Here is a 72089-nt window from a genome sequence, read left to right as displayed (position 1 = left end):
TATTACCTGGGAACTTGTAAGAAATGCAAATGCTCAGGCCCTACTCCAGGCTTAAACAGAGACTTTAGGGGTTTTGTATCGTGATCTGGTTTCAACAATCTCTCCGGGAGACTGATACATGCTGAGTTTTCAGAAGCACTCTTTTATACATCTATTTTTCTAAAACACATTTCTTACCATGCTCATATTCCTCTGCTTAAAATACTTCAACATTTTCTATTTTATCTTCAAAACACAATCCAGGCTCCTTCTAACATAAAACCCATTGTGTGGCCTGATTCATATACTTCTTCTCTACCCTCACCTCAAATCAACACAGCATGCCAGCCACACTGAAATTCATTTACTTCCTCTTGTTACCTATGCATATTGCTGTTTGATTATTGGATAACCCTACGTATTCTTTTAGATTCAGAACATTTCTAGCTACTTTCCCCTCAGTGATCACCTTCTGCATTCACTTGTCCCGCAGTCATCCACCACAATGTTTACCCAACAACATGTATTTAGGCATTTTCTCTTCATTGTATTCTCTTATCACTCTATGCATGTACCTGTAGCACTTTGCTTTTCTAGACATGTTAAATTTGTCTCTTTTGAAGGGAAGCAGAATACATCAGCCTAAAATATGCCATTTGGCATACTGATTATTCTGATTTAAGTCACTTGAGAAACAAGAAGGACAGTCCAGACACCCAAACATTATCCCTTGGAAAGCAGGAAATAAAATCTGTCATGTGAAAAGTAACCTGCACCGTATCAGGAAGGTGGGGAGCATCTCTAACACCAGAAACAGGCAATTTAGAGTCAAGAAGACTGTACAAATAAACCTTGTTAACTTGACTAATTTACAATTGCAAACTCAACTTCTGTCTTGTCAGTCTTCACAGATGTATTGTTTGTCTAAAAGATCTAAGTTAAGAGTCTGCTGCTTTGATCACTTGACTCTCATTTTTATGGGGTCCCTATGCATACAAAATTAGTATGGAACTATTATTATGCAAGTATCAATATGTAACTGTTCATCTATTTTATGTCAATTTACTTACTGGACCAGCCAAAGAAGCTAGAAGGCAAGAAGGGAAAATTTTCCCTCCCTAACTCTTTCAGATAGAAAAATATTAGAGGAAATGAAATTTAACTAATGATGTTCTTCTCATTCTTGCATCCCATCTGCCTGTCACATGTAGGGTTAAAAACTGCTTCCATTAATGAACTATAGCTACAACATTTCAGTGATTAAACATCACATATTGTATAATCTGAACTTTCCACAACAATTATGAACAAGAAGGAAATGAGCTTTTAGTTTAATCCCACACAAGTCAACAAACAAGCAACTAAAGATATGCTTGCAAAAAAAAAATGGATGTTTTGGATTAAAAATAATGGAAGCAACCACTTCTAAACTGTATTCTGAATTGCAATTATGTAAAGGGCCAAGAATAAAGTAGGATCAGGAAACCACAGTTGTAAGCAGGTTCAGAAGTTGTGGCTAAAGGTTTTTGCTAATCTCACCTCTACTGGACAAAGATAAGAACCTAAACTAGAACAACACAGGACATGGGAATTGAGAACTCTGAACAAAACAGGGATAGTAAAAAGCAACACACTGAAAGAAAGGACTGAAAAAATATGTTACAGCCAAGAAAAACTTAACCTTGTCTGTCTCATCTTGGACTTACAGTGAATAGTCTCGAGGTATTTAACAACAGGCTTCATTCATGTACATTTATAGGGTGAGAGTACAGTATCAATGTTGTCAGGAAAGCCGCAATGCAAAAAACTAATGAAAAGTAATCAAAACTCACAGTTTTAGTTCCAACATGTCAGGAGTTTGGAAGTTATCATGGAAAATCCGAAAGCCAGCACTCTTCTTAGATCCATCAGAGATCTGAGGTCACAGGGCAAACTGCTGCCTTGAAAGCTGAAGAAACAGGTGTCTATAAAGAATCACAGCTGAGGTCGGTTTAACAGCTGGAACTTGTATGGACCCTTAAGTAATAATTGACTAATAGAGGCTGAGTGTGGATTAAAGATTAAAAATTCCTGGGGACCTACTCTTAGGGGAGCCCCCATACTTTCATGGCTGGATCATTAGAAAAGCAAAAGAATTCCAGAAATTATCTACTTCCACTTCATTGACTATGCTAAAGCCTTTAACTGTGTGGATCACAACAAACTGGAGTTACCTTCACGAAACTCCAGTTCTTAGGTGAGGATTGGAGAAAACTTCACTCGTGCTTCAGACAGTCTTATATTAAAACAGGCTCAGAGCATTATCCATCAAAGAGACCTGACTCAAGGGAAATAGTTACTTTATCAGGGTTTTAGCTGATCAAGGGGAAGAGCAATTCATTTGGACAACTTCATACCCTCTAACCTTCCTAATTTACTTAGGAGAAACAGAAGTCTAAGAAACACTTTTGAAAATCAGTTCAGCAAATCAGGTCCACAAAAACATAAAATTATTTCTATTGTTACATGCTTCAAATGCTTCTTCCCATTCACATTTGAGTATGTCCCTCATTTCTTTCAGTAAGTCTGGCAAGATGGTGGACTGGTCATAGCAAACACCCTCTTCCAACAACACAAGAGAATACTCTACACATGGACATCACCAGATGGTCAATACTGAAATCAGATTGATTATATTCTTTGCAGCCAAAGATGGAGAAGCTCTATACAGTGAGCAAAAATAAGACCAGGAGCTGACTGTGGCTCAGATCATGAGCTCCTTATTGTTAAATTTCGACTTAAATTGAAGAAAGTGGGGAAAACCACTAGACCATTCAGGTATGACCTAAACCAAATCCTTTACAATTATACAGTAGAAGTGACAAATAGTTTCAAGGGATTAGATCTGATAGACAGAGTGCCTGAAGAACTATGGATGAAGATTTATGACATTGTACAGGAGGCAGTGATCAAGACCATCCCCAAGAAACAGAAATGAAAAAAGGCAAAATGGTTCTCTGAGGAGGCCTTACAAATAGCGGAGAATAGAAAAGTGAAAGACAATGGAGAAAAGGAAAGATATGCCTATTTGAATGCAGAGTTCCAAAGAATAGCAAGAGGAGATGAGAAAGCATTCCTCAGCAATCAATGCAAAGAAATAGAGGAAAACAGTAGAATGGGAAAGCCTAGAGATCTCTTCAAGAAAATTAGAGATACCAAAGGAACATTTCATGCAAAGATGGGCTCAATAGAGGACAGAAATTGTATGGACCTAACAGAAGCAGAAGATATTAAGAAGAGGTGACAAGAATACACAGAAGAACTATACAAAAAAAGGTCTTCATGACCCAGATAACTATGATGCTGTGATCACTCACCTAGAGCCAGACATCCTGGAATGTGAAGTCAAATGGGCCTTAGAAAGCATCACTACAAACAAAGCTAGTGGAGATGATGGAATTCCAGTTGAGCTATTTAAAAATCCTAAAAGATGATGCTGTGCAAGTGCTGCACTCAATATGCCAGCATATTTGGAAAACTAAGCAGTGGCTGAAGACTGGAAAAGGTCAGTTTTCATTCCAATCCCAAAGAAGTTCAGTGCCAAAAAGTGTTCAGACTACTGCACAATTGCACTCATCTCACATGCCAGCAAAGTAATGCTCAAAATCCTCCAATCCAGGCTTCAACAGTACGCAAACCATGAACTTCCAGATGTTCAAGCTGGATTTAGAAAACAGAGGAACCAGAGATAAAATTGCCAACATGCACTGGATCATAAGAAAAGCAAAAGAATTCCAGAAATTATCTACTTCCACTTCATCGACTATGCTAAAGCCTTTAACTGTGTGGATCACAACAAACTGGAAAATTCAAGAGATAGAAATTCCAGACCACCTTATTTGCCTCTTGAGAAATCTGTATGCAGGTCAAGAAGCAACAGTTAGAACCAGGCATGGAACAACAGACTGGTTCCAAAGTGGGAAAGGAGTATGTCAAGGCTGTATATTGTCACCCTGCTTATTTAACTTATATGCAGAGTACATCATGAGAAATGCCAGACTGGATGAAGTACAAGCTGGAATAAAGATTGCAAGGAGAAATATCAATAACCTCAGATAGGCAGATGACACCACCCTTATGGTAGAAATTGAAGAACTAAGGAGCCTCTTGAAAGTGAAATGAAGAGAGTGAAAAAGTTAGCTTAAAACTCAACATTCAGAAAACAAAGATCATGGCATCCGGTCCCGTCACTTCATGGTAAATAGATAGGAAAACAATAGAAACAGTGAGAGACTTTATTTTTTGCGGCTCCAAAAATCACTGCAGGTGGTGTCTGCAGCCATGAAATTAAAAGACACTTGCTCTTTGGAAGACAAGCAATGACCAAACTAGACAGCTTATTAAAAAGCAGACATTACTTTGCCATCAAAGGCCCATCTAGTAAAAGCTATGGTTTTTCCAGTAGTCATGTATGGATGTGAGAGTTGGACCATAAAGAAAGCTGAGTGCTAAAGAATTGATGCTTTTGAACTGTGGTGTTGGAGAAGTCTCTTGAGAGTTCCTTGGACTGCAAGGAGATCCAATCAGTCAATCCTAAAGGAAAATCACCCTGAATATTCATTTGAAGGACTGATGCTGAAGCTGAAACTCTAATACTTTGGTCACCTGATGCGAAGAACTGACTCATTGGAAAAAACCCTGATGCTGGGAAAGATTGAAGGAAGGAGGAGAAGGGGATGACAGAGGATGAGATGGTTGGATGGCATCACCAACTCAATGGACATGAGTTTGAGTAAACTCTGGGCATTGGTGATGGACAGGGAGGCCTGGTGTGCTGCAGTCCACGGGGTTGCAAAGAGTGGGACATGACTGAGTGACTGAACTTACTCATTTCTTTCATAAACTATACTTGTTTTTATTTCCATTCTTCCCATCCCCCTCCCCCACGACCACTCTTTGATTTAGTTTGGATATTTTCTATTGACTGTCTTCAGGTTATTAATCTTGCCCTCCACTCTGTTGTATTATTCAGGTACTGTATTTTCAGTTCCCAAAATCCTTTTGTGTGTAGATATGAATACTCTGGTTAAATTACACATCTTTTAATGCATTTGTCCATATATTAATCTATTTTAATTAACATTTATATACTTGCTTTAATGTCTTTGTCCTACTAAGTCCAACGTGTAGGCACCATCTATTGGTCTAACCCTATCACCTGTTTCAAGATTTTTAAGCACATTATTCCGCCAATTTGCATAGCTTGTGGTTTTTATTTTACATTAAATAATGTGCATGGGGAAAAAAACTAAAGGTTTCAGGTGATGCTAAGTGAAGTCCCTCAGTCATGTCCGACTCTTTGCGACCCCATGGACTGTAGCCTACCAGGCTCCTCCATCCATGGGATTTTCCAGGCAAGAATACTGGAGTGGGTTGCTGTTTCCTTCTCCAGGGGATCTTCCCAACCCAGGGATCAAACCCGGGTCTCCCGCATTGTAGGCAGACGCTTTACCATCTGAACCACCAGGTGATGCTGTTTATCCCCCAAAGAGGGTTTCCTCTTAGCTCTTACAACAGATAAGGTGTGATTCTGATTCCATTCATTCAATTCGGAATTGAACTAGGTGGGGAGCAAGGGTTCATTTTTTAGGAAATTTGATATACTTCTGGCTCTTCCTTATTCCTTTGATATGCTCCACCAAAAACTTTTAATTTATAGCATAGGAAACCTGTTGCCTTGGACCAAAAAGACAGTGGAATGTTCAGTTCTGCATGTCAGAGATTTTGAGCATATCTCTTTGGATTTTCTCTTTAAACTCTGAGACACCACACTTTGTGGGTAAAACTAGCCATATATATGAGTTCTATCTAGAATCTCATCCTTCATACAACCTAGAATTCTCTTAGAAATATGTTGCTTTATCTTCCCCTTAGTTAAGTCCCTAAACAAAAGCTAAAGTAATCTGTGGTTTAAACTAAGAACTGGAAAATTTCCCCAAGAAAGAAAAGAGTTGGCTGTGGTTATCTCACCAAAGGAAAGTTCTTTCCTCTCTGAAACTTTGAGTTCAATTCAGTTGCTCAGTCGTGTCCAACTCTTTGCAACCCCATGAATCGCAGCACGCCAGGCCTCCCTGTCCATTACCAACTACCAGAGTTCACTCAAACTCACGTCCATCAAGTCAGGGATGCCATCCAGCCATCTCATCCTCTGTCATCCCCTTCTCCTCCTGCCCCCAATCCCTCCCAGCATCAGAGTCTATTCCAATGAGTCAACTCTTCGCATGAGATGGCCAAAGTATTGGAGTTTCAGCTTTAGCATCATTCCTTCCAAAGAAATCCCAGGGCTGATCTCCTTCACAATGGACTGGTTGGATCTCCTTGCAGTCCAAGGGACTCTCAAGAGTCTTCTCCAACACCACAGTTCAAAAGCATCAATTCTTCGGCACTCAGCCTTCTTCACAGTCCAACTCTCACATCCATACATGACCACTGGAAAAACCATAGCCTTGACTAGACGAACATTTGTTGGCAAAGTAATGTCTCTGCTTTTGAATATGCTATCTAGGTTGGTCATAACTTTCCTTCCAAGCAGTAACCGTCTTTTAATTTCATGGCTGCAGTCACCATCTGCAGTGATTTTGGAGCCCCAAAAAATAAAGTCTGACACTGTTTCCACTGTTTCCCCATCTATTTCCCATGAAGTGAGACCAGATGCCATGATCTTCATTTTCTGAATGTTGAGCTTTAAGCCAACTTTTTCACTCTCCTCTTTTTCTTTCATCAAGCGGCTTTTTAGTTCCTCTTCACTTTCTGCCATAAGGGTGGTGTCATCTGCATATCTGAGGTTATTGATATTTCTCCCAGCAATCTTGAATCCATTTTGTGCTTCATCCAGCCCAGCATTTCCCATGATGTACTCTGCATAGAAGTTAAATAAGCAGGGTGACAATATACAGCCTTGATGTACTCCTTTTCCTATTTGGAACCAGTTTGTTGTTCCATATCCAGTTCTAACTGTTGCTTCCTGACCTGCATACAGGTTTCTCAAGAGGCTGGTCAGGTGGTCTGGTATTCCCATTTCTTTCAGAATTTTCCACAGTTTCTTGTGATCCAAACAGTCAACGGCTATGGCATAGTCAATAAAGCAGAAATAGATGTTTTCTGGAACTCTCTTGCTTTTTCAATGATCCAGTGGATGTTGGCAATTTGATCTCTGGTTCCTCTGCCTTTTCTAAAACCAGCTTGAACATCTGGAATTTCACGGTTCACGTATTGCTGAAGCCTGGCTTGGAGAATTTTGAGCATTACTTTACGAGCATGTGAGATGAGTGCAATTGTGCGGTAGTTTGAGCATTCTTTGGCATTGCCTTTCTTTGGGATTGGAATGAAAACTGACCTTTTCTAGTCCTGTGGCCACTGCTGAGTTTTCCAAATTTGCTGGCATATTGAGTGCAGCACTTTCACAGCATCATCTTTCAGGATTTGAAGTAGCTCAACTGGAATTCCATCACCTCCACTAGCTTTATTCATAGTGATGCTTTCTAAGGCCCACTTAACTTCACATTCCAGGATGTCTGGCTCTAGGTGAGTAAGCACACCATCGTGATTATCTGGGTCGTGAAGATCTTTTTTGTACAGTTCTTCTGTGTATTCTTGCCATCTCTTCTTATTTTCTTCTGCTTCAGTTAAGTCCATACCACTTCTGTCCTTTATCGAGCCCATCTTTGCATGAAATGTTCCCTTGGTCTCTAATTTTCTTGAAGAGATCTCTAGTCTTTCCCATTCTGTTGTTTTCCTCTATTTCTTTGCATTGATCTCTGAGGAAGGCTTTCTTATCTCTTCTTGCTATTCTTTGGAGCTCTGCATTCAGATGCTTATGTCTTTCCCTTTCTCCTTTGCTTTTCACTTCTCTTCTTTTCACAGCTATTTGTAAGGCCTCCTCAGACAGCCATTTTGCTTTTTTGCATTTCTTTTCCATGGGGATGGTCTTGATCCCTGTCTCATCTTCATCCCTGTCTCGATGGTCTTGATCCCTGTCTCATCTCATCTTCACATCTTTTTTGGTCTCACAGCTAGCCTATATGTTTTAAACACTACTCTTATGGTTTGCCTCACTTTTCTAGTTGTGGCAGAAGGAACGCTGGCTTCATGTGTGTTGGGCGTTACCCCCACAGACCTGCAAACTTTGTAGTTGCCCAGCCTCAACCAAAAAGCCCAGAGACAGTGACAGAGATTATCAACAGTCTACTGGATAGGGAAATCTTACATGCCGAAAGCAAAGGTGTTGGAGTAAAACCTGACCATGTATGGCAACATGTATGGCAACATGACAACACTCTTCATTACTCCAGGAACAAGGAGACTACCATTTATAGAGAAGTTGACATCAGGTTGCTTCAGTTAACAGGAAAACCAGCAGCTGGGGAGTGTTCCTTACAGCCCCCCAGGTTAATCACCATAGTGGAGGGTAGCTAATAATAAACTAATAGGTGAAGCCATTGTTGCCTCAGGATTAGAACAATCACTAGCTGGGGCAGGCAGCAAGCACATTGGCAGTTACTGATTAAGCTTTATATTTAAGAGGATTGAATAGTTGTGAATGAAGCAGGGACTGGTTTAGCAGGGTATGTACAGAGAGCCGGAGAAGGCAATGGCACCCCACTCCAGTACTCTTGCCTGGAAAATCCCAAGGATGGAGGAGCCTGGTAGGCTACCGTCTATGGGGTCGCACAGAGTCAGACACAACTGAAGCGACTTAGCAGCAGCAGCGGCAGCACAGAGAGCAAGAGAACACCATCTTAAATGGCCTGATCATACACTGTAATCTACAAATTCTACTTAAAAAGGAATTCTCTGTAGTTTATATTTTACTTTTACATTCAGAGTGTTTTGAATTTCAGAAATAAAAAAGAATTTTTAGTCAAATTTACTGATTACTTATGGGCTTGGTTTGCATTATATTTTTCAAGTAGCCTGTTTTTCACAAATTACAATTTTTTCTTCAGTTTCTCAAAACAATACATTAAAATCCTTGAGTGACTTAATCCATCTAGAATTTATGTATTGCATATTGTTTATTGTGTATTGTTCAATTTTTTGAAATAATATACACGCATTTTCCATAATCCTTTCTTTATAAAGTGCCATCTTCCTCATGCTAGATCTTATCAGTCGGGCTCTCTAAGCCAGGATTCAGAATATGATATCTATAATTAGATATAAAACCTAGATAATAATAGTTCCTAACTCACTGGGTTTATTTGAATTAAACAGAAATACACGTAAAGTATAGAATTTGAATGGAAAAGGCAATGGCAATCCATTCCAGTACTCTTGCCTAGAAAATCCCATGGACGGAGGAGCCTGGTACGCTACACTCCACGGGGTCTCGAAGAGTTGGACACGACTGAGTGCCTTCACTTTCACTTTGATGAACTGGAAAAGGAAATGGCAACCCACTCCAGTGTTCCTGTCTGGAGAATCCCGGGGACAGAGGTGCCTGGTGGGCTGCTATCTATGGGGTTGCACAGATTCGGAAATGACTGAAGCAACTTAGCAGCAGCAGCAGCATAGTACTTGAAACAACAAATGTTCAATAAATAATAGCTATCATCATGTTTTTGTTGGTGATGCAATTACATCATCTCTTCAACTGTTGGAATGCACACTAAAGTCAGGAATCATGTGTTACATGAGCTCTTTTAATCTACTTACTTAGACATCTTATCAGTGGTATTTGTTCATTAATTATTCATTGCTTGACTTCTATGTCTTATATATATTCAGTTTCCTTATGGAACTTTATTATTTTTTGAACTGTTTTCATTTTGGAATTTTATTTACAATCTTCCCTCACAACAGAGGAAGGTGTACTGATATTTTTCCTCAATTGAAAAAGAATCTAAGTTGTTCAGAAAACATGAGCATTACAGATTTAGTTGAGAAAACAGGTTTAAAACTCAAATGACATCTAAAATCAATACAAAATGATAGCATAATCACAGCAATAATAACTATTGGAACTGAGAACGAAGGATATTCATACTAAAGTAGATAAAACTATTTTGACTTCTCCAAAGCCATATATGAACTAAATATATCTGAAAATGTAAATTTTGACAACTGTCTTCTGCATCATAAACTCCCAAATTATATATTCTAGCTGTATGCTTTGTATATAACATAAACTATACAGTAATATAATTTTCTGTATCTGTTAACATCATTTATGGCCACATTTTACCTTCAAATCATTTATCAACTATTCTGAAGGAAATATGTGTATCCTCATTTGTTTAATATCTTTTTCAATTGACTAGATATTATTAAAGCCAATATATATTTTCCTCATATATTTGTATCCCCAGTAACTTCCACACCTCTGTGGCTCAGCACAAAGCCAGCATTCACAATAATAATAAAGACTTGTTAAATAAATGATTGAGCTATTGAGCTGAAAATGCATTCATTCTGCAGCAGCAGCAGCAGCAGGTGTGGTTATGCTGATAGATAATATGAGGAAGAAGAAAATACTAGGCAAATAGTAGATATTAAATATGTAAAATCGCAAACTAAAAATTAGGCAAAGTATTCCTGAGACAGTGACATTCGAGTTGAAACCCAAAAGGTGAATGATAGAAAGTGTTCCAGGACACTTTCTGTACAAAGAGGGAAGATAACTTATTTGCAAGACTGGAAGGACAATGCTGGTGCTCTGTCCATATCCCCTGTTGCATTTCTGATCACCTCTCTCCTGGTTTCTTTCTGTGTTTGCTATTAAAGATCAGCACCAGTAGATTCTCTTCAGGAAACACCCTAACAGTATTGATACAGCTTTGCCATCCATTATCGAGAAGGCTGATGTTGAAGCTCCAATACTTTGACCACCTGATGTGAAGAGGCTACTGTTTAGAAAAGACCCTGATGCTGGGAAAGATTGAAGGCAAGAGGAGAAGGGAATGGCAGAGGATAGGATGGTTAGATAGAATCACCAACTCAATGGACATGAATTTGAGCAAATTCCAGGAGATAGAGGAGGACAGAGAAGCTTGGCATGCTGCAGTCCATGGTGTCACAGGGTCAGATATGACTTAGTTGCTGAACAACAACAAATAGAGAACGGCCTGAGAGCTTATAATCCCAACCAGTTCCCCCTTAGACAATGAGTGGTGCGAAAGCAACATCACTTACTAATATGTAGAATAGTGGGATTATAAGTACAAGCCAAGTGGTGAAGGTTGGCAAAAAGGAATCATGAACACTTAATCATTGTAGACTTTATAGCTTAAATTGTTTACTATATGCTAACCACTCTGAGTTCATTTCAGTTCAGTTGCTCAGATGTGTCCAACTCTTTGCGACCCCATGAACTGCAGCACGTCAGGCCTCCCTGTCCATCATCAACTTCTGGAGTCACCCAAACCCATGTCCACTGAGTCGGTGATGCCATCCAGCCATCTCAACCTCTGTCGTCCCCTTCTCCTCCTGCCCTCAATCTTTCCCAGCATCAGGGTCTTTTCAAATGAGTCAGCTCTTTGCATCAGGTGGCCAAAGTATTGGAGTTTCAACATCAACATCAGTTCTTCCAATGAACACCCAGGACTGATCTCCTTTAAGATGGACTAGTTGGATCTCCTTGCTGTTCAAGGGACTCTCAGGAGACTTCTCCAACACCACAGTTCAAAAGCATCAATTCTTCAGTGCTCAACTTTCTTTGTAGTCCAACTCTCACATCCATACATGACCAATGGAAAAACCCAAGCCTTGACTAGACAGACTTTTGTTGACGAAGTAATGTCTCTGCCTTTTAATATGCTGTCTATGTTGGCCATAACTTTCCTTCCAAGGAGTAAATGTCTTTTAATCTCATGGCTGCAATCACCATCTGCAGTGATTATGCAGCCCAAAATAATAAAGTCTGACACTGTTTCCCCATCTATTTGCCATGAAGTGATGGGACCAGATGCCATGATCTTAGTTTTCTGAATGTTGAGCTTTAAGCCAACTTTTTCACTCTCCTCTTTCTTTTTCACTGAGAGGCTCTTTAGTTCTTCTTCACTTTCTGCCATAAGGGTGGTGTCATCTGCATATCTGAGGTTATTGATATTTCTCCCAGCAATCTTGATTCCAGCTTGTGCTTCTTCCAGCCCAGCATTTCGCATGATATACTCTGCATGTAAGTTAAATAAGCAGGGTGACAATATACAGCCTTGATGTACTCCTTTTCCTATTTGGAACCAGTCTGTTGTTCCATGTCCAGTTCTAACTGTTGCTTCCTGACCTGCATACAGGTTTCTCAAGAGGCAGTTCAGGTGGTCTGGTATTCCCATCTCTTTCAGAATTTTCCATGGTTTATTGTGATCCACACAGTCAAAGGCTTTGGCATAGTCAATAAAGCAGAAATAGATGTTTTACTGGAACTCTCCTGCTTTTTCAATGATCTAGCAGATGTTGGCAATTTGATCTCTTGGCCCTCTGTCTTTTCTAAAACCAGCTTGAACATCTGGAAGTTCATGGTTCACATACTGCTAAAGCCTGGCTTGGAGAATTTTGAGCATTACTTTACTAGCATGTGAAATGAGTGCAATTGTGCAGTAGTTTGAGCATTCTTTGGCACTGGAATGAAAACTGACCTTTTCCAGTCCTGTGGCCACTGCTGAGTTTTCCAAATTTGCTGGCATATTGAGTGCAGCACTTTCACAGAATCATCATTTAGGATTTTAAAGAGCTCAACTGGAATTCCATCACCTCCACTTGGTTTGTTCATAGTGATGCTTCCTAAAGCCCACTTGACTTCACATTCCAGGATGTCTGGCTCTAGGTGAGTGTGAGTGATCACACCATCATGATTATCTGGGTCATGAAGATCTTTTTTGTACAGCTGTTCTGTGTATTCTTGCCACTTCTTCTTACTATCTTCTGCTTTTGTTAGGTCCATACCATTTCTGTCCTTATTGAGCCCATCTTTGCATGAAATATTTCCTTGGTATCTCTAATTTTCTTGAAGAGATCTCTAGTCTTTCCCATTCTGTTGTTTTCCTCTATTTCTTTGCATTGATCTCTGAGGAAGGCTTTCTTATCTCTCCTTGCTATTCTTTAGAACTGTGCATTCAGATGGGTACATCTTTCCTTTTCTCCTTTGCTTTTTGCTTATCTTCTTTCCACAGCTATTTGTAAGGCCTCCTCAGACAGCCATTTTGCTATTTTGCATTTCTTTTCCATGGGGATGGTCTTGATCCCTGTCTTCTGTACAATGTTACAAACCTGCGTCCATAGTTCATCAGGCACTCTGTCTATCAGATCTAGTCCCTTAAATCTATTTCTCACTTCCACTGTATAATCGTGTGGAATTTGATTCAGGTCATACCTGAATGGTCTAGTGGTTTTCTCCACTTTCTTCAATTTCAGTCTGAATTTGGCAATAAGGAGTTCATGACCTGAGACACAGTCAGCTCCCAGTCTTGTTCTTGCTGACTGTATAGAGATTCTCCATCTTTGGCTGCAAAGAATATAATCAATCTGCTTTCAGTGTTGACCATCTGGTGATGTCCATGTGTAGAGTCTTCTCTTGTGTTGTTGGAAGAGGGTGTTTGCTATGACCAGTGTGTTCTCTTGGCAAAACGCTATTAGCCTTTGCCCTGCTTCATTCTATACTCCAAGGCCAAATTTGCCTGTTACTCCAGGTGTTTCTTGACTTCATACTTTTGCATTCCAGTCCCCTATAATGAAAAGGACATCTTTTTTGGGTCTTAGTTCTAAAAGGTCTTGTAGGTCTTCATGCCACTGCTGCTGCTGCTAAGTCGCTTCAGTCATGTCCAACTCTATGCAACCCCATAGACGGCAGCCCACCAGGCGCCCCCGTCCCTGGGATTCTCCAGGCAAGAACACTGGAGTGGGTTGCCATTTCCTTCTCCAATGCATGAAAGTGAAAAGTGAAAGTGAGGTCGCTCAGTCGTGTCCGACTCTTTGCGACCCCATGGACTGCAGCCTACCAGGCTCCTCTGCCCATGGGATTTCCAGGCAAGAGTACTGGAGTAGGTTGCCATTGCCTTCTCCGTACATCTTCATAGAATAATTCAACTTCAGCTTCTTCAGCGTTACTGGCCAGGACACAGACTTGGATTACTGTGATATTGAATGGTTTGCCTTGGAAATAAACAGAGTTCATTCTTTTGTTTTTGAGATTGCAGCCTAAAACTGCATTTTGGACTCTTTTGTTGACTATGATGGCTACTCCATTTCTTCTAAGGGATTCCTATCCACAGTAGTAGATATAATGGTTGTCTGAGTTAAATTCACCCATTCCAGTCCATCTTAGTTCATGGATTCCTAGAATGTCAACATTCACTCTTGCCATCTCCTGTTTGACCACTTCCAATTTGCCTTGATTCATGGACCTAACATTCCAGGTTCCTACAGCTTAGAATGCTCTGTTTTAAATTCTTTTCACTTAAAGAAGAAGTAAAACTCTCACTGTTCTCAGATGACATGATCCTCTACATAGGAAACCCTAAAGACTCCACCAGGTAATTACTAGAGCTAATGAATAAATATAGTAAATTTGCAGGATATAAAATTAACACACAGAAATCCCTTTCATTCCTATACACTAACAATGAGAAAACAGAAAGAGAATTAAAGAAACTATTCCATTCACCATTGCTATGAAAAGAATAAAATACTTAGGAATATATCTACCTAAAGAAACAAAAGACCTATATATAGAAGACTATAAAACACTGGTGAAAGAAATCAAAGAGGACACAAATAGATGGAGAAATATACCATGCTCATGGATTAGAAGAATCAGTATAGTGAAAATGAGTATACTTCCCAAAGCAATCTATAGATTCAATGCAATCCCTATCAAGCTACCAATGGTATTTTTCACATAACTAGAACAAACAATTTCACAATTTGGAAGCAAGTCACCAAAATGGCCAATACTCAGGGAGGAGCAGAGATGAGGGGATTGAGCTATATGAACTGCAAGAGAAGTAACCACATGAATTATTTGAAATTCTATAGGAAAGGTTTGTCTCTTCTCTTATAACTTGGTCTCTTATAATTTAACCATTTAGTTATATCAGTATTATTCATGTATATTTATCTTGTACTTTGAATTATAGTCTGACACTATATTATTTATTTTATTGCTAAAATCATTCCAGAATTTAAGCAATAAGATCATTAACAACTCTTTTGAGTTGACTCCTGAGTCCATTTGACATGTTCCTAGCCCCACTGCCCACATCTTTTTTTAGCACTTTGCTAATTCCTGGTAGGACAAGATGCTGTAGCTTTATCTTGTATTTTCTCTACTCCATCACTAGAATCCATCATTTATCCAAGGAGTCCTGATCCCCTTTGTCAGAGAAAACCACAATCTCAGTACTTGGTATGCTCACTACAACTTTTCTATCACTGCTTCTAAGCCCTCTGAGCTAGAAAATATATCCATATGTATCTGTAATTAGAGTCTGCCCCCCAAATACATGGGTTTTATATCCAGGGATTCATATGGAGGGCAGACTGCATTCATTGTACTACCACAATATATTATATAAGGGACTCAAGGAGAGATAAGAAAGCCTTTTGAAGTGATAAATGTAAAGAAATAGAGGAAATAAATAGAATGGGAAAGACTAGAGATCTCTTCAAGAAAATAAGAGATACCAAGGGAACATTGCATGCAAAGATGGGCACAAGAAAGAAGAGAAAAGGATTGGACCTAACAGAAGCAGAAGATGTTAAGAAGAGGTGACAAGAATACACATAAGAACTATACAAAAAAGATCTTCACGACCCAGATTTCACAATGGTGTATTCATTCACCTAGGGCCAGACATCCTAGAGTACAAAGTCAAGTGGGCCCTAGGAAGCATCACTACAAACAAAGCTAGTGGAGATGATGGAATTCCAGTTGAGCTATTTCAAAAAGCTATTTCCTAAAAGATGATGCTGATGCTGTGAAAGTACTGCACTCACTATCCCAGCAAATTTGGAAAACTCAGGAGTGGCCACAGGACTGGAAAAGGTCAGTTTTCATTCCAATCCCAAAGAAAGGCAATGCCAAAGAGTGCTCAGACTACTGCACAATCGCACTCATCTCACACGCTAGGAAAGTAATGCTCAAAATTCTCCAAGCCAGGTTTCAACAGTATGTGTACCAAGAACTTCTAGATGCTGAAGCTGGATTTATAAAAGGCAGAGGAACCAGAGGTCAAATTGCCAATGTCTGTTGGGTCATAGAAAAAAGAATTCCAGAAAAACATCTACTTCCACTTCACTGACTACACAAAAGCCTTTGACTGTGTGGATCACAACAATCTTTGGAAAACTCTTCAAGAGATGGGAGAATACTAGACCACCTGACCTGCCTCCTGAGAAATCTGTATGTAGGTCAAGAAGCAACAGTTAGAACCACACATGGAACAATAGACTGTTTCCAAAATGGGAAAGGAGTATGTCAAGGCTGTATATTGAGACCCTGCTTATTTAACTTACATGCAGAGGACATCATGAAAAATGCCAGGCTGGATGAAGCACAAGCTGGAATCAAATTGCTGGGAGAAATATCAATAACCTCAGATAGGCATATGACACCACCCTTATGGTAGAAAGCAAAGAGGAACTAAAGAGCCTCCTGATGAAAGTGAAGGAGGACAGTGAATAAGATGGTTTAAAACTCAACATTCAAAAAACAATGATCATGGCATCCTGTCCCATCACTTCATGGTAAATAGATGGGAAAACAATAGAAACAGTGACAGACTTTATTTTCTTTTCTCCAAAATCACTGCAGATGGTGACTACAGCCATAAAATTAGAAGTCGCTTGATCCTTAGATGAAAGGCTATGACCAACCCAGACAGCATATTAAAAAGCAGAGACATTACTTTACAGACAAAGGTCCATCTAGTCAAAGCTATGGTTTTACCAGTAGTCATGTATGGATGTGAAAGTTGGATCATAAAGAAAGCTGAATGCTGAAGAATTGATGCTTTTGAACTGTGGTATTGGAGAAGACTCTTGAGAGTCCCTTGGACTCCAAAGAGGTCCAACCAGTCCATCCTAAAGGAGATCAGTCTGGAATATTCATTGGAAGGACTGGTGTTGAAGATGAAGCTCCAATACATTGGCCAGCTTATGCGAAGAACTAACCTATTAGAAAAGACCCTGATGCTGGGAAAGATTGAAGGCATGAGGAAAGGGGGAAGACAGAGGATTAGATGGTTGGATGGCATCACCGACAGACATGATGGATATGAGTTTGAGCAAGCTCTAGGAATTGGTGATGGACAAGGAAGCCTGGTGTGCTGCAGTCCATGGGGTCACATGGAGTTGGACATGATGAGCAACTGAACTGAACTGAATATCCACAAGTTTTGGTATCCATGGGGGCTCCTGGAACCAATCCTCCATTGATACAGAGGGACAACTTCTATATCTATACATCTGAATTAAGTTAAATGTTGAGTTCATACTGATATGTTTAATGCTAATCTATGCAGGTCAGGAAGCAACAGTTAGAACTGGACATGGAACAACAGACTGGTTCCAAATAGGAAAAGGAGTACGTCAAGGCTGTATATTGTCGCCCTGCTTATTTAACTTATATGCAGAGTACATCATGAGAAACGCTGGGCTGGAAGAAGCACAAGCTGGAATCAAGATTGCTGGGAGAAATATCAATAACCTCAGGTATGCAGATGACACCACCCTTATGGCAGACAGTGAAGAAGAACTAAAGAGACTCTTGATGAAAGTGAAAGAGGAGAGTGAAAAAGTTGGATTAAAGCTCAACATTCAGAAAACGAAGATCATGGCATCCGGTCCCATCACTTCATGGCAGATAGATGCGGAAACAGTGGAAACAGTGGCTGAATTTATTTTTCTGGGCTCCAAAATCACTGCAGATGGTGACTGCAGCCAAGAAATTAAAAGATGCTTACTCCTTGGAAGGAAAGTTATGACCAACCTAGATAGCATATTAAAAAGCAGAAACATTACTTTGCCAACAAAGGTCTGTCTAGTCAAGGCTATGGTTTTTCCAGTGGTCATGTATGGAAGTGAGAGTTGGACTATAAAGAAAGCTGATCACCAAAGAATTGATGCTTTTGAACTGTGGTGTTGGAGAAGACTCTTGAGAGTCCCTTGGACTGCAAAGAGATCCAACCAGTCCATCCTAAAGAGATCAGTCCTGGGTGTTCATTGGAAGGACTGATGTTGAAGCTGAAACTCCAGTACTTTGGCCACCTGATGCACAGTGCTGAGTCACTGGAAAAGACCCTGATGCTGGGAAAGATTGAGGGCAGGAGGAGAAGTGGACGACAGAGGATGAGATGGTTGGATGGCATCATCAACTCGATGGACATGGGTTTGAGTGGACTCAGGGAGTTGGTGATGGAGAGGGAGGCCTGGCGTGCTGCAGTTCATGGGATCACAAAGAGTTGGACACAACTGAGCGACTGACTGAACTGAGCTCCATACAGCTCATTCTAGCCTGTGGCTTTCTCTTTCTAAGAGTGAGAAACTTGGCTATCAGTGTCCACCTTAGAAGTACTTATTTTCACAAGCCAGTACACATGGTCTTTCCCTTTTGAAATAAAATTTATTGTTACAAACATCTTAGAAACCAAGACATTATTTTTAGAAATATATGAGATATTTGCTAAATCAATGAAAGAATTAGAACTTTTAAAGTTAAGCAAAAATAAAATTTTAGTTATAATTTGATCCTAAAACTGTCTGCTGCTGCTGCTGCTAAGTCGCTTCAGTCGTGTCCGATTCTGTGCGACCCCATAGACAGCAGCCAACAGGCTCCCCTGTCCCTGGGATTCTCCAGGCAAGAACACTGGAGTGGGTTGCTTTTCCATCTCCAATGGATGAAAGTGAAAAGTGAAAGTGAAGTTGCTCAGTCGTGTCTGACTCTTTAGCGACCCCATGGACTGAAGCCCACCAGGCTCCTCCATCCATGGGGTTTTCTAGGCAAGAGTACTGGAGTAGGGTGCCATTGCCTTCTCCATAAAACTGTCTAAAGGATCCTCAAACATTATTCTTTTTATCAAATATAATGTTTCATTTAGTGGCTCTAATAGTTGTATAGAAAAAAAAGAGAATTTCCATTCAAACAGGTAACTTCATATCCCAAGGTATTCTATATATCCTAGCTGCAGAGAAAATAGAAAGGAAGGCACATGTGAGCAAAATTAGATATAATGAGCTTTATTCCACTTTCTGAAAATACTTCTAAGACACCTAACAGCTATAAGAGTGGACAATCAGATTTCTTCCCCTGGGTTTTTCTGCTGCACAGGTAAATTTTCTTCAGAGTCTCTAAAGACTCAAATGCTGTAGAATTCAAAGAAATCTCACCTACTAAGAAGAAATTAATATACGCATTGTTGTTGTTGCTGTTGTTGTTGTGGTTCAGTCACTAAGTCGCGTCCGACTCTTTGTGACTCCACAGATTGCAGCATGACAAGCTTTCCTGTCCTTCACTGTCTTCCAGAGTTTGCTCAAACTCATGTCCATTGAGTTGGTGGTACTATCCAACCATCTCATCCTCTGTCACCCCCTTCTTCATCCTCTATTACTTGCTGATAATTTTCCCAACATCAGGGTCTTTGCCAATAAGTCCACTCTTTACATCAGGTGGCCTAAGTATTGGAACTTCAGCATCAGTCCTTCCGATGAATACTCGGGGTGAATTTCCTTTAGGATTGACTGGTTCGGTCTCCTTGCTGTCCAAGGGACTCTCAAGAGTCTTTTCTAAAACCACAATTTGAAAGCACCAGTTCTTCGGTGCTCAGCCTACTTTACGATCCAACTCTCACATCCATACATGACTACTGGAAAAACCATAGCTTTGACTAGATTGACCTTTGTTGGCAAAATGATGTCTCTGCTTTTTAACACTCTGTCTAGTTTTGCCATCGCCTTTCTCCCAAGGAGCAACCATCTTTTAATTTCATGGCTGCAATTACTGTCTGCAGTGATTTTGGAGCCCAAGAAAATAAAATCTGTCACTGTTTCCATTTTTTCCCATCTGTTTGCCATGAATTGATGGGACTGGATACTATGATCTTAGTTTTTTGAATGTTGAGTTTTAAGCCAGCTTTTTCACTCTCTTCCTTCACCTTCATTAAGAGGCTCCTTAGTTCTTTTTCACTTTCTGCCATTAGGGTAGTGTCATCTGCATCTAAGGTTGTTGATATTTCTCCTGGCTATCTTGATTCCAGCTTATGATTCATCCAGCCTGGCATTTCACATGATGAAGGAAATGGCACTCTATTCCAGTATTCTTGTCTGGGAGATCTCATGGGCAGAGGAGCATGGTAGGCTACAGTCCATGAAGTAGCAAGAGTTGGACATGACTTAGTGAACTAAACCACCACCAGCCTCTGCATGTAAGTTAAAAAAGCAGGGAGACAATATACAGTCGTGATGTACTCCTTTCCCAATCTTGAATCAGTCCATTGTTCTATGTCCGATTCTACTCTTGCTTCTTGACCTTCCTTCAGGTTTCTCAGGAGATAGGTGAGGTGGTCTGATATTCCTGTTTCTTTAAGAATTTTCCACATTTTGTTGTGATCCACATAGGTAAAGGCTTTAGCATAGTCCATGAAGCAGATGTTTTTCTAGAATTCTTTTACTTTTTCTATGATCCACTGAATGTTGGCAATTTAATCTCTGGTTCCTCTGCCTTTTCTAAACCTACCTTGTACATCTGGAAATTCTAGGTTCATATCTTGCTGAATGAAGCCTAGCTTGAAGGACTTTGAACATTACCTTGCTAGCATGTGAAATGAGTGCAATTGTATGGTAGTTTGAACAGTCTTTGGCATTGCCATTCTATGGGATTGGAATGAAAACTGACCTTTTACAGACCTGTGACCACTGCTGAGTTTTCAAATTTGCTGACATACTGAGTGCAGCACTTTAACAATATACCTATATATATATTTATAGCTATATAACATACACCTATATAATATTATACCTCTTCATACACATATATATATATATATATATACACACACACACACACCATTATATACCTACCTATATGTATATAATATGCCTATATAACATAAGCATACCTATACGATATTTTCACTTGCATCCCTACCCCCAACACTAACAGAACATCACTAATATTGTCTCACTGCAACTGAAAAGAGGTGAGAAGAGGTGAGCACTTTTTAATGGATTTTACTAAAGGTGTGTATATGCATGTGTTTTCAGTCACTTCAGTCATCTCTGATGCTTGGCAACTCTATGGACTGCAGCCGGCCAGGGTCCTCTGTCCATGGGATTCGCCAGGCAAGAATACTTGAGTGGGTTGCCATGCCCTCCTCCAGGGAATCCTCCCACCCAAGGTATTGAAACTAAGTCTCCTGCATCTCCTGTACTGCAGGCATATTCTTTATCCACTGAGCTACCTGGGAAGGAAGCCCCTTACTAAAGGTAGTTGATTCTAATCCAACTGAACAACTAATCAAGTATTATCATAACCTGTTTTTTGTTGTTGTTAAAACAGAGAGAATATATCATTTCTTTTGAGTTATTTCACAGGAAATAAATTCTAAAATTTCACTTCATATACTTTCCTTAAACATAATCTTAAAAAAGAGGAAATTTATGAACTTAACCCCACCCATTTCAGACGCTTGTTCTAAAAATCTTTCCATCTTAACGTAACCTATGTGCCTTCTTTTAAAAAATATCCTAACAGCATTACTTTTCAAAATAATCCTGGAAACATAAAGTTACTAATTACTTACCTGTTTTCATTTCCTACAGATGGTGTGCAAAAATGTCACAGGTGCAGAAGACATTTCTTAACATCCGTAGTCCAAGAAAGAGGTTACAGAGCTGAGATGAAGAATTTACTGGAGAGGTTCATCTACTAGAAATCCACTCTCTAAAATGCCAGGGTAGGCTTCTCAAGGACAGTTGCTTCCTTGAAATCACTCTGCTACAAACTTGCCTGAGAGAGAGATGCTCGGGTAAATGCTGACTGCTGCTGCTGTGTTTTGTGAGAGGTGGACGCCAGAGAAGTCATCCAGGCTGCAGGAACTAGAGTTGAGTCAGGGGAAGATGCGTAAAGCTGGAGGAGCTGCCTAGGAACAAACCAGAACTAGAAAGTACTCCCTCCGTCAATGTCTCCCCAGCACCTTCCACTAACAATATTGGAAAAGGAAAATGCTATTCAGAGGATCCACATATATTTTTTTAGAACAGGCAACAGTGAACTTGGAGCTAAGTGAATAAAAGGATAAGTGGAGTAACTTTCTTCTGCATGTGTAATTTATATGATATACAGATGAAAGTTACACCTCATGAGGCTCTCTGGCACCCAGGATTTCTCCCTCAATTTCCAGATATTCCATCAACTTTTAAATTTTGTCCACTCTTACCCTGAGCTGGTAAGGCTATGCCTTTTTGCTCATGGAGCTGAGAAGTATGTTTGTTAAGAGATGTATTCTGAGACAAAAAAGAAAAGTGAAGCACTTGTAAATCTTACTTATCATAGTTTTTTTCAAAGGAACCCCTCCTATAGTTTCTGCCTGCTTTATTTAGTGTTTTGCTATTTCAAAGAGCTGAATTTGTTTAAAACATTTTTTAAAGTTTTATAATAATTTTTGTGGGAGGTTTCACTGGACTACCTCAAATTGCTAGCATGACTAAAGTCTGAATTTTTTTTAGGGTAGATTTTCAAGTAAAATAGATTTTCCCAGCATCTTTTTGTTCTTTGATTTGCAACAGAATCTGAAATGACCAAGTGCTCCTGCCAGGTTATGAAGTATTTATCAAGATGAGTGTTTGTGTTTTTCTAGAATGATTATTAAGGCAGTCTCTTTGGCTAATAATATTGTTAAGCAAGTAATTCAGTTCAGATCCGTTCAGTCATTCAGTCGTGTCTAACTCCTTGTGACCCCATGGCCTGCAGCACGCCAGGCCTCCCTGTCCATCACCAACTCCAAGTGTTTACTCAAACTCATGTCCATTGACTCGGTGATGCCATCCAACCATCTCATCCTCTGTCGTCCCCTTCTCTTCCTGCCTTCAATCTTTCCCAGCATCAGGGTCTTTTCAAATGAGTCAGCTCTTCACATTAGGTGGCAAAAGTATTAGAGTTTCAGCTTCAACATCAGTCCTTCCAATGAATATTCAGGACTGATTTGCTTTAGGATGGGCTGGTTGGATCTCCTTGCTGTCCAAGGGACTATCAAGAGTCTTCTCCAACACCACAGTTCAAAAGCATCAATTCTTCTCTGCTCAGCTTTCTTTACAGTCCAGCTCTCATATCCATACATGACTACTGGAAAAGCCATAGCCTTGACTAGACGGACCTTTGTTGGCAAAGTAACGTCTCTGCTTTTTAATATACTGTCTAAGTTGGTCATAACTTTCCTTCCAAGGAGTAAGCATCTTTTAATTTCATGGCTGCAGTCACCATCTGCAGTGATTTTGGAGCCCCCAAAAATAAATTCAGCGACTGTTTCCACTGTTTCCCCATCTATTTGCCATGAAATTATGGGACTGGATGCCATGATCTTTGTTTTCTGAATGTTGAACTTTAAGCCAACTATTTCATTCTCCTCTTTCACTTTCATCAAGATGCTCTTTAGTTCTTCTTCACTTTCTGCCATAAGGGTGGTGTCATCTGCATATTTGAGGCTATTGATATTTCTCCCGGCAATCTTGAATCCATCTTGTGCTTCATCCAGCCCAGCATTTCTCATGATGTACTCTGCATATAAGTTAAATAAGCAGGGTGACAATAGACAGCCTTGACGTACTCCTTTTCCTATTTGGAACCAGTCTGTTGCTCCATGTCCAATTCTAACTGTTGCTTCCTGATCTGCATATAGGTTTCTCAAGAGGCAGGTCAGGTGGTCTGGTATTCCCATGTCTTTCAGAATTTTCCACAGTTTATTGTGATCCACACAGTGAAAGGCTTTAGCATAGTCAATAAAGCAGAACTAGATGTTTTTCTGGAACTCTCCTGCTTTTTTGATGATCCAGCAGATGTTGGCAATTTGATCTCTGGTTCCTCTGCCTTTTCTAAATGCAGCTTGAACATCTGTTAGTTCACGGTTCATGTATTGCTCTAGCCTGGCTTGGAGAATTTTGAGCATTACTTTACTATCGTGTGAAATGAGTGCAATTGTGTGATGAGTGCAACTGTGTGGTAGTTTGAGCATTCTTTGGCATTGCCTTTCTTTGGGATTGGAATGAAAACTGACCAAGTAACTACCAGTCCTCTTAACAATTTGTGTTCCCCTTTCATAGAAGAGGGACTTCCCAGGTGGTTCAGTGGTAAAGAATACATTTGCCAATGAAGGAGTCACAAGAGATGCAGGTTTGATCTCTGGGTCAAGAAGATCCTCTGGATTTGGAAATGACACCCCACTCCAGTATCCCTGCCTGGAAAATTTCATGGACATAGGAGCCTAGCGGGCTACCGCTTCATGGAGTTGCAAAGAGTTGAACATGACTGAGCACACATAGATGTCATGTCATATCTTCATAGAGAAGATTAGTTTCTGGAAAGAGGCTGCCCCTTCAGCAACTACATTTTTAAGCCTTTATTTCTCCTGGGACTATATTCTTCCCCAAAATATATGAGGGACCGAAGTGTGCGACATCTAGGCTAAAAACAAAAGAAACATGTGGATGTTATGAACTCTCTTCTCTAACAAGAATTATCCATGACCATATATAAATGGCAGCACAATAAAATGGAAAAAGCCTGGATTTTTTTATTGCTTCATGCATGGCTGCCCACTGAATACATTTTTGGGGATATAACATGAGAAAGAAATAAACTTCTAGAAGGATAAACTACTAAATTCTAGGATTTATTTGACTAGTAGCTGGTAACATCTTAAGTACACCAAATCAAAAGTAATATTAAAGCTCCTGGAGGATGTAGATATACTAGTAAGGTTATATTTGTGATTTTGACCGGAAAAAAAAAAAGGAAGTTTTTAGAGCTGACTGTGACTTTATCCAGTTTCTTAACTAGGCACATTAAACCTAGTACCTACATTTAAAACCCTGCAAATGCATGGAACTATTTTAAATACATACAACACATACAATACAATCTCAGCCACAAACTATTCTGTGACTTAAACTTTGGACCAGAAAGGAAGGGGGTAAAATTAAGAATAGATATTTCCAGAGAAATTACTCTATCTTTACTTTACAGGCATCATTTGACATGTATAATTCCCAGAATCTGCAATTATGAAGACATTTTGACCTGCTTAATGATGTCTATATCCCCAAAATTTCCTTAATTAGTAGGAACACACAAAAAAGTTTTAGGAGACTGAATGCATGGTGACAGGGTTTGCTTCCTGGATACTAGAATGCTATTTATCTATCCAGAGTAAGGCAAGATCGCAGTTTGCTAACACAGTCACTATAATTTAGGAATAAGGTGCAGTCTCCTGTGGTTTCCCAGCTGGCTCAGCAGTAAAGAATCCGCCTGCAAGGCAGGAGGTGCAGATTTGATCCCTGGGTCATTGGAGGACCCAGTAGACTAGGAAATGGCAACTCACTCCAGTATTCTTGCTTAGGAAATCTCATGGACCAAGGAGCTTGGCGGGCTATAGTCCATGGAATTGCAAGAGAGTTGAAAACAACTTGAAAACAACTTGGTGACTAAATGACAACAGTCTCCAGTAAGAAGAAACCTAGCAAAGGCTAGGCAGATAGAGCCCTGAGCAATTTGATAGGATTTGGAGAGAAAATGAAGCAACCCACTCTAGTGTTCTTGCCTGGAGAATCCTAGGGACGGGGGAGTCTGGTGGGCTCCCGTCTATGGGGTTGCACAGAGTCAAACATGACTGAAGCGACTTAGCAGCAGCAGAGAAGAAATCATGTTATCACAGAGAAAAGAGTAACCATTAGCAATAGGAACACTGTGGCTGTAACAAATATGATGTAAGTAGAGTATTAGGCTGGAGTACAGAGCCATGTAGAGCATTTCTTCTCCTTCTAGCATTAGAGTTATAACCCTAGCTTACTTGTCCTTAACAAAATGTAAATAATTAATTTTAAAAATGTGATACTAAAAACAGAAATATATCAATCCTAACAGAGCATTCTTTCTTAGCTTCTCTACTCTCCCTAGCCATTCTTCCTCTGCTTTTGCCTAACCAATGACTGCTGCACCTCAAACATTAAGTGATTAGAACACTTACCAAAAAATGTGTTGCAAGTAGCATCAACAGATGGAACTTTGAGATCTACTATGGCCAAAACCTCTGGTAATGTTAGCACTGTAGAAAAATTCTCATTAATTATCAAAGCAGCACTATAAAAAAAAGAAAATAGTTACAATTTCCTCTTTTTTTCTTCTTCCTTATTGTAGAACATAGAATTGTTAACTGGGCAAAGAAAGCACAAGAGGGCAAGGCTACATTGTATATCCCATTGCAAACCACTTCTATTTTTAACTGGAAACACAGGTTACAAAGATTTGCTGATTTCTTCAGAACAACTAGCAAAGTGTATGGTCTGCAGACATGGTGCTGGGGAATTTCAAGTTTATGGGCCTGAATTTGCTTCCAGCCGCTATAGCAAGTGAGTCCAAATACAACATATACTAACACATGGTACATTCATCTAATATTCCAAATTTCATTTGCTAGAAAAGATGAGTTTCTGATTTATTAATGGATGTGGAACTGAGAAAAGTAGAATCTTCAGGATGAAGGATGCTAATCTCCAATGCTAAACTCCAAAACTGTGTTAGGAATGGAGCCAGTGAGGACCAATGGGATGTGAAAAAAAGGTCTTCTGAAAAACTGTGACAATTACTCCCTTTATCGTCTAGAAATAATCCTTAAATTACCTTTTGTCCATTTTCTTTCATTGTAACGAATTAATCTGATGCTTGGGGCTGACTCCCTGATCTTGATAACAATCTCACTTTGAAACCAACATGTCGAAAGAGAAAGAACCAAAATAGTTACTGAGGAAAAGAGTGAGAGACACTGAATTTCAGTTCAGTTCAGTTTAGTTCAGTCGCTCAATCATGTCTGACTTTTTGTGACCCCATGGATTACAGCACACCAGGCCTCCCTGTCCATCACCAACTCCTGGAGTTTACTCAAACTCATGTCCATCAAGTCGGTGACACCATCCAACCATCTCATCCTCTGTCATCCCCTTCTCCTCCCACCTTCAATCTTTCTTAGCATCAAGGTCTTTTTAAATGAGTCAGCTCTTTGCATCAGGTAGCCAAAATACTGGAGTTTCAGCTTCAACATCAGTCCTTCCAATGAATATTCAGGACTGATTTCCTTTAGGATGGACTAGTTGGACCTCCTCACAGTCCAAGGGACTCTCAAGAGTCTTCTTAAACACCACAGTTCAAAAGCATCAATTCTTCAGTGCTCAGCTTTGTTTATAGTCCAACTCTCAACATCCATACATGACTACTGGAAAAACCATAGCCTTGACAAGACTGACTTTTGTTGGCAAACACTGAATTTACTGTTAGTTATTTTAGACAACAATTACGTTTATGAAAACAATCTTATATTAGTTGTTCCGGAAGGTACCTAAATGTTAAAGTGGAAGTAATTTTTTTTTTAATACGACAGGTTTTTTCATAAAAGTATTTCTATTTTTGTTCTCTCAAGTATTTGGGAGATCAGAGACCAAATCTTTTAAATTATTCTAGAGCTTGTCTTTGTTTTGTGGCTTTCCCTCTTATCACAGATAGATATCAAGACTAAGTGTATTCTTGATGTCAGAATGTGAAAAATTAATTTCTGCTGAAAATTGAACTTTGGACTTTTAAATCTCAAACTTAAAAGCAGAAATTTTATCACTTCAGCAAAAGAAAATTTCTAATAGCTTTTTAACCACTATATGTTGATGTTTCCTAAACAGGTCCACTGTCATAAAACAGGTAATATGATTCAGTTTTCTCTTCCAGGTATTATCATAGGCTTCATCTATATGTCACTTGAATTTGCAAACTGAAAGGGTGCTAAATATTATCTACACTGAATAGTGGAGTTCCTGTTTATGAGAAGATGAACTACTATTGAAAAACCAATATATCATAGTCTATTTTGGTATTAATTTGACTTAATCTATCTAACTGTCATGAGGCTATTGATATATTGTACGTGCGGAGATAGTTCTTTATTGGCTTCATCATACATCAAATCTGTGTACCACAGAAATCTATTTGTGGATTTAAAAATAAAATATCTGTCTACTGAAATATTAAAATGCAAAATACTCTTCCAGACACAGAGGAATAAAGAAGTTGATATATAGGAACATGTATGCAGAAATTAGAATAAGACAAAGTCCTGGCCAACAAAAAATGATAATAGGTTGATGTAGATGGTGAGGAAAATGATACTTAAAAATAAAGGACAAAACTGTGTCTGCTTTTTACTATTTTTGTTTGTGTCTAGCTGAATTTTTAAATTTATCTTTGTATGGTTTAGTACAGAGACAGCTAGAGTCAAGAGTTTGAATAGGAAAATGGTATATATTATGTCCATTTTAATTAACATCACACTGAAATGTGTAACAGTGTAGTATCCTCCTAGTTTTGACATATAACTACTAAGCTTCAGAAGTAACTGTAGAAAAACACAGAAAATAGGAGAATCTTTTTTAGTTGGTGTATTTTTTTTTTTTTTGCTTTAAAGAGATTTAACTATAATTACAAAAAAGGGGCTTCATTAACTTTTCTCTGATTATATAAACTTCAACTCTATTTTACATATATATAATGAATATAATACATATATGTATAACTGAATCACTTTGCTATACACTTGAAACTAACACAACATTGTAAATTAACTATACTTCAATAAATAAGTAACATATTTAAAGCCTCTCTACGTCAGGAATTATTCTAAGGACCAGGGATACAGCAGTAAACAAAACACCATCCCTACTATCATACAACATATACTCTAGCTGTGGGGAGACATACAATAAAAAATAAATATAAATAAAGCAATACAGGGAGTAAATACCACAACACAGAAAACAGAAAGAACCAAACAGGGTTAAATAAATGGAGAAAGGTATGATTCGAACTGTGTAGTTAGATATGGCCTCAGGTGAGGCAGTGTTTGAAAAAAACATGTGTAGTCATAGAGCAAGAAATATCTGGGTAAAAAGCATTCCAAGGAAGAAGCATAGCAAATGCAAAGACCTTGATGTGGCATCGTTAATGTTATATCCAACAAACTGAAACAGAAACTGAACAACTGAAACAGAGCAACTAAGAGAAGGAAAGTGGTAGGAGACATAGTCAGAAAATTTGAAAGCCAGAACATGTACAGCCTTTTAATGGCTATTGTAAAGCCACTGGATTTTACTGTATGTGAAAAGGAAGGCCACTGAAGTAGTTTAAAGAGAGTAACATGATCTCAATGACATTTTGAAAGGATTTCTCTAGATGCTGTCATGGAGAAAACTATAAATTGTAATGAATGGAAACAGGAAGACTAGCTGGGAGACTAACGAAATAGTACAAGTAGGAGGTGATTGTGAGAAACAGCAAAGAGTAGGGAGTTGTCTGACTCTGGAAATTTACATATAAGAACACATTTCTCCCAAAATGTATGAACATTGAAAAAGAAGATTTTTTTCTGGTTTTGACTATACACAGAAGTTCCAAATGCTTTAAAAAGTAAAAATCCAAATCCCCTCTCCCTACCAATTTTTATATTCTTAAAGGATCACAATATTTATTTTGTGGCTACTTTGAAAAAAGAAAGGGTTTTTAGGGCAGTGAAATGACTGTAATGGTGAATGTGAGTGATAGTCGCTTAGTTGTGTCCGACTCTTTGCCACCCCATGGACTATAGCCTACCAGGCTCCTCTGTCCATGGAATTCTCTAGGCAAGAATACTGGAGTGGGTTGCCATATACATGTCATAAATTGGTCTAAACCCACAGAATGTACAACAACAAGAAAACACTCGAATGTAGACTATGAACTCTGAGTGATAACGATGTGTCAGTGTAGGTTCATCAACTGCAATAATTGTACCACTCTTGTGGGCAGTGTTGAAAATATGAGAGGACATCTATGTATTGAGGAATGTGGCAAGTGAGAAATCTCTACTTTTCACTCAATTTTCTCAGTAGAGAAAGTATAGGGTTTTGGTTTTTTTTTTTCAACAAATGGTACTATTTCCAGTGAATTTAAGGTTCTTACCTTGTCATGGAAAGAATTTGAAGATGAAACAGAGAGGTTAAGAAACTAAAATGAAAATTTATTTCCACAAGAATATGCTCTCAGAAGCTTCCCTGGAGGCTCAGCTGCAGAGTCCACTTGCAATGCAGGAGACATGGGTTCAATCCCTGGGTTAGGAAGATCCTCTGGAGAAGGAAATGGCAACCCACTCAAGTATTCTTGCCTGGAAAATCCCATGGACAGAGGAGTCTGGCAGGCTACAGTTCATGGAATCACAAAAGAGTCAGACATGACTTAGCGACAAAAAAAACTAACAAAAACAATGTTCTCGGAGGGAAAGACAGGCAGACAGGTCAGTAGCTGCTGCCCTGGGTTTCCTTGGCAAGCTGGTTATGTTGTTGTTGTTCAGTCTTGTCTGAAACTCTTCAAGACCTCTTGGACTGTAGCACACCAGGCTCCTCTGTCCCCCACTATCTCCTGGTTATGAAGGGCATACAAATGAAAGGGCAGAATATTCACTGGGGAAGGAGGAGTTTGGGGGTTACATTCCTTGATCTTCATCCCAGCCCCATCTTCCCAAGGGAAGGAGGGATTTTTGTCCTTGTTTAGCTTAGATCAGAGGACATGGCAAAGGTGCATGATGGGTAATTCTTATCTTCAAGGCTAACGTTCTTGTAATGAGAGCATTATGAGCAACAGGTCACATTCCGATGCAGGAGGTTCCCACCTTTTCCCACCTTTCTTTGTCTGCCTCCAGGACACTTATCACCCGAACTGTGTAGTTTCCTGTAAATCTAGAGATTCTTGCTTTTCTTTGCCCATGGATCCCCAATATTTACAAGATGTGTGATTTCTTGCCACCTGGCCCTTGCCTGCCTTTCTCTGCTCATATCTAGCTACCTGCCTGCTGTAACCATATGGGAACAATAGAATATCCATATGCAAAAGATCAAACTTTGATCTATACTTTGCATCATACATAAAAGCTAAGTCAAATGGATAATAAGACATAAATACATAAAACAAAATTTCTAGAAAAACATCCTTAATCATCAGGGTAATGTTTTTGTTGTTTGTTGTTGTTGTTGTTTAGTCACTGAGTGGTGCCCAACTTTTTTGTGACCCCCATGAACTGTAGCCCGCTAGGCTCCTCCGTCGATGGGATTTCCCAGGCAAGAATACTGGAGTGGGTTACCATTTCCTTCCCCAGGGGATCTTCCTCACCCAGGAATCGAACCTGCATTTCCAGCATTGGCATGGGGATTATTTGGGTTATTTACCACTGAGCCATCCAGGAAGACCCCACGGTAACTTACTCTAAACTAAAATGTGAAGTGTGACAGAACAAATAATTTCACAATTTGTATGGAATTACAAAAAACCTCGAATAGTCAAAGCAATCTTGAGAAAGAAGAATGGAACTGGAGGAATCAACCTGCCTGACTTCAGGCTATACTACAAAGCTACAGTCATCAAGACAGTATGGTACTGGCACAAAGACAGAAATATAGATCAATGGAACAAAACAGAAAGCCCAGAGATAAATCCATGCACTTATGGACACCTTATCTTTGACAAAGGAAGCAAGAATATACAATGGAGAAAAGACAATCTCTTTAACAAGTGGTGCTGGGAAAACAGATCAACCACTTGTAAAAGAATGAAACTAGAACACTTTCTAACACCATACACAAAAATAAACTCAAAATGGATTAAAGATCTAAACGTAAGACCAGAAACTATAAAACTCCTAGAGGAAAATGTAGGCAAAACACTCTCTGACATAAATCACAGCAGGATCCTCTATGACCCACCTCCCAGAGTAACGGAAATAAAAGCAAAAATAAACAAATGGGACCTAATTAAACTTAAAAGCTTTTGCACAAAGAAGGAAACTATAAGCAAGGTGAAAAGACAGCCTTCAGAATGGGAGAAAATAATAGCAAATGAAGCAACTGACAAAGAATTAATCTCGAAAATATACAAGAAACTCCTATAGCTCAATTCCAGAAAAATAAGTGATCCAATCAAAAATGGGCCAAAGAACTAAATAGACATTTCTCCAAAGAAGACATACAGATGGCTAACAAACATATGAAAAGATGCTCAACATCACTCATTATCAGAGAAATGCAAATCAAAACCACAATAAGGTACCACCTCATGCCAGTCAGAATGGCTGCTATCCAAAAGTCTATGAACAATAAATACTGGAAAGGGTGTGGAGAAAAAGGAACCCTCTTACACTGTTGGTGGGAATGCAAACTAGTACAGCCACTACGGAGAACAGTATGGAGATTCCTTAAAAAACTGGAAAGAGAACTGCCATACGACCCAGCAATCCCACTACTGGGCATACACACCAAGGAAACCAGAATGGAAAGAGACATGTGTATCCCAATGTTCATCACAGCACTATTTACAATAGCCAGGACATGGAAGCAACCTAGATGTCCATCGGCAGACGAATGGATAAGAAAGCTGTGGTACATATACACAATGGAATATTTCTCAGCCATTAAAAATAATGCATTTGAATCAGTTCTAATGAGGTGGATGAAACTGGAGCCTATTATACAGAGTGAAGTAAGTCAGAAAGAAAAACACCAATACAGTAAGTATATTAACCATATATATGGAATTTAGAAAGATGGTAACGATGACCCTATATGCAAGACAGCAAAAGAGATGTAAAGAACAGACTGCTAGACTCTGTGGGAGAAGGCGAGGGTGGGATGATTTGAGAGAATAGCATTGAAACATGTATATTATCATATGTAAAATAGATCACCAGTCCAGGTTCGATGCATAAGGCAGGGTGCTCAGGGCTGGTGCACTGGGATGACCCTGAGGGATGGGATGGGGAGGGAGGTGGGAGAGAGGGTCAGGATGGGGAACATATGTACACCCATGGCTGATTCATGTGAATGTTTGGCAAAAGGCACCACAATATTGTAAAGTAATTAGCCTCCAATTAAAAAAAAAAAGAAAAGAAAAGAAAAAAGCAGTGAATTAGAACTCCTGTCCCCTAACAGATCAACTACTGGAATCAACTTCATTAGAACTTTGGAAGACAATCAAAGGTTTACAGCAGCCAAACAAATGTTAAATTAAGAAAAAACAGCTTTAAATGGTAGGAAAACTTTGCGGTGCTTTTATTTGCCCTTCCCCGGCAATCTCCCTGGCTGGGCAGCAGTCTGGACGATGGAAATCTTACATTTCCAGTGTGAGAGCTTAATCCCTGCTGTGGTGGGAGCAAGCCGTCCTGACTCTTACATTACTGCTTATATCTGTTTTAACCTGCTGGGGGCCACATGAAGGACTGACACAAGGCACTAGCCTGTCTCATCTGAAGAACTAACTCAAGCCTGGAAAGTAGGGAAATTGCTCAAAACCACTCAAAAATGGACACACTCTGCGGCAAAATATTACAGCTGAGACACACAATAGATCACTTGATGCCTAGGAGGAAAAATGGAGTTCTTTGGGAAAGCAAGGTATTCGAAAGCACACTAATATGAAGAAATTCATAAAGCCACGTGCATGTCCAGTGCAAGATGCATGCTCCAAAACATCTGAGATAACCCTAAGCTTTTTCCTTGGGCTTTTTCATAGGCTCAGTGTAAACTTTTACATAAGCTCAGTGTAGCCTAGGTATTAAAGGAACACTGTAGCATAGAACTAATCTGCAAAGACTGGGAGAAGAGGGAGATTTTGTTTGTTGTTTTAGTTCCTGGCATTCAAGGAATCTGTCAAAACAGTAGCTAAACATAAGCTACGAACACACTTCAGTGACCAAAACGTGCAAGGAATACAATCTCTGAAAATAGTAAAAATCATTAAATAAATGGATTATTACAGCTTTCAATAATCACAATAGAAGCAAATCTTAGAAAAAGTGGAGAATCTGATTTCCAGTGCTGCTATGTTATGGTATTTAAATATCTAGATTTTTTTTAAATCACAACATACAAATAAACAAGAAAGTATGGCCCACTTAAAGGAACAAAATGAAGCGAGAGAAACACTGGATTAATAGTCACAGACTTTTAAACAACTATCTTAAATATGCTCTCACCAGCAGTGTTTTCAACAGCAATATTTCTACCAACTCTTGTCAGCAAAAGAATGTCACTCACAATCCAGCTCAACAAGGGTTCAGTCACTAGCCACTATAGTCACTGACCCTCAACACATCCTGAAAAGAGTTCAGGGAGGAGACCAGGAATGAGGCATTTGGTGCTCTGGGGAAAAAAATATCAGAAGAGACCTTCAGATAGTTAGTTTCAGAAAAATACTTTATGGACCCAATTTCTTGCATACTTAATTTCCTTCTCATATCTAATAATTTCTCATACCCAATTTCTTTCACACACATAGAAAAGCACTAAAATCATTAATGGAGACATTTGCTCCTCATGACTAGCAATAACCTTCCAATGAGATGGATGCTTGATTGCACATACTGCATTCACCGAAATCATATATATACTGATCTCCCTCCTCTCACCTCTGTAGGCAGTTCCTCAAAGCTATTGGAGAGTCTGTCTCCAAGGCTATAGTCTTCATTAAGGCCCAAATAAAACTGAACTCACAACTCTTAGGTGGTGCATTTCTTTTTTTAATCAACAGTCTGCTTAGGATGGTTGAGGTAGTCTCAAGGCAATACAGTATTTTCCAGCATGTTCTCAGTTCATCCTAAGTCCCCATGGACAGTGTTTAACATGCATAATTCTACTATCATAGTTCAAGGCAATATAGGCTTTTTTTATACCATATTCATTAAAATTATTCAAGCCTTTGCCCAATGCCCAATTTCAAAGCCAACTTCATTTAAGTAGTTGTTAGAGTAACAGCTGACTTCCAAGCGCTAAAATCTGTATCAGATTTTTCTTACTGTTACAAATAACCAAAAATGCAATGATTTTAAAAAATACAAATGTCTCTCTAACAGTTCTGGAGGTCAAAAGTCTAAAATCAAGATGGTGGTAGGGCTGCATTTCTTCTGGAGACTTAAATATTTATTTATTTTTCCCCTCTTTTCTAGTTCCTTGAGCCCACCTTGGCTCCTATTCCCTCCTTCCATCTTCTAAAGGCATCCTTTAAACCTCTGCTGCTGCTGCTGCTGCTAAGTCCCTTCAGATCAGATCAGATCAGTCGCTCAGTCATGTACGACTCTTTGCAACCCCATGAATCGCAGCACGCCAGGCCTCCTGTCCATCACCAACTCCCAGAGTTCACTCAGACTCACGTCCATCAAGTAAGGGATGCCATCCAGCCATCTCATCCTCTGTCGTCCCCTTCTCCTCTTGCCCCCAATCCCTCCCAGCATCAGAGTCTCTTCCAATGAGTCAACTCTTCGCATGAGGTGGCCCAAGTACTGCAGTTTCAGCTTTAGCATCATTCCTTCCAAAGAAATCCCAGGGCTGATCTCCTTCACAATGGACTGGTTGGATCTCCTTGCAGTCCAAGGGACTCTCAAGAGTCTTCTCCAACACCACAGTTCAAAAGCATCAATTCTTCAGCGCTCAGCCTTCTTCACAGTCCAACTCTCACATCCATACGTGACCACAGGAAAAACCATAGCCTTAACTAGATGAACCTTTGTTGGCAAAGTAATGTCTCTGCTTTTGAATATGCTATCTAGGTTGGTCATAACTTTTCTTCCAAGGAGTAAGCGTCTTTTAATTTCATGGCTGCAGTCACCATCTGCAGTGATTTTGGAGCCCATAAAAATAAAGTCTGACACTGTTTCCACTGTTTCCCCATCTATTTCCCATGAAGTGATGGGACTGGATGCCATGATCTTTGTTTTCTGAATGTTGAGCTTTAAGCCAACTTTTTCACTCTCCACTTTCACCTTCATCAAGAGGCTTTTGAGTTCCTCTTCACTTTCTGCCATAAGGGTGGTGTCATCTGCATATCTGAGGTTATTGATATTTATCCCGGCAATCTTGATTCCAGCTTGTGCTTCTTCCAGCCCAGCATTTCTCATGATGTACTCTGCATATAAGTTAAATAAACAGGGTGACAATATACAGCCTTGACGAACTCCTTTTCCTATTTGGAACCAGTCTGTTGTTCCATGTCCAGTTCTAACTGTTGCTTCCTGACCTGCATACAAATTTCTCAAGAGGCAGATCAGGTGGTCTGGTATTCCCATCTCTTTCAGAATTTTCCACAGTTTATTGTGATCCACACAGTCAAAGGCTTTGGCATAGTCAATAAAGCAGAAATAGATGTTTTTCTGGAATTCTCTTGCTTTTTTTTTTTTTCTTGGAATTCTAAGTCGCTTCAGTTGTGTCCAACTCTGTGCAACCCCATAGACGGCAGCCCACCAGGCTCCCCTGACCCTGGGATTCTCCAGGCAAGAACACTGGAATGGGTTGCCATTTCCTTCTCCAATGCATGAAAGTGCAAAGTGAAAGTGAAGTCGCTCAGTCGGGTCTGAGTCTTAGCGACTCCAAGGACTGCAGCCTACCAGGCTCCTCCATCCATGGGATTCTCCAGGCAAGAGTACTGGAGTGGGGTGCCGCTAGTTTGGTTGACGTTATCTCCTTTTTCTGACTTTGACCTGTCTGCTTCCTTTTAAAAGATTCTTTGTAATTACATTGGTCCTTCCTACATAATTCAGGATAATTTCCCTATCTCAATATCATTAACTCATATTTGTAAATTCCTTTTGCCCTGTAAAGTAGTATCTACATAAGATCCAGGGATTAGGACACAGGGGTCTTTTGAACACCATTATTCAGCCTACCACATTTAGCCATCAGGGAAATGCATACCCAAATCACAAGGAGATACCACTTTATACCCATAAGGGTGCTATCATCAAAAATACAGATAATAATATTGACAAAAATATGGTTAAATTATAACCCTTATTCACTGTTAGTAGAAATGTAAAAAGGCACAGGCCTTTTAGACTACAGTCTGGCACTTCCTCAAAAGGTTAAACATAAAGTCTCCGTATGACCCAGCATTGTACTCCTGGAGACATGAAAAACTATGTCTACAAAAAAACTTGTAAACAAGTGTTCACATCAGCATTATTTATAACAAACAAAAGTTAGAAACAACACAAATGTGCATCAACTGATCAAAGAAGAAACAAGATATAAAGACCCATACAGTTTGTTCAGTTCAGTCACTCAGTCGTGTCCAACTCTTTGCGATCCCATGAATGGCAGCACGCCAGGCCTCCCTGTCCATCACCAACTCCCAGAGTTCACTCAGACTCACGTCCATCGAGTCAGTGATGCCATCCAGCCATCTCATCCTCAGTCATCCCCTTTTCCTCCTGCCTCCAATCCCTCCCAGCATCAGAGTCTCTTCCAATGAGTCAATTCTTTGCATGAAGTGGCCAAAGTACTGGAGTTTCAGCTTTAGCATCAGTCCTTCCTAAGAACACCCAGGGCTGATCTCCTTTAGAATGGACTGGTTGGATCTCCTTGCAGTCCAAGGGACTCTCAAGAGCCTTCTCCTACACCACAGTTCAAAAGCATCAATTCTTCGGTGCTCAGCTTTCTTTAGAGTCAAACTTTCACATCCATACATGACCACTGAAAAAACCATAGCCTTGACTAGACAGAACTTTGTTGGCAAAGTAATGTCGCTGCTTTCCAATGTGCTATCTAGGTTGGTCATAACTTTTCTTCCAAGGAGTAAGCGTCTTCTAATTTCATGGCTGCAGTCACCATCTGCAGTGATTTTGGAGTCCAAAAAATAAAGTTTGACACTGTTTCCACTGTTTCCCCATCTATTTCCCATACAATAGACTATTATTCAGCAATAAAAGTAGTGAAGTACTGATATATGCTATAACATGAATGAATCTTGATATCATTAGCCAAGTAAAGGAAGCCAGTCACAAAAGACCACATATTGTATGATTCCATGTGTATGACTCTCCAGTACAAACAAATTTATAAAGACAGAAAGTGAATTTGGGTTTATCTAGTAATGGGTTAGGGTAGAATAGGGAATTACTTTCATTGAGTCTAGGATTTCTTTGGGAGAGCATTAAAATGTTTAAATTCGGGTTGTGGTGGTTGTTGCATAACTCTGTCAATATACTAAAAAACACTGAATTGTTAACTTTAAAATGGGTGATTGCTTGGTATATGAACTTTATCTCAACAAAGTTTTTACAAAAAAAAAAACTAAATTAAAAAAAAAAACACTTCATTAAAATGCTCACTGAAAGTACTTCGGGATTTTCCCACTCCATAGAGGAACATAAACAATGTGGTCTAATTAAACGGTGTGCAAACATAAGTGCATCACTTGGAAGATTCAGAAAAACACAGAGCCTTGAGCTTTTCCATTTCACTGATGATAATTAGACTGCTTTAAAAAAATCAATCATTTAAATAACCTTCATTTCCTCCAAAATCAGCACAAATTGTCATTCACTAACAGCTAGGTAAATTATTATTAGTTTAATATTTTACTGCTGCTATTGATATTCTGCTAGATGCACAATAGAATAATATATGTTTAGTATAAATATTTGTTTAATGTCTAAGCAAATGATAACTCATCATTAAAGGGCATGCCAATTAATGTTTTGTTATCTCTTTTCAAGGCTTTCTAGGTGGCTCAGATAGTAAAGAATCTGACCTCCAATGCAGGAGACTCAGGTTCGATTCTTGGGTCGGCAAAATCCCCTAGAAAAGGAAATACAACCCACTCCAGTATTCTTGCCTGGGCAATTCCATGGTCAGAAGAGCCTAGCAGGCTACGGTCCATGGGGTTACAAAAGAGTTGAACACAACTTAGTGACTAAACAACAGTAACAACATCCCTTTTCAATATTTCCTATTAATATTTCCAGTTGAACTTTTAGATTTAACTGAGATCTTAAAGTGCATATCCCAAATAAATAAATCAGTTTGTAGAAATACTAGTACAGATGTGGAAAAATCTGGATTTTTACATTTTATTTTACATAAAAGGTATCTTTATTTTCCATATCTCTTATTTTGTATCTTTCAGGAAGCTACTTATTAGCAATAAAATGAAACTGAACTATTAGCTATTTATGTCTCTTCCTCCTCATGCTTATGTATTGCTTCCATTCTTTCAACTCTATGTTCCAAAAGAAATATCTAGTCTTTATGTCCAATTAAAATCTGCTATTACCTTTACCTTATATCCATTAACTCATTTAAAATACATCAGCTTTCTTATAGTGTTATCAGGCACTTTTTTTTTCCCCATACAATATGAGGAAAGCATGACCCCTTCAGGAAAAGAAGTGAACAAGGAGTTAAGTAGACCATGTCTAGATAGTGATTCGCTGTAGAAGCAACTGCAGTCAGGGAAACAGAGGTTAGAAGTTTAACAAAACAGGAATTCTTGAGCTGTGTCATGAAGAATGACAGGGTGTGCCAGGGTGCCAGAGAGGAATGGCAGGGTATGTATCTCAAGCATAAAAAACACCACAGACAAAGACAGGGAAATATTAAAATTTATAGAAAAGCTTCTTAATTTTATTTTTTAATAGAATTGCATTTTTACTTCTGCTTCTAAGAAGACAGAGTAGAAGCACTTTGCCTATTGCTCCCTCTCTGTACAACAAAAATCCTTACATTATGTACAAAATAAACACAGGAAAACTATGAAATGTGGGGAGAAGGCAGAGACCTTGGTTAGAGACCCTGTTTGGGAAGATCCTCCAGAGAAGGAAATGGAAACCCACTCCAATATTCTTGCCTGGAGAATACATATAGTCCATGGGGTCGCAAAGAAACAGACATGACTCAGCAATTAAACAACAACAATATGAACAACTCTACACACATAAATTTGACAACTTACAAGAATTCCTCAAATAACACAAACTAGCGTAAGTTATCAAACATGAAATTGATCATTCAACAGCCCAATACTTTTTACAAATTCATTTTATAATTTTGAAATACCCCAAAAAAGAAATATCCAGGCTCAGATGAATTCAATGGAGAATTCTAAAAAATTTTTAAAGAAGAATTAACCCCGGTAATACAAAGCCTCTTCTAGAATATAAAAGAAAAGGGAACACATCTCAATTTTGTCATACCAGTATCATTGTTGTTGTTCAGTTGCTAATTCACATCCAATTCTTTTATCTAGTGCAATATGCAAGAAATGTTTTTTCCCCCTTTAAAAAGGCATATAGATCGGAAATAAAAGCATCCCTATTTGCAGGTGTCATGATTGTTTACATAGAAAATCTCAAGGAATGTACCTCCCCCCGCCAAAAAAAAAATCCTAGAACTAAAAAATGAGTTAAGGCACATGGCAGAATACAAGATAGCCATAAAAATAATTGTGTTTCTATACACCAACAAGATTACTTCTCAGACTTCCCAGGAAGTGAGGACAAGGAGACTGAGCTATGATGTCTCCTTATGACTGCCCTTCCTTTAGGGAAGGACCTGCCCACGGGATGCTGTTCCCTGACACAAAAACACAAAGGAAAGCAAACAAGTGAAGTGAGAGGAGGAAAAGGAGAGAGAGATGAAAAAAAAAGCTTGCAGAGACATATCACTTGGCAACCAACCTTAAGAGAAGACTGATCCTCTGAGTAATCACAGAGACAGAGAGACAAAAGGTAGGGGTGGGGTGTGGGTAGATGGGAATAGATTTGTATTAAGGAAGCTTGCTCTGTACTTTCAAATGCAAACTGAAAGAGAAAAATAGTATTATTTATTTCACAATCACTCCCTGACTTGAATCAACCCAAGATACAAAACAGTTTTCTTCCCTACTGATTATATCAATTTTAAAATTGCATTTATTGCTATTTTTTTAATCTAGAAAATATGTACTGAATGTCTGTTATGTGCCGAAAAGTATTCTTGATAGAGCATTGAACAAAACAGAAATTCTCCACACTCATGCAGCTTAAATTCTAGCTGGAAAGATATAGAAATAAACAAACCAATAGCTAAACAAATAAGCAAACAGAATGTCACGTGGCATAAATGCTAAAAAAGAGAAATAAAGGAGCAATGTACTTGGGAAATTAGTATTTTCATTAGGGTAGTCAGGGAAAATGACTTATCCTCAAATTAATTCATGCTAATGGTAGGAAATTTTTAACAAAGATGAACAGAATGAAAAGCTGAAACTTCCTATTTTATGACCTAAGATCCCATCCCTTCATGGCAAATAGATGGGGAAACAATGATAGACTTTATTTTCATGAGCTCCAAACTCGCTGTGAACGGTGACTGCAGCCATGAAATTAAGCACTGCTTGCTTCTTGGAAGAAAGGCTATGACAATCCTAGACTGTGTATTAAAAAGCAGAGACAATACTTTGCTGACAAAGGTCTGTATAGTCAAAGTTATGGCTTTTCCAGCAGTCATGTATGGATGTAAGAGATGGACCATAAGGAAGGCTGAGCACCAAAGAATCGATGCTTTCAAACTGTGGTGCTGGAGAAGACTCTTGAGAGTCCCCTGGACTGCAAGGAGATCCAACCAGTCCATCATAAAGGAAATCAGTCCTAAATATTCATTGTAAGGACTAATACTGAAGCTGAAGCTCCAATACTCTGGCCACCTGATGCAAAGAGCCAACTCATTGGAAAAGACTCTGATGCTGGGAAAGACTGAAGTCAGGAGGAGAAGGGGGCGACTGAGGATGAAATGGTTGGATGGGATCACCGACTCAATAGACATGGGTTTGATCAAGCTCCAGGAGATAACGAAGGACAGGGAAGCCTGGCCTGCTGCAGTCCATGGGGTCACAAAAGTCGGACACAGCTGAGCGACTGAACAACAGCAAAGGATAGAAAACCTGCGCTAATATTTTTCATATATAATTTTTTTAATGTGGTACATTGTTTTAGTGTTTGAAACATTTGTTCTGTCCATCCTTCAATAAGATGAGTCCACTTTTCCACTCACTGTCTTGTTACTTACAGTGCAATCCCCCACTGGCAGAGGAGCCTGGAGGGCTACAGTCCATGGGGTCACAAAGAACTGGACACTACTGAGCAAATAAGCATGGCACAGTACAGGGTCACAGATCACTTCCTTCCCTCACTGTCATCTTGTACCTCCGTCAGCCAATAAAGTGTGTACAGTAAAGATTTGTTCTGGTTCTGAGAGATGCTTGAAGAAACCTCACCTGTTTCTGCCAGATTTTTGGTACTATTCTTCTGCCATGAGAATGGCTGATCACAAATAGAAGCTTATTTTTGTATACTGGGTCCTGAGGTAAAAGCCATCTTGAATAGAGTCACAGAAAACAAGTGTTACTAATGGAAAGTTTGTTACTATATCATGAAAACTAGAGAAAGCTGACTAATAGATATGCATATATACGTATTTCAGAAATGACGTTATATAATACACTTTGCTTTATTTAGTAAATTTTCACGAAGCCAAATAGGATGACTAGTATATTCTTTTCCAATTATCTCCCTATGTTTTAAATTACAAATAATACAAGCCCTTTAGTTTCAAAACTTAACAGATATGAAGTTAAAAGTGAAATATCATAGTACACTTTCCCAAACTTTGACAATCCCATCGAATCCCCCAGATAATGTTATTAAAAATGTATAGCACAGTCTCTGTGAGTATATGACCCTTTTTCCTGTCTCTTTCACACATTCAAACACACTTATAAAATAGGATAGTAGCATCAGACGTAATATTTTGAGGGTTGTTTTTGTGTCTGAGTGTCAATGTGTTTGTGTATTACTGTTATGTCACAGTCACCTTTGCAAATGAGTATGAATGTAAAAGATACACCTCACTACTTTTAGCTGCATTACATGTTCTGAATGTAATTTAATTACTTTATTATTTATATAAATGTAGAATATATCTAAATTTTGCAACTGCAAATAAATCTGAAAATGTGTTTTTATGTATACTATTTACTAGACTTAGAAGGTAGCCTTCAAGGGGACAAGGACTATATATTTTCTAAAATACTATTTTTTCTGCTTGCATATTATGCTATTGCAGATGTAATTTATCAAAAATGCCATCTAAATGATCATTTACTTTTACAGAGTTTTCCCCAGCATTTTACTAGTGTGCACAAAACTACTATGAACATTATTGTATTTTAATTACAATGAAATTCTTAATTATCTCATGAATCTCATTACAAATGTCAGTCAGCAAGATAAAGTTCTAGAATTGTGATCAGCTTTGTCATAATATTTTCCAGTAAGTTATTACCATTGGCACTGGTGAGAGTAGCCACGTCAGATACTTGTCAACACTGGTTGTTGCCACTTGATATAGGATTAATATGATTTACCTATTTTCCATTTTTGTCATTAGCATAATTATGCTACATTGTCTTATAAAATAAGGTAGTATACACATTGTGATTATATCTATATTCACTTAAGTGAAATAACTCTAGAAAAAGGACAGAACAGGTATATATTCTCATAGTGGACTAGAACGCATGCATCAACAGTGCATGCGGAACACAGAACTGGTCACCCTTTGTTAAAGGCTTAAAACATTTTAAATATTTTTGCAGCTTTCTTGAGATATAATTATGTACAATAAACTTTACATATTTAACTCTACAATTTGATAAGTTGTGACATTTGTACAAACCCAAGTAACCATCACAACAACTGAAATAATAAACATTACCATTATCCTCAAAGTTTCTTTTTGCCCTTTCATAATCCTTCCTTCATCACATCTTCTACCCATTCCCCAGGAAAATATTTATTTTCTTTCTATATTTGTTTCCAATTTCTACAGTTTTATATAAATTGAATAGCATACTATGCATTCTTTTTTGTCCACTCTGTTTCATTCCTCGCAATTATTTTGAGATTCATTAAATGGTTCGATGTACTAATAATTTGTTCCTTGTCCTTGTTAAATATGAATATATCACTATTTGTTTATCCATTCATTGATAATGGATATTTGGTTCTATTATAAATGAAGTTGCTACAAACACTCATATACAAATATTTTTGTGGTTGCATTTTTCATTTACTCAGAGTAAATAGCTAATAGTTGGGTGATACAGTACTCATGTGTAGCTTTTTTACAAATTGCAAACTGTTTTTCAGATTGCCTCATTTTACATTCTGCTGCTGCTGCTGCTAAGTCGCTTCAGTCACGTCCAACTCTGTGCGACACCATAGACGGCAGCCCACCAGGCTCCCCCATCCCTGGGATTCTCCAGGCAAGAACACTGGAGTGGGTTGCCATTTCCTTCTCCAATGCATGAAAGTGAAAGTGAAGTCGCTCAGTCATGTCCGACTCTAGCGAGCCCATGGACTGCAGCCTACCAGGCTTCTCCGTCCATGGGATTTTCTAGGCAAAAGTACTGGAGTGGGGTGCCATTGCCTTCTCCGCATTTTACATTCTACCAGTTGCTAAATCCTCTACTGCAGCCTCAGCTTTGGAATCACCTGAGCTTGTCATGGCAGCCCCACAGTTCGTAAGTCAAGATTCGTACCATATAGGAATTAAGAGCCTCTTAGGAAGGAGAAACATCAAGGTCAGCTTCAGCCCAGCTAAAGGATCTACCATATTCACTTTATTATGACCATGCTTCAAGTTGGTTCTAGGCAACTTTTGAGAGCTCCTTCTACCGGGGAACTGAAAGATAAACCTGGAATAGTGTAAGCTGTCCTCAACATATCTAACATTCCTAGATGCTACCCTCAACAAACAATGGAAACATGGAGATGAAAATTCCAGATGTCTTTTTGCTCTCCTCTTTCTCTTCTTTCCTTTTGCCAAATCACTCGGAAGTGGAGAAATGAGCTATTTCATTGCACTTGACCCTGTCCTTCTAACATAACAAGATGCCTTAAGGCTCTGCTGTATGAGGGGAAGCATTCTCCTTACACCTAATCCAAATCCAATTCTTTTAGGACTCCCATCAGAGACAACCCCTATCATGAATTAAGTGTGTTTGTTTCCTAATAATGTTTTATACTTTAACATATACATGGGCTTCCCTGGTGGCTCAGACAATAAAGAATCTGTCTGCAATGCAAGAAACCTGGGTTTGATCCCTGAATTGGGAAGATCCCCTGGAGAAGGGAATGGCAACCCACTCTAGTATTTTTGCCTGGAGAATTCCATGGACAGAGAAGCCTGGTGGGCTACATACATATACACATACATGAAAAATACATTAAACAGTTGTATGTGGGAATTTTTTTTAATTTTATTAAGATATATTTTGAATATACACAAAAGTATATAGAAGTATAATGTCATTTTTTGTTATTTAAATAATTACTAATAAATAATTAAAATATTAAAATACTAATAAAATACTTATAAAATATAAGTATTTTATTAATATTTTATAACATGTTCTAAAGTAAATCACAATATCAATCCCTTTCCTGAAGAAAAGAACCTTAAGTTTTAACCTTTCTTTGAATCCCCACTTCTTATCCCAAACCATGTGACATATGCACGCATTTGTTATTATTTTTAGAATCCTTTAAGTTTTTTTTAACATGTTTTAAGATATTTTGCTCACCTCTGTTTGTAGAACACCACTCCTTCTGCCTGGGGTTATTTTTTGTACGTGTATACAGTTTAATCTTATCCATGACAATCTGTGGGGAGATTAAAAGAGAAACATTTCAGAAATGTACTCATTTTATTTATGCTTCTGAAAGACAATAGAAAACTCTGACCTATTGTTCCAAAAAATATAAATCATATTGGAATCTTCTTGATGTGAGGTGAAAAGGATAGTTCTGATAAAAAACTTTTTCACTACACATACATTTCAAATATGTTTTGGTTTTGACATTCAGTTAAATCTGAAATATTCACAAAAAGTCTAATTAATGAATCAATATTATCTTAAAAAACTAACCACACATTCTTACTTCCCATACTTTTCTAAATGTTCCATGATTTTAACAAGCATAAAAGTTTACATTGAAATAGGTAATAAAAATAAAATGTAGAGAATTCTTATCATGGAAATTAAAGGGCAAGAACAATAGCATAGGAAATTTACTTTCAATCCCACAGAAAAAATTGTCTTAAGACTCATTTTAACTTGATCAGTGGGAATACATGAATCTGCCTAACACCCTATGTTATAAATATTCTGAATGCTTAGCTTCTCTTAGCAGTGAAGGGAAATAATTCACAGCATGGTGCCTGGATAAACAGAAATGCCTTAGATCCTAGTGATTTACATCATAGCTTCTTTTTCATTTAAAGGTGCTTCTAAGTTTAAAGGATACTACCAATTTGTTTCCTTTCTAAGAGAAGTCTTATTTTAGTCTGTCTTAGTGGTGGGCTGTTTGGATTATTGTGTCTGTGTAAAATACCATAAAAATAGTTTGGACAAAGAAATCCAAGTTCAAAGATACTTTCCCTCAGCACTATGAAGATACTATTCCATTGTCTTCTGATATACACTATTGCTGACATAAACCTTTCCTTTGTTGGCAAAGCAATGTCTCTGCTTTTTAATATGCTATCTAGGTTGGTCATAACTTTCCTTCCAAGGGGTAAGCATCTTTTAATTTCATGGCTGCAGTTACCAACCATCTGCAGTATTTTGGAGCCCCCAAAAATAAAGTCAGCCACTGTTTCCACTGTTTCCCCATCTATTTGCCATGAAGTGATGGGACCGGATGCCATGGTCTTTGTTTTCTGAATGTTGAGCTTTAAGCCAACTTTTTCACTCTCCACTTTCACTTTTGGAGAAGGCAATGGCAACCCACTCCAGTACTCTTGCCTGGAAAATCCCATGGGCAGAGGAGCCTGGTAGGCTGCAGTCCATGGGGTCGTGAAGAGTCGGACACGACTGAGTGACTTCCCTTTCACTTTTCACTTTCATGCATTGGAAAAAGAAATGGCAACCCACTCCAGTGTTCTTGCCTGGAGAATCCCAGGGATGGGGGAGCCTGGTGGGCTGCCGTCTATGGGGTCACACAGATTCGGACACAACTGAAGCGATTTAGCAGCAGCAGCAGCAGCTTTCACTTTCATTAAGAGGCTCTTTAGTTCTTCTTCACTTTCTGCCATAAGGGTGGTATCATCTGCATATCTGAGCTTATTGATATTTCTCCCAGCAATCTTGATTCCAGCTTGTGCTTCTTCCAGCCCAGCATTTCTCATGATGTACTCTGCATATAAGTTAAATAAGCAGGGTGACAATAAATAGCCTTGACACACTCCTTTCCCTATTTGGAACCAGTCTGTTATTCCATGTCCAGTTCTAACTGTTGCTTCCTTACCTGCATACAGGTTTCTCAAAGGCAGGTCAGGTGGTCTGGTATTCCCATCTCTTGAAGAACTTTCCAGTTTGTTATGATCCAAACAAAGGCTTTGGCATAGTCAATAAAGCAGAAATAAATGCTTTTCTGCAAAGCTCTTGCTTTTTTGATGATCCAGTGGATGTTGGCAATTTGATCTCTGGTTCTTCTGCCTTTTCTAAATCCAGCTTGAACATCTGGAAGTTCATAGTTCACATACTGTTGAAGCCTGACTTAGAGAATTTTCAGCATTACTTTACTAGTGTGTGAGATGAGTGCAATTGTACAGTAGTTTGAGCATTCTTTGGCATTGCCTTTCTTTGGGATTGGAATGAAAACTGACCTTTTACAGTCCTGTGGACACTGCTGAGTTTTCCAACTTTGCTGGCATATTGAGTGCAGCACTTTCATAGCATCATCTTTTAGGTTTTGAAATACCACAACAGGAATTCCATCACTTCCACTAGCTTTCTTCATAGTGATGCTTCCTAAGGCCCAAGACAAAGAACTGGGAAGGGGAGAGATGCACAGAGAGAACAGAGGGTCCCCTGCAGTCTTCAGCACGGGAAGGTGGGACACCTCCCCCTCATCCCCCTCCTCAGCATGGGAGGGAAGGTTCCCAGAGCTCAGTTTGCTGGGACTGGGCTTCACACACTGGCCTGAGTAGAAAATGTCTTTAATTCATGAGGCAGAGGGCAGAGTCCAGAGGTCTCTTTGAGGTAGACTGAGCTCCAGAATCAGTGCTACTTTAACACAGCACTGGAGTGGCGGCTGCACAGCACCTGAGCAACTTTGAGGAGATACCCCACGTTCAAGGGCAAAGGAGAAGTCTCAGCAAGATGGTAGGAGGGGTGAATTTGCGTTTAGAATCAAACCCCATTCCTGCCAGAGATGCTCAGAGGGCTCAAACAAACCTTGTATGCACCAGGACCCAGAGACCCCACAGAGACTGAGACAGAAATGTGGTTAAGCATCTCCTGTGGAGGTACGGGTCAGCAGTAGACTGCCATAGGGGCAGGGGCTCTGGGTGCAGCAGACTTGTGTATGGCATAAACCCTCTTGGAGGAGGTCGCCATTAACCCCACCATAGGGCTGCCAGAACTTACACAGGACTGGGAAATAGGCTCTTGGAGGGCACAAGCAGAACCTTGTGCACACCAGGAGAAAGGAGCAGTGAGCCCACAAGAGACTGACCCAGACTTGCCCAGGACTGTCCAGGAGTCTCCAGCGGAGGCATGGGCTGGTGGTGGCCTGCTGCAGAGTTGGGGGCACTGAGTGTAGCAGTCCATGCATGGGACCTTTTGAAGGAGGTCGCCATTATCTTCATTACCTCCATCATAGTTTGGCTCCAGGTAAATAACAGGGAGGGAACACAGCTCCACCCATCAACAGAAAACTGGATTAAAGATTTACTGAGCATGGCCCCGCCCATCAGAACAAGACCCAGTTCCCCCCTCAGTCAGTCTCTCCCATCAGGAAGCTTCTGTAAGCCTCTTATCCTTCATCAGAGGGCAGACAGACTGAAAACCACGATCACAGAAACCAAGTACTTTAGTTCTTACACAAATCCACACTGATGTCCCAGCAAGTCCTCTTGACTCTACCTTCAAACTCTATCTAAAAGGTGATTTCCTTCCCCTTTCTATCTGCTACTCTATGACACCACTATATTTGACCCAGATAACTAAAATAGTCTTCAAATTGACATCTTTGCTTCACTTTAGTCTTCAAATTGACCTTGTTTCACTTGACTTCTTTACAACATGACTTTCAAGACAATTATTTAAAAATATGTCACATCACATCGTTTCTCTGTTTAGAGTCCTCCAATGGTTTCCCATCTAATTCAGATTGAAAACAAATGATTTACACTTATTTACACTTAAATGGCAGCCCACTCCAGTATTCTTGCCTGGAAAATCCCATGGACCGCGGAGCCTGGTAGGCTGTGGTCCATGAGGTCGCAAAGAGTCGGACACGACTGAGTGACTTCACTTTCACTTTCACCCTTATAATCTAGTATGCCATTATACTCTGAAATTGTCTCCTACTATCTCCGCCTTGATAATTCCTCTCATACCAATCTTTTGTTGTTTCTTAATGCACCAGTGAAGTTTTTCAGTGCAGGCCTTTGCCCTTCATTTTGCTTTTGGCTAGAAGGCTTCCTCCACCCTCAATATTCACATGTTTTATACCCTTTGTTTTTTGATATTTCCTCAAATGTCACTTTCTCGGTGAAGCCTTTTCATTGCAACCTCCTATTCTGGCACTTGAAAAGTGCCTTTTCCACACCTCTTTAGCACTTATCGCTGTCTAAAATACTGCATAGTTTTCTCTGGTTTAACTTCTCCTCCTCTGTTAAACTGTAAACCACATAAGAGTTGGAGTTTTGATTTGTTTTATTCATCTGTACCCCAACATCTACAATAGTGCTTGGCCAATAAATAAATAAAACACAAAATGCTCAATAAATATTTACTGTGTTAAGGTACTATTTTCAGAAGATTTCCTTTTGCAGATGAAAAATTCCTGGAACTAGATGCTGGTAATGACTAATCAAATATTTTGAATATATTTAATAGGGCTTCCCAGGTGGCTCAGAAGTAAAGAATCTTCCTGCCAATGCGAGAGATGAGGATTCAATCCCTGGGTCAAGAAGATCCCCCAGAGAATGAAATGGAATCCCACTCCAGTGTTCTTGCCTGAGAAATCCCATGGACAGAGGAGCCTTGTGGGTTACATTCTATGGGGTCACAAAAGAGTCAGACATGACTTAGCAACTAAACAACAACAATGCTATTGTATTGTATACTACAAAATTGTTAAAGCAGTAAATTTTGTGTATATTTTACCACAATAAACAAAATGTATATTGCAAAGAAGCCATGACTATTATACATATATAAAATAACCATATTTCAACAATGTTATTCAACTCATTGATTCAGTTCAGTTCAGTCGGTCAGTAGTGTCCGACTCTTTGCAACCCCATGAATTGCAGCACACAAGGCCTCCCTACTCCCAGCTTCACACAAACTCATGTGCATCGAGTTGGTGATGCCATCCAGCCATCTCATCCTCTGTCGTCCCCTTCTCCTCCTGCCCCCAATCCCTCCCAGCATCACAGTCTTTTTCAATGAGTCAACTCTTCGTATGAGATGGCCAAAGTACTGGAGTTTCAGCTTTAGCATCATTCCTTCCAATGAGCACCCAGGACTGGTCTCCTTTAGGATGGACTGGTTGGATCTCCTTGCAGTCCAAGAGACTCACAAGAGTCTTCTCCAACACCACAGTTCACAAGCATCCATTCTTCGGCACTCAGCTTTCTTCACAGTCCAACTCTCACATCCATACATGACCACTGGAAAAACCATAGCCTTGACTAGATGGACCTTTGTTGGCAAAGTAATATCTCTGCTTTTCAATATGCTATCTAGGCTGGTCATAACTTTCCTTCCAAAGAGTAAGCGTCTTTTAATTTCCTGGCTTCAATCACTATCTGCAGTTATTTTGGAGCCCAAAAAAATAAAGTCTGACACTGTTTCCACTGTTTCTCCAGCTATTTCCCATGAAGTGATGGGACCAGATGCCATGATCTTCATTTTCTGAATGTTGAACTTGAAGCCAACTTTTTCACTCTCCTCTTTCACTTTCAGCAAGAGGCTTTTTAGTTCCAATTTACTTTCTGCCATAAGGGTGGTGTCATCTGCATATCTGAGGTTATTGATATTTCTCCCAGCAATCTTGATTCCAGCTTGTGCTTCTTCCAGCCCAGCATTTCTCATGATGTACTCTGCATAGAAGTGAAATAAGCAGGGTAACTATACAGCCTCGGCGTGCTCCTTTTCCTATTTGGAACCAGTCTGTTGTTCCATGTCCAGTTCTAACTGTTGCTTCCTAACTTGCATATAGGTTTCTCAAGAGGCAGGTCAGGTGGTCTGGTATTCCCATCTCTTGAAGAATTTTCCACAGTTTATTGTGATCCACATAGTCAAAGGCTTTGGCATAGTCAATAAAGCAGAAATAGATGTTTTTCTGGAACTCTCTTGCTTTTTTGATGATCCAGCGGATGTTGGCCATTTGATCTCTGGTTCCTCTGCCTTTTCTAAAACCAGCTTGAACATCTGGAAGTTCACGGTTCATGTATTGCTGAAGCCTGGCTTGGAGAATTTTGAGCAACAGTAAGAGAGGAACAGACTACTTAACGTATGAGAAGACAAGTTTATTTTCTATTAATTTAAAAATACATAATGTATGTAAGTAAGTATTTATTTGTTCTTGAAAAATCTATCAGACTAGAATTCTATTAATTAAAGAGACATTATAATGTAACCTATTTACACCTGGCAGAGATAAGAAAACACTTCACACTTGTCAAAGATATGTAAATACATTTCTGAATTATAGACACACAAACATAAAAACAGATATAAAGAGAACTTAGTTTCAGTTCTGTAACTTCAGTTGTATGTAGATCAAAAATAAAAAGAAGCACAAAATTCACCAGTTCAGAATTAAGGAGTAGTTCTCCTTCCCAAAAGGCACAAAATTTTAAGTGTTTTAAGCTCACAAATAGACAAACAAACAAAGACTAACAGACCAAGTTCTCAGCTATATGTCACCCAAGTGAAGACAGATCATCATCCATAGAACAGGCATCTCACCAAAGAGTCAAATTTCTATCTATTGCTACCCTAAATAGGAAAAGGCTGTACATTGTCACCCTGCTTATATAACTTATATGCAGAGTACATCATGAGAAACACTGAGCTGGAGGAAGCACAGGTTGGAATCAAGATTGCTGGGAGAAATATCAATAACCTCAGATATGCAGATGACACCACCCTTATGGCATAAAGTGAAGAGGAACTAAAGAGCCTCTTGATGAAAGTGAAAGAGGAGAGTGAAAAAGTTGGCTTAAAGCTCAACATTCAGAAAATGAAGATCATGGCATCCAGTTACATCACTTCATGGCAAATGAATGGGGAAACAGTGGCTGACTTTATTTTTGGGGCTCCAAAATCTCTGCGGATGGTGATTGCCGCCATGAAATTAAAAGACGCTTACTCCTTGGAAGGAAAATTATGACCAACCTAGACAGCATATTAAAAAGCAGAGACATTACTTTGTCAAGAAAGGTCCATCTAGTCAAGGCTATGGTTTTTCCAGGGGTCATGTATGGATGTGAGAGTTGGACTGTGAAGAAGGCCGAGTGCCGAAGAATTGATGCTTTTGAACTGTGGTATTGGAGAAAACTCTTGAGACTCTCTTGGACTGCAAGGAGATCCAACCAGTCTATCCTAAAGGAGATCAGTCCTGGGTGTTCATTGGAAGGACTGATGTTGAAGCTAAAAGTCCAATACTTGGCCACCTGATGCGAAGAGCTGACTCATTTGAAAAGACCCTGATGCTGGGAAAGATTGAGGGCAGGAGGAAAAGGGGACGACAGAGGATGAGATGGCTGGATGGCATCACCGACTCAATGGACATGAGTTTGGGTAAACTCTGAGAGTTGGTGATGGACAGGGAGGCCTGCGTGCTGCAGTTTGTGGGGTCACAAAGAGCCGGACACAACTGAATGACTGAACTGAAACTGAAATGGGGAAGCAATTATCAACTATGTATGAATTTAGATAAAAACAGCTGAAAGGAAACAAGACAGAGAAAGAAAGAGATAAGTCAAAAAGGTTAAAATTCATTGCCACTTGAGATTTACTCTAGCATTAAGAAGACATGCTTGAACTTAAGTAGTCATGGGGTACATGCATTCTACAATACACTGTACTTAGTCCTGTCATGAGTCTCCCTGGGTATCTCAAAGAATGATCTCCAAACAAACCATAATTTTCAAAAGCTGAAAATTGTGATTCTTATAATATAAAGCAAACACAACAAAGATTTGAAAAATTAGTTAATAAAGAAACCAATAAACTTCATGACTGGTTCACAGATTCTTTAAGAAGCTAGGTTTACACAAGAATTTAAACAAAGAAACGTTAGAATAAGATTTCTGTGTTACACATGAAACTTCTTAGATCCAATCTTCAGCCTTATCTATTCTACTGACAGGCATTATTTGTTTCTCTCCCAGACAAAAGTCTGTAATCTCTTATCCCTTCAGAACTGAAAACAGCCTAGTCAAGTCCAGCAATATGCTGAAAGAACACCAAAACCCTTTGTTGACTACTTTGAATTTGAAATAATTTCTTGGCAGTTATATATAACCAGTCTCTGGATTTTATTAGGCTTCTATTTACTTATAGGAGCCTCAGCTAACTGTGTCTAACTTCTGGCTTGTGATTCACGTAGTTTTAGCTCCTGTTTAGCACTATGTGAGGCAAACTTGAAAACCTACAGAGATGGAGCCCTATTTAGCACCATGAATCCCAAGACCTTATATAGAAGAAAACAATCGCATAAGAGTTAAAATATATTTGACACTCCATGATAGTTAAACAGAGTCACGTCTTCTATAGTATGGTCAATTTATCAAATCATAAAAAGTTTGGTTCCAAAGCCAATTAGGTTTGTGTTTGGAAAGCCTGAAGAGTTTTGTCTGGTTTAGCACATGGTCTTTTTCATCATTTGGATAATGACAAAACAAAATGAATGTGGTAAAAAACAGCTTCACAGGACAGATTAAAATGATAGTTAGGAGTTCTGTTATATTCAGGTTGTAAAATTTCATTTCTATAGTAGCATTTTCCTACAGTAATCTAACTTCAGGGCTTTTGCTTAAATGACTATAGCTGCCGTAAGATCTCAATGAAGGTTTTTGCAAGGGCTAAAGTGAAAGAAATTATTCCAGATGATTACAGTTTTCAAACAGTCCATTCTCAGCATATGATATTCTTTATCACCATATCATTTATATTGATATTATCACTTCATTAGTGAGTGATAATGAAGTCGCTCAGTCGTGTCCAACTCTGTGACCCCATGGCCTGTAGCCTACCAGGCTCCTCCCTCCATGGGATTCTCCAGGCAAGAGTACTGGAGTTGGTTGCCATTTCCTTCTCCACTGGATCTTCCCAACCCAGGGATCGAACCTGAGTCTCCCACATTCCAGGCAGACGTTTTAACCTCTGAGCCACCAGGGAAGCCCACTTCACTTCATTACATATTAAGTAATAATTTAGTTCAATTTATTAGACACTAATTATTTCTATTAATATTTTCAAGCCTACATTTTATTCTAACACTAGCAAATATTGAACATTATAATGTTTAAAGACCTCTTTGTATTCTGTGTAATGAATTTATTCAATTTCCTCTAATCCTTGATCTTAATGCGAACATCATTGGAAGTCCTGATGTTTTTACCTTGTTCTCAAAACAGTGGAATTCTATGGGTGCTTCCCACACCCTGATTGCCACCTAATCTGCAATACTTTCTTCACTTTCCAGTTAACAGGCTCTTGCTCTACGTGGTGAATAAATGGAAAATACAATGAATTTCATAGAAATTCAGGTTTATTAGTTTCAGAGCTGCTGTTAACAAATTACCACTCATGGTGGCATACAATAGAAATTGATTCTCACAATTCTGAAGAGTAGAAGGTGTCAGCAGAACCATCTCTGAGGTTCTAAGGAAGATATTTCATGCTTTTTTTTGCTTCTGGTGTTGTCAGCAATTCTTGGTGTTCTTTGGCTTATTGATGTGTCATTCTAAGCTTTGCTCCCACCAACACATGGCATTTTCCTGAGTGTCTTCTGTCTTTTCTCCGCTTCTTACAAGGATACCAGTTGAAAACAATTAGGGCCACCCTAATTCAGTGTGAGTGAAGTGAAGTCGCTCAGTCGTGTCCGACTCTTTGCGACCCCATGGACAGTAACATACCAGGCTCCGCAGTCCGTGGGATTTTCCAGGCAAGAATACTGGAGTGGTCTACCATTTCCTTCTCCAGGGGATCTTCCCAACCCAGGGATCAAATCTGGGTCTCCTACATTGCAGACAGACGCTTTACCATCTGAGCCACCTTATCCTAATGATTGTATCTGCAATGATCCTAATTTCAAATAAGATCACCCTCACAGTTACTAGGGATGGGACTTTGACACATATTTTTCAGGGGGACATGATTCAACCCACAATCTTCCAATTATTCCTCAATGGTTACAGAGGCTCTAGCGAAAAACACTGGCAAGCACGCAGTTTAAATCATCCATCAACTATACTTCTCATGTTGTAAAGTGATTATTTTTCACATCCTTTTTGTTTGAATGTAGACATGCTTGGCTTTTCCTCTCAATGTTAAAACATAATGGTGAAGGAAATCTACAGGAGCCACGCTGGTCTGCCTCATGCATCATCTGCAAAATTGGCAGCTCAATTCTGACTCCAAAAGTTTTCTTCTAGTGTTAGTACTAGAAGCAGAATAAACACAGCTTGATTTGAAGTCCGTATGTTCTGGTGTGACATTACAGCATTAGAAAAAATACTGCTGGGAAGCATAAACTAAGAAAATTTAACATGGAAATCATTGATGCAGTCTTAGGAAAGGCACTTTTTCAAACAATAGATGCATTTTATTGTGCTTTTAACACCCACTACATTTTCAGCACTTTCCATATACATATTAAAAATAAAGAGTAATTTATATGCAAATATATGGGTATTAATTATCACATGACTGTAAAGCTATTAGATACTGCTTTAAAGGATATAGGAAAAACTAATTTGAGCCTAATTCACATTTTTGATATTTTAATAAGAGTTCAGCTTCATTTTACTTCTGCTTTATAAGAAAATAATTTGCTATGCATATTTAACTTGTGACGAAATTACCCTCCTTATGTGACAAATTGTATACATATTCCAAGTAGCCTGGAAACATTTACATATGAATAATTGATACACTAATTATAAATTATTCTTCAGCTGTCAGTTTAGTAAAGTTTTCTAAATTGAGTGTACTTGAAAGCTGAATATAGCAGGGTTGAGGGTGTTATAAAAAGACATTTCTATATAAGAAAAAGCTTTTTAATTCATAATTTTACTTATTCAAATAAACCTGTCCTTGGAGAAGGGAACAGCAACCCATTCCAGTATTCTTTCCTGGAGAACTCTATGGACAGAGGAGCCTGGTAGGCGCTACAGTCCATGAGGTTGCAAGGAGTCGAACATAACTGAGCAACTAATACCTCACTTAACTTCACTTCATTTTATAAGATGAAGCAATTTAGAATATAATGTTTCTTTTACTAGATGTTATTCCTGATTGCTAATTTTTTCACATTCTGAGATACAAAGTAAAATCGGAGTGGGTAGATATTAAGATTGATTGTTTCTGCAAATGACTGAAAGATGGTGCCTAGAACACCAAGGGGTTTTCTTTGTACAGCGTGGAACCCAATTTGGCTTTATTTCTTATTATGAAAACAATCATAATCATAAAGTAATGGTACCAGACTGCATTCTTTTAGTACAGTGTGGGTACTAAAGATGTGTATGTCTAACATCGCTCAACAGGATTTAGGAGACAGAGGAGTCTCACAGAATCTATTACAGAAATTTACAAAGAAAATATCTTAAGACATTCTGATTTTGTAACATGAGTCCTCATGGAGTCAAACAGCTTGTGATGGTTATAGAGAATTCACTCACAAAATGCTGGGAGGGAAACTGAGTTTGTGGTTCAGGTATCTCAGATCACAGACCTGAGGCTCAGACAAATTCCACTGAACTCAGGTTGCTATTTCACCTGACTTTTGCCTATTTCCTCAATTGTGCTTTCAGTATTGTCAAGCCTCAAGATCCATATTGGGCTTAAAAGACTTCAAACAATTTGAGACAGTACCAACAACTATTACCGTATTAGATTGGTCATGTATCAGCATGTCATTTTATGTCCATCTCACATGATTAAATGAAGTTCATTTTAATATGATTATGTCACAGATTTCTCAGATTCCTCATTATACATTAAAAAGTTGATTAAATGTTTATTACCTGTATTTCAAACTTAGCATTTCTGGTTGAGTGAAGTTCTCATTTAGACCAGGCTTGATTAATGAGGAGTTTTAACTTATCATTATCTCTTAGATCACAGCTACCACCATACTGATTTAAGAGATATTTCTGTGGCCCCTAGTGATCTTTCTGAGTTATAAAAACAACTTTTTTGAAAGACTGACCTATTATATAAATTGAAGGAAAATGCTCAATATTTTTGGCATGTTTTTACTGATATTTGAATATTAAGTGATTGCTCCTTTAGAGGTTATAGCACAATAGAGATTACAAAGATTGTGGCATGAGATAACAGCTTCTGAAAAGTCTAGATCGTACCTAGGGAAATGGGAAGTGAAAGTTTTTGAAAACCAGGCTCAGAACATAAGAAAAAAAAAAAGACTTAGAGAAAATATATATGAAAGTCTCAAAAGGTTCCTTATCTTCTATAGCCACAAAACGGATACAACTGAATCTGACTGCAAGGGGCACAAAGTTGCAGTGCCAATTAAGTGTGGAACTTAATCATGTCTCTTCCCTAACTTACAAGCATGGTATGGAAAACACTGGAACCTAAGATACAGGGTCATTTTGGTAAAAACATATATAAGACCCAGAAATTTGATTTACTAAATCATTCTAATCTTCCTTACTTACCAAAGCAGCTAACCCATATCTGAGAGAACTAGCTTTACTGTTCACAGAAAATTTTACATCAGGCAGTTGCCCCAAGGTTGCCTAATTCTTGCAGAGACTCAACCTCATCATCTGTGACTGTCTCCAAGTTCATAATAAGATATTTTATCCTATCATAGCCCAAATGGAGAAGTTAATTATCTTCTCTGGGAAAACACAGTCTGTGCCCAAAAGAACTGTAGAAATTTGCTAACAGAAGTATGAGCAAGTAAAGATGCTTGGGGAAATCGAAATACCAGATTTTCCAGGAATTATAGGAGGTTGGCTCTGAACTGAAGCTAATACTTAAAAACTCCACTATGAATCACTCATCAGAATTAGTGGCATTGGAGGTCAGTTAAAAGATGATGATGTAGTCTGAGTCATCTCACAAGGCATCCAGTGAAATCACAGTCACCTACGTGGTACTTTCCTTAGTCTTAGATATATATTTGGTAACTGAAAGAATCCCTAGCTTTATTCTGTGAAGTGTGGGTCATTAACAGTAGCAGTGTCAAGAAGAAGCCATTATATCATACCTATGTCTAGACAGTAAATTAAAAGCAACAAACTATTCCAGGAGATTGGCAGAAATCAATATTATTATCAAATACCTGAAAAATTTAGTGGTGATGATTCCTATTGCATCCCTGTTAATTTACCTTTTGGTTGGTACAAAAACCAAATAGGCCTTGCAAAATGAATGACTATATATTATTGTGAATTTAAGCAAATAATTTCCCAATCAAAACTGTGAAGAAATAGAAATTTTAGTAGATAAAACCAATATATCTTGATACATCTATGATGCTTTCTTTGCACTTCCTATCAATAATGATAATCATGCTCAATACAGCAGAACACCTTGACTGTCTTATCTCACAATACTGCAGTTCTTCTGCTCCCAGACATCATAGTCCCTAGGAACACTGTTGTTGTTCAATCGCTCAATCATGTCCCACTGTTTGTGACCCAATGGACTGAGTACGCCAGACTTTCCTGACATTCACTATCTCCCAGATTGCTCAAACTCATGTCCAGGGAGTCAGTGATGCCATCCAACTATTTCATCCTCCGTCACCCTCTTCTCAGCTTGCCATCAATCTTTAACAGCACCAAGGTATTTTCCAATGAGTTGGCTCTTCATATCAGGTGGCCAAAGTATTGGAGTTTCAGCTTCAACATCAGTCTTTCCATGAATATTTAGGGTTGATTTCCTTTAGGATTGACTGGTTTGATTTCCTTGCTCTTCAAGGGACTCTCAATCTTCTCCAACACTACAGTTTGAAAGCATCAGTCCTTGGGTGCTCAGCCTTCTTTATGGTCCAACTCTCACATCCGTACATGACTACTGGAAAAACCAAAGCTTTGACTATATGGACTTTTGTTGGCAAAGTGATGTCTCGACTTTTTAATATGCTGTCTAGATTTGTCATAGCTTTTCTTCCAAGGAGCAAGCATCTTTTAATTTCATGGCTGCAGTTACCTCATGCAGTGATTTTCAAGCCCAAGAAAATAAAGTCTGTCACTGTTTCCATTGTTTCCCCATCTATTTGCCATGAAGTGATGGGACAGGATGCCATGATCTTAGTTTTTTGAATGTTGAGTTTTAAGCCAGTTTTTTCACTCTCCTCTTTCACCTTCCTCAAGAGGCTCTTTAATTCCACTTTCCTTTTTACCATTAAAGTGGTATCATCTGTGTTATCTTAGGTTGTTGATATTTCTCCTGACAATATTGAGTCCAGCTTGTCAGTCATCAAACTTGGTAATTTGCATGACGTAGGCCGGGTGACAACATACAGCCTTGACATACTTCTTTCCCAATTTTGAACCAGTCTGTTATTCCATGTCCAGTTCTAACTTGTTGCTTCTTGTCCTGTATACAGATTTCTCAAGAGGCTGGTAAGGTGGTCTGGTATTTCTATCCCTTTAAGAATTTTCCACAGTTTGTTGTCATACCCACAGTCAAAAGCTTTAGCATAGTCAATGAAGCAGACGTAGATTTTTTTTTTTCCTTGCTTCTTCTATGATCCAAAGGATGTTGGCAATTTGATCTCTGGTTTCTCTGCCTTTTCTATATCTAGTTTGTACATCTGCAAGTTCTCAGTTCATGTACTCCTGAAGCCTAGCTACAAGTATTTTGAGCATAATCTTGCTAGCATATGAAATGAGTGCAACTGTATGTATATAGTTTGAGCATTCTTTGGCATTGTCATTCTTTGGCATTGTCTTTCTTTGGAGAAGGCAATGGCACCCCACTCCAGTACTGTTGCCTGGAAAATCCCATGGACGGAGGAGCCTGGTAGGCTGCAGTCCATGGGGTTTCTACTAGTCGGACATGACTGAGCGACTTCACTTTCACTTTTCTTTGGGACTGGAATGAAAACTGACCTTTTCCAGTCCTGTGGCCACTGCTGAGTTTTTCCAAATTTGCTGGCATATTGAGTGCAGCACTTCAACAGCATCATCTTCTAAGATTTGAAGTAGCTCAGCTGGAATTCCATCATCTCCACTAGCTTTGTTCAAAGTAATGCTTCCTAAGGCCCCTTTAACTTCACACTCCAGGATATCTGACTTTAGGTAAGTGACCAAACCATTGTGGTTATCTGGATCATTAAGAAAACCCTGACTATATTGTAATTCCTCAAACATCCAGGCTGGTTCATTATACTGATGACATTACACTAATTCAAGCTGGTGGCAGGACATGACAAATTCTCTAGCAGCCTTAGGAAGGCACAGCATGCAAGAGGACATGAGATGAAGCTCGTAAAAGTTAAGGAGTCTGACACTTCTGTATAGTTGTAGGAAAAGGGGGTATATTGGAACACTGCTTCTAAAGTGACAGGCAATTTACACCATCCTATGAGGAAAGAAGCACAATGTTTGTTTAGATTCTTAGGATAATTGGAGAAAACACATTCCATTTTGGGGGTTGCTCTTCTGACTCATTCACCAGCCTGTTTAGCAGGGGGTATGAATGGAGAAAGGACTTCACAGCACATTCAGACAATTTGCCTCTTCCATTCATGCCTTAATACCTGCCATGCCTAACAGCAATGGAAATGTCAGTGGAAAAGATGCTAAATAAAGCATCTAGCAGGTTATAAGGGAATCAGAATGTAGAGTTTAGGACTAAGGACATGCCCTCTTCTGCATAGTTCTCAGATTGCTACTGCAACCTGCTAGAGATTCACCCTGGACACTGTGATTAATTCAAGTTAACTGTCCTTTATGACCTGCATATTTTCTGATTACTGAGGGACAAAACTGTATATAACCAGCAACAACTCATGCATAAATAAAAATACTTGTTAAAACTTGAATAAGTGTTGCTTTTTATCATCTTCATACATTTTATTTCCCTTCTACATTACCTTGTTCTGATTGATAGTTCTTTAATTGAAAGGAAATAAAGCAAAAGGAAATCATGAAGGATATTTAACTTTCTGAAACTTACAGAGACATTCATAAATATTAATTAATATGGTACTGAAACAAACAACAACAATAACAAAAATAGTCTAACAACCCACCAAATAGCAGATGGTGATACAAAAAGCAATTGTAAGTTACTTCAAGTGCCATTTAGAATCGATTTTCTTCCCTTTAGTAACAACTGCATACATAGAATTATAATGTCTACAATCACATGTTCATTCATTATTCATTGATATGTGCTAAGTTGCTTCAGTCATGTCTGACTCTTTGTGACCCCATGGACTGTAGCCCACCAGGCTCCTCTGTCCAAGGGATTCTCCAGGCAAGAATAGTAGAGTGAGCTGTCAGCCCTCCTCTAGGACTCTAGAGGATCTTCCCTACCCAGTGATTGAATCTGCATCTCCTGCGACTCCTGCCTTGCAGGCAGATTCTTTATCACTGAGTCACCAGGGAAGCTCATTCATTGATATAGATACAGATACAGATATAGATAGAAAGTCTGAATCATAAACAGTAGATGTTTACAACATTGGGTATATAGGTTAGCATGCTTATAAAAATTAATAGTAACAATAATTAGTAATATTACTAATTAAGTTAATAATTAGTAGCTTAATTATTGGAGAAGGCAATGGCACCCCACTCCAGTACTCTTGCCTGGAAAATCCCATGGATGGAGGAGCCTGGTAGGCTGCAGTCCATAAGGTCGCTAAGAGTCAGACTCCAGGAGCGACTTCCCTTTCACTTTTCACTTTCATGCACTGGAGAAGGAAATGGCAACCCACTCCAGTGTTCTTGCCTGGAGAATCCCAGGGACGGGGGAGCCTGGTGGGCTGCCGTCTATGGGGTCGCACAGAGTTGGACACGACTGAAGTGACTCAGCAGCAGTAGCAGCAGCAGCTTAATTATTAAATAAATTAATGTTTAATAATTATCAAATAAGTTCATAATTGTCACAGGCATCCCTGTGGCTCAGATGGTAAAGAATCTGCCTGCAATGCGGGAGACTTGGGTTTGATCCCTGGGTCAGGAAGATCCCCTGGAGAAGGAAATGACAACCCACTTCAGTATTCTTGCCTGGAGAATTCCATGGACAGAGGAGACAGATGGGCTACCATGCACAGGGTCACAAAGAGTCAGACATGACTGAATGACTAGTACTTTCACTTAAAATTACTTAATAATTAATTCTAATGGAAGATACAAATTATTAATTTTAGTTACCCATAAACATAATGAATTTTGTACAAATCACATAAGAATTTTTCTTTAAAAAATCAAACAAAAGTTTGGTTTTACTGTCTTTATGATGATTAATTGGATTAATGATACTTAACAAATTTTAACAATATTTAAAACTAATCCAAATTGATTTAACAACCTGAGTGTTCTGTCAACCAAGAAGAGAAAGATGTTAAATGATCTCAATTACTTTTCAATGCTTAACCAGTCTTATCTAGTCTTTTAAGCCTAAGAGCATAACAAGAATTTTTTAAAGTTTAGTTATTCCCAGCTTGGCTTAAGAGGGGTAGAAACACTAAGTCTCATTTAATGAGGCTTAACGAAGTTTAATGGAGCTTGAAAATTTTCATGAAGTTTAAGTTTTAATGAAACATAAGCCCTCCTCCTATTTAAGATTTTAAAGACGTTCTTAATATATGAAAAGTAATCTATGTTGCTCCCTCACTATCCTTTGTGCTATTATTATGATACAAAGCTGGTTTTAGAAAAGGTAGAGGAACCAGAGATCAAATTGCCAACATCTGCTGGATTATGGAAAAAGCAAGAGAGTTCCAGAAAAACATCTGTTTCTGCTTTATCGACTATGCCAAAGCCTTTGACTGTGTGGATCACAATAAACTGTGGAAAATTCTTCAAGAGATGGAAATACCAGAACACCTGACCTGCCTCTTGAGAAATTTGTATGCAGGTCAGGAAGCAACAGTTAGAACTGGACATGGAACAACAGACTGGTTCCAAATAGGAAAAGGAGTTCATCAAGGCTGTATATTGTCACCCTGTTTATTTAACTTATATGCAGAGTACATCATGAGAAATGCTGGACTGGAAGAAACACAAGCTGGAATCAAGATTGCCGGGAGAAATATCAATAACCTCAGATATGCAGATGACACCACCCTTATGGCAGAAAGTGAAGAGGAACTCAAAAATGTCTTGATGAAAGTGAAAGAGGAGAGTGAAAAGTTGGTTTAAAGCTCAACATTCAGAAAATGAAGATCATGGCATCCGGTCTCATCACCTCATGGGAAATAGATGAAGAAACAGTGGAAACAGTGTCAGACTTTATTTTTCTGGGCTCCAAAATCACTACAGATGGTGACTGCAGCCATGAAATTAAAAGACACTTACTCCTTGGAAGGAAAGTTATGACCAACCTAGATAGCATATTCAAAAGCAGAGACATTACTTTGCCAACAAAGGTTCGTCTAGTCAAGGCTATGGTTTTTCCTGTGATCATTTATGGATGTGAGAGTTGGACTGTGAAGAAGGCTGAGCACCAAAGAATTGATGCTTTTGAACTGTGGTGTTGGGAGAAGACTCTTGAGAGTCCCTTGGACTGCAAGGAGATCCAACCAGTCCATTCTAAAGGAGATCAGCCCTGGGATTTCTTTGGAAGGAATGATGCTAAAGCTGAAACTGCAGTACTTGGGCCACCTCATGCGAAGAGTTGACTCATTGGAAAAGACTCTGATGCTGGGAGGGATTGGGGGCAGGAGGAGAAGGGGAAGACAGAGGATGAGATGGCTGGATGGCATCACTGACTCGATGGACGTGAGTCTGAGTGAACTCCGGGAGTTGGTGATGGACAGGGAGGCCTTGTGTGCTGCGATTCATGGGGTCGCAAAGAGTCGGACACGACTAAGCAACTGAACTGATCTGATCTGATCTGACCGCTACATGTGATATAACCCCCACAACAAAATGTTATTGTTTCTGCTTTAAACAGACAATTATATTTTGAAGAAGTTAGGAAAAGTCTTGTATAGCTACTTATTTAACATTTATAATACCTTTCAATCTTTCCTGTAAATCTACCTTTCCAGCTTGTATTATTTCTGTTTAGAATGAAGAACTGCCTTTAGCATATCTTATAGTGTAGAACTGTTGGCCACAGTTCTATTGGCTTTTGCTTATCTGAAAATGTCTTTATCTCACCTTTACTTTAAATGTTGTTTTTGCTGGATATAAAATCTATATTTATAGTTCCTTTATGTGTGTGTGTGTGTCTACGTTTTAAGCTACTTTAAAGATGTCATTCCATAACTTTTGGTATGCTTCATTTATAATGATAAGTCAGCCATCACATTTAATTGTGATTTGCTGTACATAATATTACTTTTTTATCTGGATGCTTTTAGAATTTATCATAAATCTTCAGCAGTGTTACTAGGATGAAGATATTTGAGACATATAGACTGTTTTGGATTTGCTGAACATCATAAGCTTGTGGGTTAATGCCTTTCATGAAATTTGGAAACTGTCTAGCCATTATTTCTTTAAATATTTTCTGTCCTGTTAATTTTTTTCTCTCCTTGGAGGTTCCAATATGAGACCTCTTGCCATCAGATTGATTGTTTGATTTGTTTTGTTTTATCTCGTTCTCTTGCGTTTCAGGCTTACCTTCACTATTCTTTCTCAGCAAGACTGGTAATGGTGGTGGGGCAGTAGAGACAACTTTTGGGCAGAGAAAAATATTCTTTCACTTGAATAGACGTCTTCAAGAATACAGTCATTCCTGCCCACTTCCTAAATAAATCCTTTCTTATGTTTTTTGGCAGACTTTCTTCTCTCTGCCTGAATCAGGCCCAGCAATTGTTCCAGACCAGTTCAGGGACTTACTGCTCACATATTCCTTTCTCTGGTAATTAGTTCATCAAGACTTTCTTATATCCAATGCTTTTCAATAGTCCCTTAGATAAGTATGATCTTCTGTTTTATCTAGGTTTCCCTTTGTGTCATTACAGAAGCAAAAGTACTCTAAATTTAATTTTTACACCCTAACCAAAAGTGCAATTTCCAGTTACATGAGTCTAAAGAAGTTGAAATACAAAAGATTTTTTTTTTCAGTCAGTACTGTTGTGATAATCAGTTTCAGTTCAGTTCAGTCACTCACTCATGTCCCACTCTTTGCGACCCCGTGAACCGTAGCATGCCAGGCCTCGCTGTTCATCACCAACTCCTGGAAGTTACCCAAACTCATGTCCATCGAGTCGGTGATGCCATCTATCTCATCCTCTGTCATCCCCTTCTCCTCCTTCCTTTAATCTTTCCCAACATCAGGGTCTTTTCAAATGAGTCAACTCTCTGCATCAGGTGGCCAAAGTACTGGAGTTTCAGCCTCAGCATCAGTCCTTCCAATGAACACACAGGACTGGTCTCCTTTAGAATGGACTGGTTGGATCTCCTTGCAGTCCAAGGGACTCTCAAGAGTCTTCTCCAACACCACAGTTCAAAAGCATCAATTCTTTGGTGCTCAGCTTTCTTCACAGTCCAACTCTCACATCCATACATGACCACTGGAAAAACCATAGCCTTGACTAGATGGACCTTTGTTGGCAAAGTAATATCTCTGCTTTTGAATATGCTATCTAGGTTGGTCATAACTTTCCTTCCAAGGAGTAAGCGTCTTTTAATTTCATGGCTACAATCACCATCTGCAGTGATTCTGGAGCCCAAAAAATAAAGTCAGCCACTGTTTCCACTCTTTCCTCATCTATTTCCCATGAACTGATGGGACCAGACGCCATGATCTTAGTTTTCTGAATGTTGAGCTTTAAGCAAACTTTTTCACTCTCCTCTTTCATTTTCAGCAAGAAGCACTTTAGTTCTTCACTTTCTGCCATAAGGGTGGTATCATCTGCATATCTGAGCTTATTGATATTTCTCCCAGCAATCTTTATTCCAGCTTGTGCTTCCCCCAGCCCAGCGTTTCTCATGATGAACTCTGCATATAAGTTAAATAAGCAGAGTAAAATATATACAGCCTTGATGTACTCCTTTTCCTATTTGAAACCAGTCTCTTGTTCCATGTCCAGTTCTAACTGTTGCTTCCTGACCTGCATACAAATTTCTCAAGAGGCAGGTCAGGTGGTCTGGTATTCCCATCTCTTTCAGAATTTTCCACAGTTTATTGTGATCCACACAGTCAAAGGCTTTGGCATAGTCAATAAAGCAGAAATAGATGTTTTTCTGGAACTCTCTTGCTTTTTCGATGATCCAGCGGATGTTGGCAATTTGATCTCTGGTTCCTCTGCCTTTTCTAAAACCAGCTTGAACATCTGGAAGTTCACGGTTCATGTATTGCTGAAGCCTGGCTTGGAGAATTTTGAGCATTACTTTACTAGCGTGTGAGATGAGTGCAATTGTGCGGTAGTTTGAGCATTCTTTGGCATTGCCTTTCTCTGGGATTGGAATGATAACTGACCTTTCCAGTCCTGTGGCCACTGCTGAGTTTTCCAAATTTGCTGACATTTTGAGTGCAGTACTTCTACAGCATCATCTTTTAGGATTTGAAAGAGCTCAACTGGAATTCCATCCCCTCCACTAGCTTTGTTCATAGTCATGCTTCCTAAGGCCCACTTGACTTCACATTCCAGGATGTATGTATGGCTCTTAGTGACTGATCACACCATCATGATTACCTGGTCATGAAGATCTTTTTTGTATAGTTCTTCTGTGTATTCTTGCCACCTCTTCTTAATATCTTCTGCTTCTGTTAGGTCCATACCATTTCTGTCCTTTATTGAGCCCATCTTTGCATGGAATGTTCTAACAGAATGTGGTCCACTAGAGAAGGGAATGGCAAACCACTTCAGTATTCTTGCCTTCAGAACCCCATGAACAGTATGAACAGTATGTGATAATCAAGTTGCTGGTAATTCTTTATGTTACTTCAAGTTATACTATCTTGGCTCATATCAAAATTGTGCATAAGCACTGCTATTTAGATAAGGTTGGTCTACTGCAAGACAAACCAAGAAATCATGTTTTGAGATGCTGTTATAATGATATCAATCAAATAAAAAATATTTTAAAAAATGAAAAACATCTTTCAGAAAAATATTCTTAATAAAGTCAGAGACTGTTTTCTTTTAAATAACTTAAAAACAATTAATTTTAATAATTTATTCATGCACTCATGCTCAGTCAGTAAGTCATGTCCAACTCTTTGCTACCCCATGGACTACAGCCCACAGGCTTGGCTGTCCATGGGCTCTTCCAGGCAGGAATGCTGAAGTGGGTTGCCATTTCCTCCTCCAGGGGAACTCATTCACATGTACTACCAACAACTGAGGGGTTCCCTGGTAGCTCAGTGGTAAAAATCTACCTGCCAATGCAGGAGACATGATTTCAATCCCTGGTCCATAAAGATTCTCTGAAACTTGCCCAATGTCTATTACATCAAAAATGTTACCAACAATGATGCTATATTCATATCTTCAATGATTAGCATTTTTCAGTACTCTTTAATATAATTATCTTAACAATTTCTATACTACTAAGGAAGTAAATAATAAAAAAAATAAAAAGTAGTAGTTGAATGTTCTCACTCTCTTATTCTTATTTGATCCCAAATAGAAATTCCTGTTCTTGTTTTGAATTTAGCCTGACAAGTATTAATCATTTCTTAACATCATGGAAAAAGGAAGAAAGTTCCAGAAAAACATCTATTTTTGCTTTAGTGACTATGCCAAAGCCTTTGAATGTGTGGATCACAATAAACTGTGGAAAATTCTTCAAGAGATGGGAATAACAAACTACCTGACCTGCCTCTTGGGAAACCTGTATACAGGTCAGGAAGCAACAGTTAGAACTGGACGTGGAACAACAGATTGGTTCCAAATAGGAAAAGGAGTACATCAAGGCTGTATATTGTCACCATGCTTATTTAACTTATATGCAGAGTACATCATGAGAAACACTGGGCTGGAAGAAACACAAGCTGGAATCTAGACTGCTGGGAGAAATATCAATGACCTCAGATATGCAGATGACACAACCCTTAGAGCAGAAAGTGAAGAGGAATTAAAAAGCCTCTTGATGAAAGTGAAAGAGGAGAGTGAAAAAGTTGGCTTAAAGCTCAACATTCAGAAAACGAAGATCATGGCATCTGGTTCCATCACTTCATGGAAAATAGATGGGGAAACAGTGGAAATAGTGTCAGACTTTATTTTATGGGGCTCCAAAATCACTGCAGATGGTGACTGCAGCCATGAAATTAAAAGACACTTACTCCTTGGAAGGAAAGTTATGACCAACCTAGATAGCATATTCAAAAGCAGAGACATTACTTTGCCAACAAAAGTCCATCTAGTCAAGGTTATGGTTTTGCCAGGGGTCATGTATGGATGTGAGACTTGGACTGTGAAGAAAGCTGAGCATCAAAGAATTGATGCTTTTGAACTGTGGTGTTGGAGAAGACTCTTGAGAGTCCCTTGGACTGCAAGGAGATCCAACCAGTCCATTCTAAAGGAGATCAGCCCTGGGTATTCTTTGGAAGGACTGATGTTGAAGCTGAAACTCCAATGCTTTGGCCACCTCATGCAAAGAGTTGACTCATTAGAAAAGACTCTGATGCTGGGAGGGATTGGGGGCAGGAGGAGAAAGGGATGACAGAGGATGAGATGGCTGGATGGCATCACTGACTCAAAGAACATGAGTTTGGGTGAACTCCAGGAGTTGGTGATGGACAGGGAGCCCTGGCGTGCTGCAATTCATGGGGTGGCAGAGTCGGGCATGACTGAGAGACCAAACTGAACTGAATTGAACATCTTCTTTATGATCTATAGCTTTTCACTCCATTCTTGTAGGATATTTTTATTTTATTATAGTTATGTAATGGAAAGTTATGACCAACATAGATAGCATATTAAAAGTAGAGACATTACTTTGCCAACCAAGGTCCATCTAGTCAAGGCTATTGTTTTTCCAGTGGTCATGTATGGATGTGAGAGTTGGACTGTGAAGAAAGCTGAGCACCAAAGAATTGATGCTTTTGAACTGTGGTGTTGGAGAAGACTCTTGAGAGTCCCTTGGACTGCAAGGAGATCCAACCAGTCCATTCTAAAGGAGATCAGTCCTGGGTGTTCATTGGAAGGACTGATGCTGAGGCTGAAACTCAGTACTTGGGCCACCTCATGCAAAGAGCTGACTCATTGAAAAGACCCTGATGCTGGGAGGGATTGGGGACAGGAGGAGAAGGGGACGACAGAGGATGAGATGGCTGGATGGCATCACCGACTCGATGGACATGAGTTTGGGTAAACTCCAGGAGATGGTGATGGGTAGGGAGGCCTGGCATGCTGCAATTCATGGGGTCACAAAGAGTCAGACACGACTGAGCTGACTGAACTGAACTGAACTGAATACTTCTTACATCATTGATAAATGCATATTTAAAACCTGAGCACATAAAAAACCCTACCTGTAGTCACAAATAATTTTCCTTTTCTTAGCTGAAATATCTTGAATTTGACACACCTTAATTTTATTTTTTAATTTATTATTAGTTTAAATTTTATTAATATTTAGATATTTAGAAGTGATTATGTGATCCTATCTACTTTTCATTAAATTTAAGAATTTTTTGATAAAATTACCTATTGTCCTACCTAAACATATTGTCTTTTCTAGGAATGAAGAATTCTTTAATCTTAGCCCAAGGTTCTGAAAATCAAATCCTGTTCTCTATTTATATATATATTAATTTAATCTTCCAAAAGTCACACCTTTCTCCATAAAAAATGTAAATATCATTAGTTGTATCCCTTTGTCCTTGACTATGAAAACGAAACTATGGTAATTAGCTCTAATTTGCAACAGCCCTCTATTAAGCACAGTTTACTTTCTGAGTGAGCGGAGTAGTTCAATGAGACTTTGACCAATACTAAAAGCATCTCACTCACCTCTTATTTTTTATTACACAGGTATCCTAGTCACCATTGCCAAAATAAAATATTGTTATCAAGACATAAATTTTGCTTTCTACTGACACTTTGAAAGAGACCACCAAGACATGACAGATTTAGAACAGAAAAAAAGATGACAAATGCGAGAATACTCAGAAAAAAACCTATCAAAAAACCATTTGACTGTATGATATGGTCAAAGCAGTCTCCAAACCAGTATCCAAACCTATGTCTGACACCTTCATCTTAATTACTTGAGTAGAATTATATTTCAAATAATTAACATTTTCTCCATTATTTCTTACTCTGTGCTCTTTATTTACTCTATGAAACTCTATCAGCCATGCAAGACTGACAGATGAAGTAAGGACTTGCAGAATTTGTTTTCCCACTTTAAAATTTAGGGTAAAATCAGAGCTAGAGAAAGGTAGGTGAAATTAGGATGGGAAAGTAATTTGCAGATCAGAGTTCTTAAACTAAAAAGTGAAAAGAAGACTTCCTTGGTGATCCAGTGGTTAAGAATCTGCCTTCTAATGCAGAGTGCATGGGTTCAATCCCTGGTTGGGGAACTAAGGTCCACATGCCACGGGGAAACTAAGCCCACGCACCAGAACCAGATAGAAGCCCATGTGCCACAATGAAAGATCCCACGTGCCAAACAGATCCTGCGTGCTGCTACTAAGACCCGACACAAATAAATAAATTTACTTTTTTAAAAAATGGAAAAAAAGTCTATTATGAGGACTACAAAGTTAGTTGGAAAAAATTCAACATACATGATGTCCAAAACTGAGGAATCCCCACTGACCTTACTTTTGTATATGTGCTGCCAAAAAGAGCACCTGACCCTTACATTTGAACTATCAACAGTCTTCTTGAAGATTTTCTAAACTGAACTGAGGTACTAACATAGGAACCATGCACGATTCAAAAGTTTTTTTTTCCCTTGATTAATACGGCAGTGAACTATTTCAATAGGTGACTTCCTAATAGTCCAGACTAACATTGGACACTGATTGTAATGTGCCTTGGTGTAGTTTTCTTAAGTATTCCTGTATTTATATTTCATTGAGATCCTTGAATTTGCTGGTTTAAAATTATCAACAAATTTGCAAAATAAATTGACCATAATTTCTTCAACTATTTTTTTCAACTCACTTTCTGTGCTTTGAGATCCAATTTTATAGCTTAAGTCACTTAAATTTGTCCCACTGCTCCTTTGTTCATGTTTTTAACGTCGTTTTTCTCTGACTTCCTAAATTTATTTATAATTGTGCTCAGTTTACATTGCTGCGCAGGTTTTTCTCTAGTTGCAGAGAGCTGGGGCTACTCTCCAGTTGCAGCACACAGGCTTCTCATTGTGGTGGCTTCTCCTATTGCAGAGGAGCATGGCTTCGGGGTATGCAGACTCTAGGAGTTGCAGCACGTGGGCTCAGCTAATAGTTACAGTTTCTGGGCTCTAGATCACAGGCTCAGTAGTTGTGTACACAGGCTTAATTGCTGCACAGCATGTGGGGCCTTCCTGGACCAGGGATCAAACCCATGTCTCCCGCATTGGCGGGTGTATTCTTTACCGCTGAGCCACCAAGGAAGAACTTGCTGATTTTCATTTTGGATAGTTTCCAGTGTATTTTTCATGAAGATCTTTTTACATTTCCAGAAGTTTTCTTAGGCATTTAAAAA

The sequence above is a fragment of the Bos mutus genome, chromosome 2 (assembly GCF_027580195.1).
Source record: "Bos mutus isolate GX-2022 chromosome 2, NWIPB_WYAK_1.1, whole genome shotgun sequence".
In the NCBI taxonomy this organism is placed as follows: Eukaryota; Metazoa; Chordata; class Mammalia; order Artiodactyla; family Bovidae; genus Bos; species Bos mutus.
This window is presented reverse-complemented; position numbering follows the sequence as displayed.